The sequence below is a fragment of the Oryx dammah genome, unplaced genomic scaffold, assembly GCF_014754425.2.
Source record: "Oryx dammah isolate SB20612 unplaced genomic scaffold, SCBI_Odam_1.1 HiC_scaffold_27, whole genome shotgun sequence".
Classification (NCBI taxonomy): domain Eukaryota; kingdom Metazoa; phylum Chordata; class Mammalia; order Artiodactyla; family Bovidae; genus Oryx; species Oryx dammah.
The window spans coordinates 129077736-129146114 of NW_024070211.1; the positions used below are offsets into that span (position 1 = coordinate 129077736).

Consider the following 68379-nt stretch of genomic DNA (forward strand, 5'->3'; position numbering starts at 1 on the left):
GTCACACTATGCATTTTAAATGTACCCAATGTTACATGTCAATTACATCTCAAAAAGTAAATAGGAACTTTTATATCAATAGGCATTGGAAAATAAAAATTATTCAGATACACTAATTTATCTTTTTATCACTGGTCTTACTTTGAATCATCTTTCTAAACACTAGATAGAAGCCATACAAGAAACAATCACCTTCGACCTCATGTAGATCTGAACCACAGTGGAATATAGGGATGAAAGGTACTCCATGTAAATCCAGACATAATCATTTAATCATATTATCCTGAGGTATCCAGGAATATTTGTAAATCTTTCAGATGTTTTGATGTAATGAACTGGATCATTTATTCAACTGGTCCTCTTTACTTTTGATTGTAGAAGCCCAGGTTGGAAGTAATCAAAGGAAAATAAAATAACTGAGGGTCTGAGTACTTCAGAAGCTTAATTTTTTATGACTACAGTCTTTCACTTGAAAAACAGCACGAATCCACTCTTATTTGATGCTGTGTTTATAAAATTTTTACTTCATGGCATTTACTCTTGTTTAGTAAAACTTCTTTCTGAAAGTCACCAGTATTTCTTTGTTTCAACAGAAAATTACACTCACAAAATGACACAAGATAGATTCTGCTCACAGAATTATAGAAATACCCTTACATTTTATTGATTTTTTTATACTCCCTCAATGCCAGGACATATGCCCTAGTCAATCAGAAATGCACATTTAATTGCTCAGTTAGCACTGTTCATCTTACAATATTGTGCAAGGGGTTAATGAAACAAGGAAATTACCTTTAGTTTCTCCTTATTACTTTCTCAAGAAGATCTGGAAATGAGATTTACATTCTACTAATTGGGAGGTGAAGTGGGAAACCTTAAGTCACTGGAAAAATTCAGATTAAAACTATAACTTAATTCCTTAAAATCTATTAACTTTACTCTGAAAATAGAATTGTTTTAATATTAAAATAAAAATACCATCTCTGTAACACCCTTTTATAAGACTGAATTTGTGACTAAATTACTAGGCCATTATTTTTTCAGTTGACTTCCATAAATGAAACTACTGAAGTTTTATCATTTATGGTCTCTCAAACAGACTAGAAAACATAAAGAATGTCATAATAGTTTTCTGTTCACTCCCTAACCACAGTTTGAGGGAAACTTTAAAGTGGAAAATAAAGTACTAAGAATCTATTTGTTTTAGAACTATAATTCAGGCTGAAAAAAAGAGTAAGTTCAGTATCAGGCATTAAAAGTAAGAGAGCAATATGAATGATTCCCTCTTAAATTAGAAGTATGTTTTATGCTGTTCCAGTAGAAAAATAATATACATAAAATACTTTTAGGGCAGATTCCAATATCCACATACATCCCAATAAATAGCATCATCTATTTCCATGCAACTATAGACTATAATGGCAAGACCAAAAGATGTATATTTGAGAATAAAACAAATACTAAAACCAAAATTAGGAAAATTTAACTTATTTTTATAGAAATAGTAAAATACCATTATGTATCAAAGAAACACAGAGCTCCTGAAACACGTCTCAATGATTCTAAAAGCTAGCTTGACAAAAATAGCATAGAATTTATTTTTTGATTATAAGTTTCTCCACATTCATTTTGAATTTGTTTTTGTGAGGAAAACACTATCCAGAGAATTGTTATTTCTGTTACATTTAATATACATGAGAGCTATCATTTAGCCATCTAAGTTGGCCATTCAGTTCAGTTCAGTTCAGTTCAGTCGCTCAGTCATGTCCAACTCTTTGTGGCCATTAATAAATGCTAAATTATCAATTACCAACATAAAAATATAATTACACATACATTTCATAAGAATAGATTTCCTGATAGCTCAGATGGTAAAGAATCTGCCTGCAACACAGGATACTGGGGTTTGATCCCCGGGTTGGGAAGATCCTCTGGAGAAGGGTATGGCAACCACCCCAGTTTTCTTGCCTGGAGAATCCCATGGACAGAGGAGCTTGGCGGGCTACAGTCCATGGGTTCACAAAGGGTCAGACACAAGTGAGCGACTAACACTTTTCCACATTATAAGTATACAAATGCATTATACACACTTTTCACTAAAGCTTCATTTTTTAATCTAGAAGCTAAATATGGACTTGATTAAATACAATGACAAATTCAGTGATGCTTTTTTATGTTTACTTTACAAAGGAAAAATATATGAATATACATGGAATTGCATAGATTTTTAGTCAATGATGTATTTTACTGGTTCACATAGAAAGTAACTCACTAACTTTAAGAACATCAGCAGTTATGAAACCTATTAAATATTTACTATGCAAAAAACTTCCCTGGTGGCTCAGATGGTAAAGCGTCTGTCTACAATGTGGGAGACCCGGGTTCGAGCCCAGGGTTGGGAAGATCCCCTGGTGAAGGAAATGGCAATCCACTCCAGTACTATTGCTTGGAAAATCCCATGGACAGAGGAGCCTGGTAGGCTACAGTCTAAGGGATCTCAAAGAGTTGGACACGACTGAGTTATTTAACTTATATGCAGAGTACATCATGAGAAACGCTGGACTGGAAGAAACACAAGCTGGAATCAAGATTTCCGGGAGAAATATCAATAACCTCAGATATGCAGATGACACCACCCTTATGGCAGAAAGTGAAGAGGAACTCAAAAGCCTCTTGATGAAAGTGAAAGTGGAGAGTGAAAAAGTTGGCTTAAAGCTCAACGTTCAGAAAACGAAGATCATGGCATCTGGTCCCATCACTCCATGGGAAATAGATGGGGAAACAGTGGAAACAGTGTCAGACTTTATTTTGGGGGGCTCCCAAATCACTGCAGATGGTGATTGCAGCCATGAAATTCAAAGACACTCCTTGCAAGAAAAGTTATGACCACTAGATAGCATATTCAAAAGCAGAGACATTACTTTGCCAACTAAGGTCCATCTAGTCAAGGCTATGGTTTTTCCTGTGGTCATGTATAGATGTGAGAGTTGGACTGTGAAGAAGGCTGAGCGCCGAAGAATTGATGCTTTTGAACTGTGGTGCTGGAGAAGACTCTTGAGAGTCCCTTGGACTGCAAGGAGATCCAACCAGTCCATTCTGAAGGAGATCAACCCTGGGATTTCTTTGGAAGGAATGATGCTAAAGCTGAAACTCCAGTACTTTGGCCACCTCATGCGAAGAGTTGACTCATTGGAAAAGACTCTGATGCTGGGAGGGATTGGGGGCAGGAGGAGAAGGGGACGACCGAGGATGAGATGGCTGGATGGCATCACTGACTCTATGGACGTGAGTCTGAGTGAACTCCAGGAGTTGGTGATGGGCAGGGAGGCCTGGCGTGCTGTGATTCATGGGGTCGCAAAGAGTCAGACATGACTGAGCGACTGAACTGAACTGAACTGAGTGACTTCACTTCACTTCATGCAAAAAACAGTCATATATTATTATCGCTTTAAAATAACATAAATCAAAACTTTTCATAAGTCAAAACATATATCAAAATTTTATAATTATAATCTCAAAATTTTTATTTAAAAAAATTTTGCATTCATATTTCCAAACATTTAAGTATAGATAAACCTAGTCTCACGTTTCTTTTCAATTCTCTTTTTTTGTGAGGGGAAGGGGTAGTAACAAGTAGTGCAGGCTCTTTGGGGCATTTTCTTTTCGGATATTTGGTTCTGTTTTGTTTGTTTGGCCATACCATGGGGCTTATAGAGTACCCTGACTAGGGATTGAATCCAGGCATCTGACAGCAAGTGGAAGGACAGAGTCCTAACCACTGGACCCCAGGGAATCTTCTTTCCTTTCTGTTCTCTCACCACCTATCCTTCCATGTATCTGAAAGAAAACCAAATGAGTCCTTATGTCCACAAACCCATCACCCTAGTGCTCATTCCATTCTGCTGCCTCAAAAATCTGCTTTACCCTTCACTGCCTAGAGAAATTCCCTTCTATCATTCAACACTTACCTCCAATAACATCTCCTCTAAAAGTCTTCTTTATTTACCCTAGCTTATGTTGTTGGCTCTTCTGTGTGGTCAGAAAAAGTTTTAATTAATTTATTTATTTTAATTGCAGGATAATTACAATATGGTAATGGTTTTTGCCATACATCAACATGAATTGGCCACAGGTATACATGTGTCCCCCGCCCCATCCTGAACCACCCCCATCTCCCTTCAAACCATATCCGTCTGGATTGTCCCAGAGCACTGGCTTTGGATGCCCTGCTTCATGCATCGAACTTGCACTCATCTAGTTTACATATGATAATATACATGTTTCAATGCTATTCTCCAAACCACCCCACCCTCGCCTTCTCCCACAGAGTCCAAAAGTCTGTTCTTTACATCTGTGTCTCCTTTGATGTTCTGCATGTAGAATCGCTGGCACCATTTTTCTAAATGCCATGTATCTGTTAATATACAGTATTTGTCTTTCTCTTTCTGACTTATTTCACTTTGTATAACAGGGTCCAGTTTTATCCACCTCATTAGAACTGACTCAAATGCACTTTTTCATAGCTGAGGAATATTCCATTGTGTATATGTACCACGACTTCCTTACACATTCATCTGCTGATGGACATCTAGGTTGCTTCCATGTCCTAGCTATCATAAATAGTGCTGCAGCGAACACTGGGGTACATGTGTCTCAGTTCTGGTGTCCTTGGGGTGTATGCCCAGCAGTGGGATTGCTGGGTCATAAGGCAGTTCTATTCCCAGTTTTCTAAGGAATCTCCACACTGTTCTCCATAGTGGCTGTACTAGTTTGCATTCCCACCAACAGTGTAAGAGGGTTCCCTTTCCTCCACACCCTCTCCAGCATTTATTGTTTGTAGACTTTTTGATGAATGGCCATTCTGACTGGTGTGAAATGACATCGCGTTGTGGTTTTGATTTGCATTTCTCTAATAATGAGTGACGCTGAGCATCTTTTCATGTGTTTATTAGCCATCTGAATGTCTTCTTTGGAGAAATGTATGTTTAGTTCTTTTGCCCACATTTTGATTGGGGTGTTCATTCTTCTGGTATTGAGCTGCATAAGCTGCTTGTATATTTTGGAGATTAATTGTCAGTTGTTTTGTTGCTATTATTTTCTCCCATTCTGAGAGCTGTTTTCTCACCTTACTTATAGTTTCCTTTGTTGTGCAAAAACTTTTAAGTTTAATTAGGCCCCACTTATTTATTTTTGTCTTTCTTTCCATTATTCTGGGAGGTGGGTCATAGAGGATCTTGCTGTGATTTATGTCAGAGAGTGTTCTGCCTGTGTTTTCCTCTAAGAGTTTTATAGTTTCTGGTCTTATATTTAGGTCTTTAATCCATTTTCCGTTTATTTTGTGTACGGTGTTAGAAAGTATTCTAGTTTCATTGTTTTACATGTAGATGACCACTTTTCCCAGCACCACTAATCTGTGCTTCTTTCCTGTTATGTTGAATGTTCCTTAAGAAAAGGATCTGTCTTAACCCTGTTTAAGCCTCCCATCTTGCTTCCCTGGTACCTCAGTTGGTAAATAATCCACCTGCAATGCAGGAGACCCAGGTTTGATCCCTGGGTTGGAAAGGTTCTGTGGAGAAGGAAATGGCAAACCACTCCAGTATTTTTTTTTTTTTAGTTTAGTTTTTTATTGAAGAATAATTGCTTTACCAAATTTTGCTGTTTTCTGTCAAACGTCAACATGAATCAGCCATAGGTATACATGTATCCCCTCCCTTTTGAATCTCCCTCGCATCTCTCTCCCCATCCACTCCAGTAATCTTGCCTAGAGAATTCCATAGACAGGGGAGCCTGGTGGGTTACAGTCCATGGGGCTGCAAAGAGTCGGACATAACTAAGCAATGAACACACACAAACCTGAGGTAGGCCCTTAACAATTATCTTTGAAAAGAGAAATGGGAGTGGGGGAAGAAGAAATAAATTAAAAACAAACAAAAAAAAGTAGTTAATAACTAATAACTACCTTTTGGGGGAAAACAATTAGAAGCACAAATTCTGTGTGGCTAGAACTCTATCAGCAATCATCAACATAAACCAGATATTAAAATACTTTTAAACACAGTCCTTAAATACCACAGCAATGAAAAGGTACATAGGTGTTATACAAAAATCTGCCTTTAATACTGCCAACCTTTAGGAAAATAAAAGTTCAGAGCTATTACTAAATGATAATACAGTGAGATTTAGTTTGGGTTTAAGAAAACTTGTATTATTAGTGAATATCTTTCTAAGTAAAGAATAAGCAACGCTTACAGAGGAGGGGAAATCGTATGGTTACCAAGGAAGGAGTTTAAAGCAAAATCCAGCATTTGTTTGGTGCAACGGTTTCCCAGGAATAAACTGCTACTCACTAATGGGGTCAAAGACACTGGATGGCTCTCCAAAATGCCCTTTTCTATTCAAAAGGTATTTCAAAATAAAGTGGGGGTGGAATGAGAGGCTAGGGAACTGTTCTGTGCACCAAATGCATCCTTAGAGTACTAACAGCTGTTTCAGTTTACATACTTTAAGTATGACTTTACACATAGAAATTAAACTTAGGCAACATGCCTAAGAAGCCTGTCTGCAAAAGAACTGCATGTACCATCAACAGCTGGAATTTGTATAGGTCCACATTCTACAGAATATAATGTACTGTGAGCCACCAATGACCTCCATCCCCAAACCCAAATGTCAAGAACAGCTTCTAATGCTCATGAAATTTTAGGGTAGAGAGGGATAAGATGGTGAAGGAAGAGGAATCTAATTTCAAAACAGTATAGAAGAATTCTAGAACCTAAAGACATCTTTTGTAAATAAATACAAGTAAAGATTTACAAAGATCTTTTTGAATGTTTCTATACTAAGAAATGCTCATTCCATAACACTCTACTGAGCTTAAATATCAGCTAGATATTAAAAACATTTTTCTGTGTGCTAATACAGTAATTATAATTTCTGGTAGAAGTAAAAATACAAAGTCTGCAAAAATAATGATGTGTCTTTGGTGCCACCACGTGGTGTCTTTTTATTTTTGCAGTCATTTTTAAAAAATCAATATTCATACCTAGTTCTGAAGTCATCATCAGCTCAGATCTCTGGCATGCAAATAATATTAAATACTTCAGGAATATAAGGTTGGTTCCAAGATAATTTACCTACTAATAAATCATCAACCAATAAATGGTAATTAGGAACCCACAATGCAGGAAACACTGCATTATGATATCCAAAAGGACAATATATTGTCTTGACCTCTAAGATCGTACATCTGTTAACACCAAAACACAGACAAATCAAGTATTAACTTGAGACAACTCAAGCTACTATATAATTAAAATGCAATAAGTCATATAGAAAAGTTTACCTGCTCAGATTAGAAAGTAGGAAGATAAATGACAATATTCATGGAAGAGAACTGAGAAGGTTTAAAACTCTTAGAAAGGATTTCAGTTTTTAGAATAAAAATAAGAAGGGATTTCAGGTAGAAGCAACATAAGAAAAGGTACAGATTTAGAATCATCATGAAATGCTAGGAGGACCATACCCACAGTGAGGTTCATAAAAGCAAGAAAAATAAGATAGATTTTAAAAAGTTAGGGCAATCTGTGTCAGTCCTTCATTGCCGGCTGCACAGTACCAGAGTGAGCGGCGGGCTCAAACAAAACTTGTGTGCACCAGGACCCAGGGACCCCACAGAAACTGAACTGAGTGTCTCCTGTGGAGGAAAGGGTCAGCAGTGGACTGCCACAGGAAGAGAACTGAGAACTTGGGTATGGCATAAGCCCTCTTGGAGGAGGTCACCATTAACCCCACCACAGAACTGCCAGAACTTACACAGGACTGGGAAATAGACCCTTGGAGGGCACAAACAGAACCTTGTGTGCACCAGGACCCAGGAGAAAGGAGCAGTGTTCCCACAACAGACTGACCCAGACTTGTCTGTGAGTGTCCAGGAGTCTCCAGTGGAGGCGTGGGTCAGTGGTGGCCTGCTGCAGGGTTGGGGGCACTGAGTCTAGAAGTACATGCATGAGATCTTTTGAAGGAGGTCTCCATTATCTTCACTGAAAGTGAAGTCACTCAGTTGTGTCTGACTCTTTGCAACCCCTTAGACTGCAGCCTACCAGGCTCCTCTGTCCATGGGATTTTCCAAGCAATAGTGCTGGAGTGGATTGCCATTTCCTTCTCCAGGGGATCTTCCCAACCCAGGGCTCGAACCTTGGTCTCCCGCATTGCTTTACTACTGAGCCACCATTATCTTCATTACCTCCACCATAGTTTGCCCCAGGTAAATAGCTGGGAGGGAACAAAGCTCCACCCATCAACAGAAAACTGGATTCAAGATATACTGAGCATAGTGCCTTCGGAGAAGGCAGTGGCACCCCACTCCAGTGCTTTTGCCTGGAAAATCCCGTGGACAGAGGAGCCTGGTAGGTTGCAGTTCATGGGGCCGCTAAGAGTCGGACACAACTGAGCGACTTCACTTTCACTTTTCACTTTCATGCACTGGAAAAGGAAATGGCAACCCACTCCAGTGTTCTTGCCTGGAGAATCCCAGGGACAGGGGAGCCTGGTGGGCTGCCACCTATGGGGTCGCAAAGAGTCAGACACGACTGAAGGGACTTAGCAGCAGCAAGAGCATAGTGAAAGTCAAGTTGCTCAGTCGTGTCCGACTCTTTGCGACCCCATGGACTGTAGCCCACCAGGCTTCTCCATCCATGGGATTCTCCAGGCAAGAGTACTGGAGTAGGTTGCCATTTCCTTCTCCAGGAGATCTTCCCAACCCAGGGATCGAACCTGGGTCTCCCACATTGTAGGCAGACGCTTTACCATCTGAGCCACCAGGGAAATCCAGTCACTGGTACTGAGCATGGCCCTGTATAATTATAAAGGACTTGATTTAGGTCATACCTGAATGGTCTAGTGGCTTTCCCCGCTTTCTTCAACTTAAGTCTGAATTTGGCAACAAGGAGTTCATGATCTGAGCCACAGTTAGCTCCCGGTCCCGTTTTTGCTGACTGTTAACAGTTCTCCATCTTTGGCAGCAAAAAATACAAACAATCTGATTTCGGTGTTGGCCATCTTGTGATGTCCATGTGTAGAGTATTCTCTTGTAGATCTCATCAAGAAAATTAGAGATATCAAGGGAACATTTCATGCAAAGATGGGCTCAGTGAAGGACAGAAATGATATGGACCTAACAGAAGCAGAAGATGTTAAGAAGAGGTGGCAAGAATACACAGAAGAACTGTACAAAAAAGATCTTCATGACCCAGATAATCATGATGGTGTGAAAACTCACCTAGAGCCAGACATCCTGGAATGTGAAGTCAAGTGGGCCTTAGGAAGCATCACTATGAACAAAGCTAGTGGAGGTGATGGAATTCCAGCTGAGTTACTTCAAATCCTAAAAGATGATGCTGTGAAAGTGCTACACTCAATATGCCAGCAAATTTGGAAAACTCAGCATGGCCACAGGCCAATCCCAAAGAAAAGTAATGCCAAAGAATGCTCAAATTACTGTACAATTGCACTCATCTCACACACTAGTAATCCTCAAAATTCTCCAAGCCAGCCTTGAACAACTCGTGAATCGTGAATTTCCAGATGTTCAAGCTGGATTTAGAAAAGGCAGAGGAACCAGAGATCAAATTGCCAATATCCATTGGATCATAGAAAAACCAAGAGAGTTCCAGAAAAACATCTATTTCTGCTTTATTGACTATGCCAAAGCCTTTTGTGGATCAAAACTGTGTGAATCACCACAAAGTGTGGAAAATTCTGAAAGAGATGGGAATACCAGACCACCTAACCTGCCTCTTGAGAAATCTGTATGCAAGTAGGAAGCAACAGTTAGAACTGGACATGGAACAACAGATTGGTTCCAAATAGGGAAAGGAGTACATCAAAGCTATATATTGTCACACTGCTTATTTAACTTATATGTAGAGTACATCATGAGAAATGCTGGGTTGAATGAAACACAGGCTGAAATCAAGATTGCCGGGAGAAATAACAATAACCTCAAATATGCAGATGACACCACCCATATGGCAGAAAGTGAAGAAGAACTAAAGAGCCTCTTGATGAAAGTAAAAGAGGAGAGTGAAAAAGTTGACTTACAGCTCAACATTCAGAAAACTAAGATCATGGCATCCGGTCCCATCACTTCATGGCAAATAGATGGGGAAACAGTGGAAACAGTGCCTTACTTTATTTTGGGGGGCTCCAAAATCACTGCAGACAGTGACTTCAGCCATGAAATTAAAAGACGCTTGCTCCTTGGAAGAAATTTTATGACCAACCTAGACAGCATATTAAAAAGTAGAGACATTACTTTCTCAACAAAGGTCCATCTAGTCAAGGCTATGGTTTTTCCAGTAGTCATGTATGGATGTGAGAGTTGGACTATAAAGAAAGCTGAGCACCGAAGAGTTGATGCTTTTGAACTGTGGTGTTGGAGAAGACTCTTGAGAGTCCCTTGGACTGCAAGGAGATCCAACCAGTCCATTCTAAAGGAAATCAGTCCTGAATATTTATTGGAAGGACTGATGTTGAAGCTGAAAATCCAATACTTTGGCCCCCTATGCAAAGAACTGACTCATTTGAAAAGACTCTGATGCTGGGAAAGATTGAAGGCAGGAGGAGAAGGGGACAACAGAGGATGAGGTGGTTGGATGGCAACACAGACTCAATGTTCATGAGTTTGAGTAAACTCCAAGAGTTGGTCATGGACAGGGAGGCCTGTTGTGTGGCAGTCCATGGGGTCTCAGAGTCGGACACGACTGAGTGACTGAACAGAACTGAACTTCATTGCCAGATCAAGAAGCCTAGATTTTACCTATGGATCATCAGGAATCATTGATTCAAATTATCATGCTTTTATTTACCACTGTAGAAATAATAATTTATTTCCCAAATTGAAAATAATCTAACCTAATAATCAAGGCCCTTTAATATCGTACTCTGAATCAGTAATTTGAGATTACAAAGCCCTGAAATCAAAGTCAACCAATAAATCACTCCAGAAAAAAAAAAATTAATAAGTACTAAAATGGACAGTGACTGAACCCAGTGAGATATGAAACCTTGTTTCTAGTCTTTTACGGAGATCTATTGAGTGGATGGGTGAGCATTGTAGGGAAGGAGAATTTTAGACTCACAGGCGCCTTTGGAAGCAGAGTATAATGTAGTGTGTATTGAGGAAGAGCAGAGTCAGGTAAAGGAATGATGGACTAGGGCAATCGCTAGGTGAGACTTAGACGGCCAGGTAAAACTGAACATTCTAGCACTGGGTCAGTTTTCTTCAAATGGTTGATGTAAAAAATTTTTTAAATAGAAAATTTACTGCGGGTCATGTTATTGGATGCTATAACTGATCTGTTCTTTAAAATGCACTTACAGACCACCATGAAGAATAAAAGATCTCTGGGGGAAGATTCAAATAACAGTTCCTCAATCTTCACATGTGAGAAATCATGGGGGAAACCTGGGGTCTTGTTTATGCTGTTCATTCCGCCTGGAATGTTCTTTACAGAGTCTCTTTACAGGGCTTACTTCTATTCATCCTTTAAGAATTACGTGAATCATCACTTCCCTCAGAAATTCAGATCAGGTCAGGGGGCCTTCTGTAAACTGACATCACCATGTATATACGACATTTGCACTGGACATGGAAAAACAGACTGGTTCCAAATAGGAAAAGGAGTACGTCAAGGCTGTATATTGTCACCCTACCTATTTAACTTATATGCAGAGTACATCATGAGAAACCCTGGGCTGGAAGAAGCACAAGCTGGAATCAAGATTGCGGGGAGAGATATCAATAACCTCAGATATGCAGATGACACCATCCTTATGGCAAAAAGTGAAGAGGAACTAAAAAGCCTCTTGATAAAAGTGAAAGGAGAGAGTGAAAAAGTTGGCTTAAAGCTCAACATTCAGAAAATGAAGATCATGGCATCCGGTCCCATCACTTCATGGGAAATAGATGGGGAAACAGTGGAAACAAGGTCAGACTTTATATTTTTGGGCTTCAAACTCACTGCAGATGGCGATTGCAGCCATGAAATTAAAAGACGCTTGCTCCTTGGAAGGAAAGTTATTGCCAACCTAGATAGCATATTCAAAAGCAAGAGACATTACTTTGCCAACTAAGGTCCATCTAGTCAAGGCTATGGTTTTTCCAGTAGTCATGTATGGATGTGAGAGTTGAACTGTGAAGAAAGCTGAGCGCCGAAGAATTGATGCTTTTGAACTGTGGTGTTGGAGAAGACTCTTGAGAGTCCCTTGGACTGCAAGGAGATCCAACCAATCCATTCTGAAGATCAGTCCTGGGTGTTCTTTGGAAGGAATGATGCTAAAGCTGAAACTCCAGTACTTTGGCCACCTCATGTGAAGAGATGACTCATTGAAAAAGACCCTGATGCTGGGAGGGATTGGAGGCAGGAAGAGAAGGGGACGACAGAGGATGAGATGGCTGGATGGCATCACCGACTCGATGGATGTGAGTTTGAGTGAACTCAGGGAGTTGGTGATGCACAGGGAGGCCTGGCGTGCTGCAATTCATGGGGTCGCAAAGAGTCGGACACAACTGAGTGACTGAACTGAACTGAACACCATAACATAATGATCACTTTTGTGTCCATATTCTGCAATATCATATGAGACCCTTAACATAAGTATCATATCTTCTTAACTCATCTTTGTATTCTGAGGAACTAGGACACTGTCTTATATTAAATATTCAATGTTGGCTGAATTAGGAAGCAAAAGGTGTTATTTAAAAAATAAAATTTTACACCTATCAGAATGGCCAAAATCCCGAACATTGACAACAAAAACTTCTGGCAAGAAGATGGAGCAATAGGAATCCTCATACATTGCTGGTGAGGTTGCCAATTAGTATACCCCTTTGGAAATAATTTGGAGATTTCTTACAAAACTAAATATACTGTTACCAAGCAGTTCAGTAATAGCAATCCTTGGTGTTTACCCAAAGCAGTTGGGTAAAACTTACATCTACACCAAAACCTATACATGGACGTGATAGCAGCTTTATCCATAATTGCTAAAACTTGGATGCAACCAAGATGTCACATCCTCAGCGAGTGAATGAATAAATAAACTATGGTACATTCAGATAATGGAATATTATTATTCAGCACTAAAAAGAAATGTGCTATCATGCTATAAAAAACATGAAGGAAACATATGAATATTACTAAGCAAAAAAAGTCAATCTGAAAATGCTACATATTGAATGACTTCAACTATATGATATTCTAGAAAAGGCTAGGGATGGAAGCAATAAGAAAATCTGATTTCATGTGTGGGAGTGAGAAGGATAGATGAACAAGCAGAGCACAAAGGATCTTTTAGGGCAGTGAAAATATTCTGTATGATAATATAATGCTGGATATGTCATTACAAATTTGTTCAAAACTATAGAACATACAACAGTAAGAGTGAACACTTGGGTAAGCTAGGAACTTGCATGATTATGATGTGGCAATGCAAGTTCATCCATGGTAAAAAATGTACAACTCTGGTGAGTGATGTTGTAAGAGGGGAGGCTATGCCTACAGAAGCCTCCCCTCTTCTATACACAGTATATGGAAAATCTCTATACCTCCCTCTCACTTTTGTTGTAAACCTAAAACTGCTCTAGAAAAATTAATTTTAAAAAATTTAAGTCACTAGGAGAGTATACATTAAAACACAATTATATACCGGGCTGGAGGAAGCACAAGCTGGAATCAAGATTGCCAGGAAAAATATCAATAACCTCAGATATGCAGATGACACCACCCTTATGGCAGAAAGTGAAGAACTAAAGAGCCTCTTGATGAATGAAACAGGAGAGTGAAAAAATTGGCTGAAAGCTCAACATTCAGAAAACTAAGATCATGGCATCTGGTCCCATCACTTCATGGCAAATGGATGGGAAAACTGTGGACACAGTGGCTGACTTTATTCTTCTGGGCTCCAAAATCACTGCAGACGGTGATTGCAGCCATGAAATTAAAAGACACTTACTCCTTGGAAGGAAAGTTATGACCAGCCTAGGCAGCATATTAAAAAGCAGAGACATTACTTTGTCAACAAAGGTCCATCTAGTAGTCAAGGCTATGGTTTTCCAGTGGTCATGTATGGATGTGAGAGTTGGACTATAAAGAAAGCTAAGCACCGAAGAGTTGATGCTTTGGAACTGTGGTGTTGGAGAAGACTCTTGAGAGTCCCTTGGACTGCAAGGAGATCCAACCAGTCCATCCTAAAGGAAATCAGTCCTGAATATTCATTGGAAGGACTGATGTTGAAGCTGAAACTCCAATACTTTGGCCACATGATGCAAAGAGCTGACTCATTTGAGAAGACCCTGATTCTGGGAAAGATTGAGGGCAGGAGGAAAAGGCGACAACAGAGGATGAGATGGTTGGATGGGATCACCGACTCAATGGATATGGGTTCGGGTGGACTCTGGGAGCTGGTGATGGACAGGAAAGCCTGGTGTGCTGCGGTTCATGGGGTCACAAATAGTCGGACACGACTGCGTGATTGAACTGAACTGAACTGAATACACTTATTAAGATGATTTTTAAAAGATTAAATGGATGAACTACTTTATATAATCTCTCTGCTAAGTCACTTCAGTCATGTCCGACTCTGTGCAACCCCATAGACGGTAGCCCACCAGGCTCCCCCGTCCCTGGGATTCTCCAGGCAAGAACACTGGAGTGGGCTGCCATTTCCTTCTCCAATGCATGAAAGTGAAAAGTGCAAGGGAAGTCGCTCAGTCGTGTCCGACTCTTCACGACCCCATGGATCGCAGCCTACCAGGCTTCTCTGTCCGTGGGATTTTCCAGGCAAGAGTACTGGAGTGGGGTGCCATCGCCTTCTCCGTCTTTATATAATAGACCATCACAATTTCATAATTGTTTAATATTTTTATATTTTCACTTGTTTTTCAAAAATTGTCAAATTTCTAAACTAAATTAATTCACAAAGGTTGTATGTCCACTCTAAGGTGTAGAAAAACACTATCTTGGAAAAAAAATAAAAAGGCCTTAGAAATTCATCACTTTGGATAATGCAGAAACACAATTATCAGACACTTCATCTTACATGTTGAATTAAATTTCATGATTTGCATGTATCAGTGGATAATTATTTAATCTGATTTAATTCAGATTTTATGAATTATAAATTAATCAACATAATTTAATTCAAAAATGAGGAAACAAAACAGAATAGACATCAGTTGTATATAAACAAGAAGAACTTTTTAAAGTTTTGCAGTATCTGGGAAACCAATTTAGAATCAGGTTTAAAAATAATAAATACTGTATTAAAGATGTCAAAAGTGCCCTCTATATTCACATTTGTTTCTTAGCAATCAGTTTCTAATCTTGTTAAATTTCGCACCCTAATAGTTGAAGAGACAATTTTAGTATGCATATCCAAATATATGTATACACATAGGCTAGGGATATGTGCCTGTGTGCGTGTATGTGTCCATAGTAGTGTACTAAATTCTTATAAACACAAAACCAAATAAACATAAAAAGGAATAAGATCAGAGAAGCTCCAAAAAAAGAGTAATGAAATCAGGCCCTCAGCAGAGTCAGTGACTGGTCATTCTGTTGCTGTAGTTGCTGTTGCTTAGCAGCAAGGTTATTCTTTTGTGACCCCCACAGACTGTAACCTGCCGGGTTCCTCTGTCCATGGGATTTTCCAGGCAAGAATACTGGAGTAGGTTGCCATTTCCTTCTCCAGGGGATCTTCCCGACCCAGGGATACCTGCACTGGCAAGTGGGTTCTTTACTGCTGAGCCACAATGGAAGCCCATGTGTAGCTAACTACATCTTTATAGATAGTAAGGAAGTTTTAGTAAAAGCTTGTAATGAATAGCTAGAATACCCTTGGGGATATAACTAGCATAAAATATTTATTAAGGCCAAGTACTTAAAAGTATAGTGTTTTGTATAAGTTGATTTTTACGTGGGAAGGACTTGAGACTCTACTTAATGGCTTATTTTGCACTTGTTTAGTCACTAAGTCATGTCTGACTCTTTGTAACCCCGTGGACTGCAGCACCCCAGGCTTCCCTGTCTTTCACTAACTCCTGGATTTTACTCAAACTCATGTCCACTGAGTCGGTGATGGCCATCCAACCATCTCATCCTCTGTCACCTGCTTCTCCTCCTGCTTTCAATCTTTCCCAGCATTAGGGTCTTTTCCAATGAGTGGGCTCTTCACATCAGGTGGACAAAGTATTAGAGCTTCAGCTCCAGCATCAGTCCTTCCAATGAATATTCAAGACTGATTCTCTTTAGGATTTACTAGTTTGATCTCCTTGCAGTCCAAGGGACTCTCAAGAGTCTTTTCCAACACCCCAATTCAAAAGCATCAATTCTTCGGCACACAGCCTTTTTTAAGGTCCAACTCTCACATCCATACATAACTACTGGAAAAGCCTTGCTTTGACTGTATAGACCTTTGTTGGCAAAGTGATGTTTCTGCTTTTTAATATGCTGTCTAGTTTTGCCATAGTTGTTCTTCCAAGGAGCAAGCATCTTTGTATCTCATGGCTGCAGTCACAATCCACAGTGATTTTGGAGCCCAAGAAAATAAAATCTGCCTCTGTTTCCCCATCTATTTGCCATAAAGTGATGGGACCAGGTGGGATGATACTCATTTTTGTGAAGATTTAAACCAGGTTTTCCACTCTCCTTTCACCCTCATCAGGAGTCTCCTTAGTTCCTCTTCGCTTTCTGCCATTTGAGTGGTATCATCTGCAAATCTGTGCACAGTCATTAAATTGTGGAACTTTTTAAGCTTTGTTGACTGAAAAAACATACACACAACCTAAAAGTTGAGAGCTGTATGTCTATTTGGTGGAAATTGTTAGGACTTCAAGCCTGAGAGACAGCATCTCAAGTAGCCTAAGAAACTGCTCTGAGGAGGCAGAGGAAGGAGTCAGCTTATACAGAAGTTTGCAACAAAGGGAGCAGATAGTCAGTACATCAGATTATTGTTAATTAAGGAAACTCAAGTTAAGGAATTTAGTGCTCTTCTATGTATGGGAAGATGCAAGCTCTGGGCTTGCATCCTTTTCATATGCATCTCAGCTCTCTGAGGCCAGCATCCTGCCTCTCGATTATTCACATCCTTTATTCTTCATTTGTTCACCATAGAGAGTGGTGGGTGTGGTGGATGGCTGGCACTTGCACTTTCTCCCACCCCCTTGAGCTCCTCAGGGCTAACCATGAGGAGTGGCTGATGGCTGCTGGATAGGTGGCATTGTTCTTCCCGGCTGGGAAATTTACATTTGGAAGGTTGGAATCCCCAATGGCTGTGCCATCCTTGTATACTGCTAAGGCAGGAAATATTCCATTTCACAGCTTTATGAAGCTATTCCCTATCGCCTAGACTCAAATTGAAATCTGAGAGTTCAATAAGAATTTTTAATTTTTGAGATATCATTTTAATAATCTGAGAAAAATTACCACAGAAAATAACAGCAAAAGTTCTCTTTTGAATTATATCCTCAGTCAGTACAAAATAAAATAATACTCTCCATGTTTCCAGTCTTCACGGAAACCCTCCATTTTCCCTTCCTAACTTACTGTTGAGTAGAAACCTTGGTGGTGGTGGCCTAGTCACTAAGTTGGGTCCAACTCTTGTGACCCCATGGACTCCACACAAGATGGATTCTCCACCCAAGAATACCAGAGTGAGTTGCCATTCCCTTCTCCAGGGGATCTTCCCAACCCAGGAATGAAACCCAGGTCTGCTGCATTGCAGGCAGATTCTTTACCGACTAAGCTACAAGGGACGTCCCTGACTAAAACCTTACCAATGACACAGTCAGTGAATATATATTTTTATGTTAAGTGTATTATCTGTATATATTTTCTACATTCCTGACACACCTAACTTTTTCTTAATTTTTTTGATAGTTCTAGACAATACAGAGAATCTGTGAGTCTTTTCAAATTGTCCCAAACCTCAAAAAAAAAATCCAACATATTGAAAAACACCTGCATATAAGTGGACCTGTTGCAGGAAGGTGGACCCCTTCCAGGGCCCGAAACTGGGCTCTTGTCTAACACTCGGAAATGAATTGTCCGAAGAGACCCATCTGCTGACAAAGCAAGAGATTTTATTGGGAAAGGGCACCCGGGTGGAGAGCAGTAGGGTAAGGGAACCCAGGAGAACTCTGCCGCGTGGCTCACAATGTCGGGTTTTATGGTGATGGGATTAGTTTCCGAGTGGTCTTTGGCCAATCATTCTAATTCAGAGTCTTTCCTGGTGGCGCAGGCATTGCTCAGCCAAGACGGATGCTAGCGAGAGGGATTCTGGGAAGTGGATGGACACGCAGTGTCTCCTTTAGACCTTTCCCGAACTCTTCCGGTTGGTGGTGGCTTATTAGTTCCATATTCCTTATCAGGATCTCCTGTCATAAAACAACTCATGCAAATGGTTACTATGGTACCTGGCCAGGGTGGGCGGTTTCAATCAGTGTGCTTTCCCTAACAGACCCATAGTTCAAGACTGGTCCACGGCATATAAGCAGACCCATAGTTCAACAACAAATCCATGTTGTTCAAGTGTCAAGTGTATAAAACTCTTCACGTTAAACATAGGAGAATATGTTCATAAACGTGGAATAGATAAAAAGAGTTTTAACAACAAAACATTATCCATGAAAGAAGAGAACTGATAACTGTACTTCATCAAAAACTTCAGTTCTATGAAAGATACTATTAACAGAATGAAAAGGCAAGCCACAATCTGGGAGGAAGTATTTACAATTCACATATCTGAGAAAAGAATTGTGTCTAAAATACATTTAAAAAAATTTTAAAACTCCAAAATAAGAAAATAACCAATAAAACAATGGATAAAATATTTGAAGACACTGCACCAAAGAAGATATTAATATATAGATAGGACATGAACACATGAAAAGATGCCCAACAGAACTAGTCATTAATGCAATGAAAATAATAACAATGAAATCCCACTATAAAATTACAGTGGCTTAAATTAAAAATACTGACAACACAACGCTGACAAGGATGTAAAGCAACTAAAACTTCCATAACTAACTGATTAGCATGCAAAATGGTATTGAAACTGGAAAAACAGTCTGGCAATTTCTTAAAAACTTAAACATTATTTGACTAAGCAGTCCCACTTATTGGCATTTATTCTAGAGAAATAAGACTTCCCTGGTGGCTCAGATGGTAAGGAGCCTGCCTGCAGTGCAGGGGACCTGGGTTCGATCCCTGGGTTGGGAAGATTCCCTGGAGAAGGAAATGGCAACCCATCCAGTATTCTTGCCTGAACAATTCCCATGGACAGAGGCACTGGGGCTTCCCTGGTGGCTCAGACAGTAAAGAATCTGCCTGCAATTCAGGAGACCCAGATTCAATTCTGGGCTGGGAAGATATCCTAGTAAAAGGAATTGTAACCCACTCCAGTATGCTTGAGTTTTAAATAAGATTCTGGAGAGGACTAGAAAGAAAAGAGGAGCACGAAAGAGAACCAAGGACTTGTCAAAGACACTCAGTTCTCAACAAAATGAGCCAAACGTCCCTTGTCCTTTTCTATGAAATGGCGAGGGAAGTATCTGATACTGTGTTCAGACTGTACACACCCACCTTCTATCACCCTTAATATTCTAATAGTTCTTTCAAGTCCTCCAAACACTTAAGAAAATTTTGCTTTTATTTTAGTGTTTGTAAACCAATCAACAAAGATTGTGGTGTGATATATGAATGTCAGTATACTAAACGAAATATTAAGGAGCAGAATTCATTATACTTCAGTTCAGTTAGGTCACTCAGTCATGTCCGACTCTGTGACCCCAAGACTATGTAGCATGCCAGGCTTCCCTGTCCATCACCAACTCCCAGAGTTTCCTCAAAATCATGTCCATTGAGTGAGTGATGCCATCCAACCATCTCACCCTTTGTCATCCCCTTCTCCTCCTGCCTTTAGTCTTTCCCAGCATCAGGGTCTTTTCCAATGAGTCAGTTCTTCGCATCAGGTGGCCAAAGTGTTGGAGTTTCAGCTTCAGCATCAGTCCTTCCAATGAATATTCAAGACTGATTTCCTTTAGGATGGACTGGTTTGATCTCCTTGCAGTCCAAGGGACTCACAACAGTCTTCTCCACCACCACAATTCAAAAGCATCCATTCTTTGGCACTCAGCTTTCTTTATAGTCCAAACTCTCACATCCATATGTAACTACTGGAAAAAATATAGCTTTGACCAAATGGACCTTTGTTGGCAAAGTAATGTCTCTGCTTTTTAATATGCTTTCTAGGTTGGTCACAGCTTTTCTTCCAAGGAGCAAGGATCTTTCAATTTCATGGCTGAAGTCACCATCTGCAGTACTTTTAGAGCCCCCCCAAAATAAAGTCTCTGTTTCCATTGCTTTTCCATCTATTTGCCATGAAGTGATGGGACTGGATGCCATGATCTTAATTTTCTGAATGTTTTAAGCCAGCTTTTTCACTCTCCTCTTTCACTTTCATCAAGAGGCTCCTTAATTCCTCTTCATTCTCTGCCATAAGGGTGGTGTCATCTGCATACCTGAGGTTATTGATATTTCTCCCAGCAATCTTCTTCTGCTTCATCCAACCTGGCATTTCGCATGATGTACTCTACATATAAGTTAAATAAGCAGTATGACAATATACAATCTTGACATACTCCTTTTCCAATTTGGAATCAGTCTGTTGTTTCATGTCCGGTTCTAACTGTTGCTTCTTGACCTGCATACAGATTTCTCAGGAGGCAGGTAAGGTATTGGTATTCCCATCTTTTTATGAATTTTCCAGTTTGTTGTGATTCACACAGTCAAAAGGTTTTGGAGTAGTCAATAAACCAGAAGTAGATATTTTTCTGGAACTCTGTAGCTTTTTATGACCCCATGGATGTTGGCAATTTCATTTCTGGTTCCTCTGCCTTTTCTAAACCCAGCTTGAACATCTGGAAGCTCTCCATTCACGTACTGTTGAAGCCTGGCTTGGAGAATTTTGAGCATTATTTTGATAGCATGTGAGATGAGTGCAATTGTGTAGTAGTTTGCCTTTCTTTGGAATTGGAATGAAAATTGACCTTTCCCAGTCCTGTGACCACTGACGAGTTTTCCAAATTTGAGTTTTTATTATACCTGGAAATTCCTTTTTTTTTCTTTTCCTTTTTTAAAAATACTTATTTGGTTGCACCAGGTCTTAGTTGTGGCATGTGGGATCTAGTTCCTTGACTGAGGGTCAAGCCTGGGCCCCCTGAATTGGGAGCAAAGAGTCCTAGCCACTGGACCACCAGGGAAGTTCCTACACTTAGCAATTCTTGAAAAAGTGACTCAACAATACACTCAGTTTTAAATAATGAACTGCCCACACTTGCTACCTTTCAACTGGTGCTCATTGATGCAGTATTTATAAGCAACTTTGTTTGCCTTGCACTATTTCATCAGCCCTCTTCCTTCCTGATTTCTTTTTAAGAAATCATACTCTCTTATGGACTTTCCCAAAACTTCAGACTAAATAGTTCCCTTTTTTGGCTGTTATTAGTTATTTCTCTTGGTTTTCCCAGTAACACGCATCTCTATTCCACAAAATACTCCTTCAAAATTAAAAAAAAACTAAATATCCTTCAACCTCATAATACTTATCCTATGAATATCTCCTACAGCAATACTGTCACAAATTTAGGTCAAATTTATGTGTTCTATAGCACTATGTGCCCTTTTTTAAAAAAAAATGGAAATGACTAAATGTCCACTTTTGAGGGATTGATTTAATCAAGTATGCTACATTTACTCTGTGAAATACTATGCAGTTATTAAAAAGGAGATAAAATTTTAATACACTGCAATGAAAGCATATAGATGGGGGGAAAAAAAACTTGGTGCATTGCAAAGCATTGAAGAATAACATAAGGTATATATGAATATGTATATATGTATGCTTATAAAAATATCAAAAAGCATATACATCAAACTTTTCATGGTGGAGATATTAGGGGAAACACACGGACTGAAACCACCCACTCCAGCCAGGCACCATAGTAACTACTTCCGTGCCTTATTTTATGACAGAAGGTCCTGTTGAGGAACATAGAACTGATAAGCCAACAACTGAAAGCGTTAAGGAAAGGGCAAAAGGAGATGCCACGTGTCCTCTGACCACCCAGAATCCTTCTCACTGGCATCCATCTTGGCTGAGCAATACATGCTCCAACAGGAAGGACCCTAAGTCAGAATGATTTGACAGAGAAAACCATCAGCCATGTGACTGAACAGTCTTCCCAGTTTCCCTTACCTACTGCTCTCCACTGGGGTGCCTCCTCCCAATAAAGCCTCTGCTTTATCAGCATGTGTGTCTCCTCAGACAATTCATTTCTGAGTGTTAGACAAGAGCCCCCATTTGAACCCTGGAAGGAGTCTCCCTTTCTGCAACAGAGAATAGGATCAACAGGGACCATTCTATTTCTGCACTGATTTTATACTAAATTTGTATTACCATTGAATTGTTAAAATATTACCTTTTAAACTACACAACCTTAACACACATTCATCAGGTCAAGCCTAAACCTCCTCAGAGAAAACTATTCTCTCTCTTATATTCCTATTTTATTTTCTTCAGTATACAATCTGTGCTCATTTTGTTTGTTAAAGAGTTTTGCCTTTCTCCCATTGAAGGTAACAAGGCAGGGATCACATCTGTCTTGAATTGTGTCTCACATATTGAAGGCTCTCAATAATTATTTGCCTCCAGAAAGACGAGGGATGTGGTAATTTTCTACAGAATCAAGGCGGTTCCTGTTCCTGTTATAGTTAAGCTGTCTGTGGCTCTTTACACTTAAGAGGGTTACAGAGGAGACTGGTAAATGTTTATTGAATGAATGAAAAAATGAATGAAGAGAAGCACCCCCTAATATATAGGGACCACGAGTATGTAACATCTAAGCTTACAAAAGGGGATGGAGATGGGGGCATAAACATTCTCAGAGTTCAGGGATTCGGTTGACTAATTGGAGAAGCTAAAACCACAGAAACACGCGCGAAACAGCAACCAGGGGGGCAGGCTAAAGCCCTTAGCCAGGGTAAAGCCCAGAAGATCTAATGAACGTAGGAGAGATGGCGTAGGAGCCAGGTGTCCAAAGGAAAAAGCCAGGCTCATGGAGCTCTAAGGGTTCTGTAGGAAAGTATGCTCAAAGGAACACGACTACGGGACGACTAACGAGAGGTCCTAACAGCTGTGCAAAATATAGAACGCTACCTTTCCACCCAAAAACTCAATTTGCGCGACAAAGCAAGCCGTTGGCTCGAAACGCCGGCGTCATCTTGCAGCGCCCAAATGAGAGGTAAGAGAAAGGCAAAGACTGGAAGGGTTTGGGGAAAGACTGGAAGTCACTTGATACTTTGGGCCTCCCTTCTCTTCCAGCAGAAGAAACTATAGAGTTGGGTTAACAAGGCAGGAGAGAAATGTATCTATAATAAGAGTTTAGAGGAATCTGATATAAATACATTGTGTCTATGTCTCTGTTTCGCTTTTACCTTTTCAGTTCAGTTGCTCAGTCGTGTCCGACTCTTTGCGACCCCATGAATCGCAGCACACCAGGCCTCCCTGTCCATCACCAACTCCCGGAGTTTACTCCAACTCATTTACCTTTTACACGTGTCCTAATGTGGGTCGGGAAGATCCCCTGGAGAAGGAAATGGCAACCCACTCCAGTATTCTTGCCTGGAAAATCCCATGGACTGAGGAGCCTGGTAGGCTACAGTCCATCGGGTCGCAAAGAGTCGGACACAACTGAGCGACTTTACTTTCACTTTTCACTTTTCAAAGTGACGTTGCCCAAGTCAAAGATGGCCGCGCAGGCGCTGGGTCTTACCATAGAAACCTACCATAGAGACTGAGTCCTAGAATGCCCCCGCGTGGCGGCCTGTGGGCCGGGACAGACTTCCTACCCACCGGCTTCCGTTGAGGAAGCTCGTGGCGGGGCCGGCGGTAGAGAGTCCTTGCGCGTGCGCGAAGATGGTGGCGGAAGAGGGCATCCGCGTGGTTCGTTGTGGCGGCAGCGAGTTGAACTACAGGAGAGCGGTGTTCTCTGCGGATTCTAAGTATGAGGCCATGGGTAATTGCCGGCCCGGCTAGGGGGTGTGAGTCCACGGGTGGCGAGAACTGCCGGGCGCGTCTGGACGGGCCAGCCGGCGCTTCTGGCTCGGGGAAGCGGCGCGCGCGGGAGGGAACCGGGGTCCCGGTGCTGCGAGAGGAGTCGGGAACCCCTTAATCCAGAGGCACCGCAGGCTGGGGCGCGCTCGCTTCCCGGCTCCCCGGACCTGCCGATAGGTTGAGGGGCCCCCCTGGGCTGATCCTTGTGTCTAGAATCGGCTCAGCATTGGAGAGGCTGGAAAATGGTTCAGGCACAGATGTGTACGCCGCTACTCTTGGAAAACCAGGAGTAAACAGCCTTCTTTCGGACCGAATCCTGACTTGGGTTACTGAACGATTGCAGGTTCCGATTTCTTTGCACTTCCCTAACACCTAAAAGATGCGTTTTGATAGCCTTTTTGGAGCCCTCCGTAAAAACTGATATTAGATTCTGTGTGAGGTAAATACATGCGTAAGCCCTGATGCCCTTGCTCAGGAGTTCAGTGTAGCTGGAAGCGTAACTAAGCCCGGTTCATCTATTGTGTGCTTTTCGCGAGGTTCTTAATCTTTGCTTCAGTTGCCTCATCTATAAACGGGAATAATATTTAGTAGCTCATTTCACAGGGTTGTTACAAGAGGATTAAATGCCTTAATACATATTGTTCAGTCCTTCGGTCGTGTCCGACTCTTTGCAGCCCCATGGATGGCAGCACACCAAGGCTTCCCTGTCTTTCACTGTCTCCCGGAATTTGCTCAAACTCTTGTCGTTTGAGTCAATGATACATACCATCCAGCCATCTCATTCACTGTCACCCCGCCTCCTCCTGCCCTCAATCTTGCCCAGCATTAGGGTCTTTTCCAATGGCTCTTCACAGTTCAGTCGCTCAGTCGTGTCCGACTCTTTGCGACCCCATGAATTGCACGCCAGGCCTCCCTGTCCATCACCAACTTCCAGAGTTCACTCAGACTGACGTCCATCGAGTCGGTGATGCCATCCAGCCATCTCATCCTCTGTCATCCCCTTCTCCTCCTGCCCCCAATCCCTCCCAGCATCAGAGTCTTTTCCAATAAGTCAACTCTTCGCATGAGGTGGCCAAAGTACTGGAGTTTCAGCTTTAGCATCATTCCTTCCAAAGAACACCCAGGACTGATCTCCTTTAGAACGGGCTGGTTGGATCTCCTTGCAGTCCAAGGGACTCTCAAGAGTCTTCTCCAACACCACAGTTCAAAAGCATCAATTCTTCAGCGCTCAGCTTTCTTCACAGTCCAACTCTCACATCCATACATGACTACTGGAAAAACCATGAGGTGGCCAAAGTATATAGAGAGCATGTCAAACAATGCTTGTCGTTGAATGGCTCAATATATGTCAGCTCTTACATCGTTGCTATATTGTGAACATCATCTAGAAATGATACAATATAAAAAGAAGGATTCCAAGTATTCCAAGTCACTCAGGGATAGACACTTACCAAACATCCTTTCTGTCTTGGAAAAGCAGAGGTAGTATCTTATGAAAGTTTGTATTGCCACAATATCTTATGGGTGTATGGCAATAGTTATTGAATGCATGCATGACTTAAAGAAACTTGTATAAATTGCCTTAGAGGCAAAAAAAAAAAAAAAAAAGATCTTTTGGTTTTTACAATACAAAGGGCTTTGTTGATACTCAACTTGTGAGTCAGGAGGAAACTGAGGCTTCAAGAGATTGCCAAAGTTCTGCCACTTTGAACTTATATCCAGTTTCTTCTTCCAGTGTACTATTTCTACAAGTTATTCATTATATTGGGATCTAATGTTTTTCACTTAGTCGTGCAGTTAATTTTTAAATGTTTACCAGCTATGTGTTTGTAACAAACTGAGATTTTGAAAACTAAGATAATTCCAGGATTGATCCTACCTTCAAAAATTTCAAACCTAATGAGGAAAAGAAGATAACCAGTAACAGATGGTTCATACAGTGGCACTTTGGAAGCCCATAAGAAACAGTGTTTCAGACTGAAAGGGTGGAGAAGGTTGATGAGGAAGTGATGTTTAGGCTAGACAGGGATGGAACAAACTCTGGGAGATGGTGAACCACGGGGAAGCCTGGCTTGCTGCAGGCAAAGGGGTCGCAAAGAGTTGGACACGACTTGAGCAACTGAACTACGGTAAATGGATGCTATTTTGACTAGAGGATATAGATGGAAGGCATTCGGGAAAGGGGGCACAGTATAAGCGTGAGAACTGTGGTACAGTTAGCTAGTAGGAATGGTGTATGGAGAGAGCTGGGGATATGAGTTTCGAAAGGAAACCTAGAATCATTCTTGGTTGTTGTTTCATAGAATCATCTCTTGGTCCAAAGAGAGTGTATTTTTTTAGTTCTCTAGATAAGGTATACTCAGGCAGGGAGTGGTAACATAAGATTGTGTTTCAGAATATGAATGTGAAAACTGTATCAGTTCAGTCGCTCAGTTGTGTCCAACTCTTTGCGACCCCATGAACCGCAGCACGCCAGGCCTCCCTGTCCATCATCAACTCCCGGAGTCCACCCAGACCCATGTCCATTGAGTCGGTGATGCCATCCAACCATCTCATCCTCTGTCACCCCCTTCTCCTCCTGCCCTCAATCTTTCCCAGCATCAGGGTCTTTTCAAGAGTCAGCTCTTCACATCAGGTGGCCAAAATATTGGAGTTTCAGCTTCAGCATCAGTCCTTCCAATGAACACCCAGGACTGATCTCCTTCAGGATGGACTGGTTGGATCTCCTTGCAGTCCAAGGGACTCTCAAGAGTCTTCTCCAACACCACATTCAAAAGCATAAGGCTGTATAATACATGCTGGAGAGATGAGAGTGGGTAGGAAAGCATACTCAAGGTACAATGCTGGCATAGAAGAGGGAGTTACACAGTGAGAAAGTTTCCCTTCAGCAGTAGGATCTTGCAAAACCAGTAGGGTTTGCTCCTTCTGTGATATATTGGGAGGCGGGGAGATCAAGCAAAGAAGACAACTTAAATTGGAATAGGCAGAGGGTTATCATGGCTCTGGGGTCAGTATATCTGCAGCATAGGGTGAAGGGAAGTGGTGGGAGAAGAGTCTAAAAGGTTATAGACCAGGGCTCTGAAGGCTAATGCAGGCATCCAAGCAAGAGATGACTTTGGCCAAAATTAAGTTACTATTGAAGGTGAAGAGAAAAGACAGAGCTTTGGAGTGCTTTAGCAAATAGGATTAACAAAGAAAAGATGTTGAGTTCATACTGGGCCTCTTGAGTTTAAAGTACCTTGAAAATAAATGTGAATGTAGCAGGTGTTTAGGTAGAAATTCAAAATAGGAATGTGGTCAAGATTTAGAGATACTTTTTTTCATATATATATATATAAGCTAATAAAGCCAGTTTTCTAGCAAATTAACAGGGTTATAATCACTGAAGACTTGAATATTATCTAAAAGCTACTACAAGGAGTTGGCTAACTTATACAAAGAGGAATAAGGAAATGTTGTATTTTACTTCAAAGAGTTTATCAAAAAAGCTGAATTAGTAAGTGAAATGACAGAATCGTGGAATTTTAGCAGCATCTTTTTTTTTTTCCCAGCCCTTAAATCGTACATTCTTCAGAACCTCATATAAGTCCTGTTTCCTGCTTGAAAACATCATTAATTTCATCAGCACTTTATCAACAAAGATGACTTGAGTCCTCTGTGACAGGCACTGTGGCCGTGCTTTATGTGCAATCCTGTCTGCATGGTTTAGGTATTGTTATCCTCATTTTACAGAAGTATTTGTTGAGTGTTAGCTGTGCAAAGCTTGCACTTGCACACATTGTCTCAATGTACCTTTATAATAATCTTTATAATAACCATGTGGGTAGAGATCAGTGAGGTTTAGAGAGATTAGGTAAGTTCTCCAACATCATTCAGCCCATACATGGATAAAAGCTGACATTCGACCCCATCTGGGTTTGACTTCTTTAAAATGCATTCTTTTCTACCACACTGTATTTCCATTATTATTTGTAATAAGTAAACACAATTGCTCCCCTCAAGGAACTCATAGTCTGGTCAGGAAGGTCTCTCATACCACTGTGTGGAAAATGCTGGAGTAGAGCTGAGTCCTGCACCCTGTGGAAGCAGGTTAAGACAGGCACTGATTTGGAACAAAATGAGGGAAGGTTTCTGGTAGAAAGATACCCGAGCTGAATGTCAAAGACATAGAAAATGTTCTCATTCTCCATGGATAGCAGAATGTGCAAAAGCATGGAGTGTTTCCTCTAGAGGTGTGTATTCAAATATTGGTGGTTAAACCCATTATTCTCTGCTGAGGAGGAAGGAGAGAGGAAATCACTTTCCTCTAGAGAAGAGTATCAAAAGCAGCTAGGGTGAGTTTTCAGTACCCCCTCACCCACCACCATCTCAAGGAAATACTGCCTAAAGGAGCTGCTGATGCAGGGGGGGCGGGGGGGTGGGTAGGTTGTTGGAAATTTGAACCACTTGGCCTACTGTTCAAGTGAAAAGATTCTAGACAGATTGGAGTCAAACTTAGGAATTTGGATCATATCCTGAAAGCAGTGAAAAAACCTTGAAGGATTTTAGTTTAGTCTTTATTTAAGGAAGTAATCTGGTCAAGTTTGTAGAAATTAGTTTGGTAAGAATAAGAAAAGTGAATTGAAGGGCCACACCTGGAGATGAAGGGAACCCTTAAAAGAGTGGTCTGGGCTGAAGACAGTGAGAACCTGGGTACTCCTGGGCATGGAGAGGAGGGCCAGCCAGCAGGGGCGTCCATGGGCCTCGGTTGCTTCATTGCTTGTTCTTTGTTGATCTTATCAAACAGTTGAACACAACTGTGTCCTCTGGTCACAGCACTTGGAGGAGGCATCTTGATTTTAGAGATGTATGTGTGAAAACTCAAGTGTCTTAGAAATGATAAAATAGGGTAGTAGCAGCCCTAGTCAGCGTAGATTTACCCTTTGATTATTTGGTAGTAATTCTTTCACTGGTTCATTTTATCTAAATAGTTTATAAAACCTTTGAAGATTGGGCGAGTTCTGTTTGACAAATGTGTGCATATATTGCAATCAAATATAAGTAAGGCCTCTGCCCTACAGGAGCTTATGGCTACATAAGGGAGATGGATATTTAGATAAATGAGGAATTTCAGCACAGTTCAAAAATAGATCAAATGACTTGGGATCACACAGTAGAGAGAGGTCCAGTCTGTGGTTTTTACCTTCTTTGGTATATGAGGAAGCACCATGTTAGACATGTACAGTGTCAGATCTAATAGGCACAGAACAAGCATCTTTTATTTGATAGATCCTAGAATATTTGCAGTTCTGAGCTTTGTCTTATGGTTATGCCTACTATGAAAAAAGTCAAATATTATCCCAGATTAACCACAATTAATTTAGTAGCCTCTGCTATATGGAAGAAAGCCACAAATCTAGAAAAACAAAGGCAAAATCAGCATTTTGGCAGTAAGAAAAAGAACTGCCATAAAGTCTTTACACTTTGCTGTATGAGAGACCTCACTGAGTGGAGAATCTTTGACTTTGTACTTGTAAACTGGTGTCTGCAATGAATGATGGAGTATTGGAGGACAAGGAAAGACTGCTGTTAGCCACACCACTGCGGAATAGTAACTGATAGTGCATAACACAGTCTCTGCATCCATTCATGAGCAGGCAACTTGGTTAGGTCAGCAGTTTTTGCAGATGACTCCACATAGCCTCTGCCCCTGGCACAGGTCAGAGATGTGATTTTGGCATCATTCATCTACTTTTGAGAGTTAATGAACTAAATAGCCTTAGATGTCCCCATAGGTGTGAGCAGCACAATTTAAGTGTACAGTTCTTGAATTTTTTTTTTGAATGAAATCTCCATTGCATGTTTTAATTTTTCATGGCAAATAGATTATACTGTATGGAGAAGTGAATCTTGTTTTTCTCTATTTCCAGGTATATCTTCTGTGTCTCTGGAGACTTTATTAAAGTTTATAGCACAGCTACGGAAGAATGTATGCATATATTGCAAGGGCACAGAAATCTGGTGACCGGAATCCAGCTCAATCCCAACAACCATCTACAGGTGTTAAACAATTCACAATTGAATATTTTAATATTGGTGTTACTGTTGCCAGAATAATTTAAATAGAATTTGGCTGAGAAGCTTTCTAGGTGACAATCAAGGAAATATCTATTTTGATTTTCTGACTCAGGATATTTTTCACTTGTTTTTAATTATTAAAATAGGGTCACAGCCTAGAACTACATGTGAGATGAGTTCCATGTCCTACTCCACCATCTTTCTTGTAAATTGTTTTCATAATAATAGCCCTCACGGTTCAGTATAACCTTAGTAAAACTCAGTCCACTGAAACAGAAATAAAAACATGTTATTAAGGCATTCTGGTATTACCAAAGTTTGGCCCACAGACTTGGTTACAATGAGAGAAGTGTAGAAATTGACTGTTACACCCTACATTCCTTTGATACCCATGCAAGATAAAAGTAGTTCTGCTGGTAAAGAACTGGGCTCTGGGATAATAGTCACAAGCTCTCAAGAGTTTTTTATTACTCAGTACCTTATCATCTCCCTCTTGAAAGGAGAAGGTTGACTTTTTTCCTTCTTTTAATTAAAATTTGATAGGTCTCATTTCCGCAAAGAGCTGTGATAAGATTTTTTTATTTTGCAAAAAGAGTATAAATGACTTCACGTCTTTAAAGCTAATAGATTAATGAATAGGAATGCCTTCTGTATCAGCATTTAAGTTACTTGATAATCTTATTGTAGTTCTTTTTCTTAATCAGTTTTGTACTGTTTTTACCCTTTTAGTTGTATTCTTGTTCCGTTGATGGCACAATTAAACTGTGGGACTATATAGATGGCATTTTGATAAAGGTACGTGGATTGAGTTTCCATTTTCATTATGGGAAGAAGAATGGCAACATAAGACATGTATTTTGTTACTTCTCTAAGGTCTCATCTTTTAGATAGCTTTCCTAAAATGTCATGAAATTCACTCATCCTAAAAGATAAATTTGACTATATAAAATTTTAAACTTTTTTAACCAAAAAATGAGCAGTGAAAGAACATATTTACAAGAGATATTATCGGTAAGACACAAAATTACCAAAACCAATAAGGAAAAACTAGTGACCCCACAGGAAAAAAAAGTTGGTATAGAGTAGGAATATGTAAGACACTAAAAAGAAATAGCCAATAAACATGAAAAGGTTCTTAACCTTGTTAATAGTTAAGTGTAAATTAAGAGATAACGCAGCATTTTTCCCTGTCACTTTAGACAAATTACAAATTGAAAATACATGGTGATAAAATATAGAGAAATAGACATTTTTGTATATAGTCAGTATATGAAACTGAAAACGAATACGTTTGCTCCAGCAATCTCACCTTTAGGAATCTCTTGTTGAAATAATGGCAGGTACATATGGTTCTTAAAACATTAAACATTTTTGTGGTAGAAAAAAGTTGGATTTAATCTTGAGTTAAAATTGGATATTCATTCAATAGAATACTGTGCACCCATTGAAAAGAACCAGGTAGATCTAGAGATATTCACTTAAAAGGTTATTCAGTAAATACATACTGAATATCTACCTAGGTCAAGTTTTCTTCTGATGTTGGCAATATAGCAATAAGCAAAATGGATTAAAAAGTCCCTCCTGTTATGAAACTTTTGCAGGGGGTGGACAGAATAAATAATATGCTGCTCTTTATCTTTCAGACCTTCAGAGTTGGATGTGCACTTCATGCCCTCTTTACTCTTTCCTGCGCTGAGGATTCTGTCTTTGTTACGATAAATAAAGAAAAACCAGGTATAGTAAATTAATTTATTTTGATTTATATATTTTTGGCTTTTTTTTTTTTTAACAGTGTCTCAAATTTAACATTTTCGTTTTAAACTGAAGTCAACAGTTTTGGAGCTGGTGATTAAACTGGTTCATCATTATTGCAGTCATTTGGGGGAGGGTTTGTATTACTTTCTGAAGTATTGATGATGGAATGGTTATTTAAAATATGGTTGTGTTAATGGACAACCTTACTCTAATTTTAAAGCTGTTTTGAGCTACAGTGTGTCTTGCTACTGAACAAATGTCAGTTTTAAGCATCACTCTCATTTTACCCATCCTCGAATACAACCCATTTGTTGACCTTGAATCTGGAAGAAATGGTATAAAAAACAAATCATTAGCAGCTGAGAGAGTGGCTAAATTGTTTTTATATTTTTGTTATCATTGGAACATAATTCACTGAAATTGCCATGTTTCAGAGCATTCTAGGAAATCTAGAATATCTTCAGTGGTTACAAGTAATTATCCTTTAGCAGTAAGTTTAATACCCCAGCATTGATATGAAGAATATATCCAAAGCATTTTTCTAATCTCAGACTTTAAGAATCCCAGTGCAACCTGTGTTTGTCCTCCTTAAAATAGAGTTGTATTCAGAATACAAAGTACAGAGCAGCTTTAAATTTGTAACTGGGTGGTCAGCTAGATTGGCTCACAACTCGTTAACTAAGTAATCCTTTCCATGGTGGGGGTGGTTTGGAAATTTTGGGGAGATTTTTGGTTTGTTTTTTGGGGGGTTTGGTAGTTAGATTTGGGGGATTTTGGGAGGGGGGTCGTTGTTTCTTTTGTTGAAACAGTTTGCAGATTGCTAATGTCATGAACTTTTAAATAACTTGAGAATAGTCACAACTGTGAAAGCGAAATCATTTTTAACTAGAAGTCATTTGGTACCAACCGGGTTAAGGAGTAATGTTTTTATCTATCAAAAATGTGACATGAAAGAATAAAAAGCTGTGAGTTTTCTTATGTGACCCATCAGTTCAGTTCAGTTCAGTTGCTCAGTCATGTCCAGCTGTTTGTGACTCCATGAATCGCAGCATGCCAGGCCTCCCTGTCCGTCACCCAACTCCTGGAGTTCACTCAAACTCACGTCCATCGAGTCGGTGATGCCATCCAGCCATCTCATCCTTGGTCGTCCCCTTCTCCTCCTGCCCCCAATCCCTCCCAGCCTCAGAGTCTTTTCCAATGAGTCAACTCTTCCAATGAGGTGGCCAAAGTACTGGAGTTTCAGCTTTAGCATCATTCCTTCCAAAGAAATCCTAGGACTGATTTCCTTTAGGATAGACTGGTTGGATCTCCTTGCAGTCCAAGGGACTCTCAAGAGTCTTCTCCAACACCATAGTTCAAAAGCATCAATTCTTCAGTGCTCAGCTTTCTTTATAGTCCAACTCTCACATCCATACATGACTACTGGAAAAACCATAGCCTTGACTAGATGGACCTTTGTTGGCAAAGTAATGTCTCTGCTTTTGAATATGCTATCTAGGTTGGTCATAACTTTCCTTCCAAGGAGTAACAGTCTTTTAATATCATGGCTGCAGTCCCCATCTGCAGTGATTTTGGAGCCCCCCAAAATAAAGTCTGACACTGTTTCCACTGTTTCCCCATCTATTTCCCATGAAGTGATGGGACCAGATGCCATGATCTTCATTTTCTGAATGTTGAGCTTTAAGCCAACATTTTCACTCTCCTCTTTTACTTTCATCAAGAGGCTCTTTAGTTCTTCTTCACTTTCTGCCATAAGGGTGGTGTCATCTGCATATCTGAGGTTATTGATATTTCTCCCGGCAATCTTGATTCCAGCTTGTGTTTCTTCCACCCCAGCGTTTCTCATGATGTCCTCTGCATATAAGTTAAATAAGCAGGGTGACAATATACAGCCTTGACGTACTCCTTTTCCTATTTGGAACCGGTCTGTTGTTCCATGTCCAGTTCTAACTATTGCTTCCTGACCTGCATATAGGGTTCTCAAGAGCATAAACCGTCTTTAAGGGACATTTCAAAAAATGTTCTGGAAATGGCAGTATATTTCTTAAAATGATTGTTGCCTTATATGGTGACTGTTTAAAATAGCACTTTTCAGTATTTAGGTTCTGCCTGTACATAAATATGTGGATTCTTAATGTCTGTTGTTGTTTAGTCACTCAGTCGTGTCCCACTCTTGTGACCCCATGGACTGTAGCCCGCCAGGTTCCTCTGTCCATGGGATTTTCCAGGCAAGAATACTGGAGTGGGGTGCCATTTCCTTCTGTATCTTAATGTCTATCTTAATTCTTAATCTGTTTGCTTATTAAAAAATTAATGTTTCTGAACTCCAATTCACTAGGTCTGAGATTTGGTCTAGGAATGAGCATTTTTTGTATCTTCCTAGGTGGCTTTGCTCATCACTTTAGTTTGGTAGCCACTCCCCATACTCACCGCATGATTCCTCAGTTGAAGTGGGCAGTGTTGGGGAAGACTTAACATTAGAAAAGAAAATACATTTTTAGGATTTAGGCATATACAGTTTGAGATGACTGAAAAGGCTGTAAGAAAGACTGGAAAACAGAAAAAAATAGTAGATCAATGCATTACAGAATTCTGTATTCATTGTAAAGTCTAGGGGGCTTCCCTGGTAGAGGATAAGGAAGAAATAGTACAGGGAAATATAACTGTTTCCTGTTTAAGGAGAAGCTATTTTAACAGCGTGCAAAGAGAAGAGCGTGCCAGTTTACAGAAAAGGTTTATCCTATGTATGTGTGGCAAGTCCATAGCATTTCTGAAAGCTTTCAGATGATTTGTTGCTTGTGGCTGCTCATTTCACCAGTATGTCATATTCTGTCTCCATTTTTAAGCTCATCTCAGCACTTTGAAAAGCAAAATGCACCAGTAAAAGAAACTGTTTCCTATTTATATATGATGTTTGTGTGTATACATAAATGAGTTGTGAGATTAGACTTCTGTTAAAACTTGTATATTCAAATGAGTTTTCTTATGTGACCCATCAGTTCAGTTCAGTACAGCTTGTTCAGATAGCCTAGAATTATGATCTTGGCATCAGGTGAACTCTGGAGTTCTGATAAACGGTTTTATATGAACAAACACACATGTTTTTCTCTGGAGAAGCTTTCTATTAATATAGCTGCCTTTGGCTAGATGTCTTTCAGCTGGCTTCAGTGAAACTACCAAAATCATCAAGTCAGGAAATAGAAGCTAAGGAGCTCTCCTTTGTTTTGGATTACGTAAACCAGTCACCCAAGTGCATTGCCTTTGGAAATGAGGTAAAATTTGCTTTGTTGGTTTCTTTTTGTGTACATAAAATCTCTTTCCTGCAATCTTTCCTCTGAGTATTTTGTGTTACAGTCATTTAATATTGCCTTGAGTTAAGTGCCTTTGTTAGTAGCTAAAAAAACTGTCTTGCAGCTTTAGCATACGTTTGCAGTATAGTTTTTTTAGGGCCATTCTTATTTTGTATATTGTCTTACTGCTCTTATAAACGCTGTAATTGTTCAGAAAAATAAATTGTTTGACATGTTTTCTGTACTTCTTAGCCTATACCACGTAAAAGCCACTTAAATCCTTTGATTATAGATATATGTCTAATATGACCTCCATGTCTATAAATAATATGCCTTTATAGAAAAGTAAAGAAATGAAATTTTACAAACGATAATATTTGAGGAATCTTTTTCTAGACTTTTTCTTAAACATGTATAAAATAACTTCCCAAACTGAATAATTATCTGAGGGCTTTTATCTTTTTTTTTTCCTTCACTTAGCAATGCAGCATGTGTATACTTAAATTTTTATCTGAAACAGTAACTGTATGATGTTCATACAATAATTTATTCAGCTATCAAATCAAGTACCATAGAAAGCCCCTAGATATCATTGTGATGGCATGTTTCTTTAGTCTTAAGTTTTGTAACATTTTGGCTTTGTTCTAAAAAGGGTTAATTTCTTAGTGAAAACACTTTTAACATTATAAACGTCATTAGTCTTCAGCATCATAGTCATCAGTTAAATACAAATTAAAAGCACAATGAGATACTACTTCACGTCCACTAGAACAGATAGTGACGGTACTGAAAGTGAAAGTGAAGTCGCTCAGTCATGTCTGACTCTTTGCGACCCCGTGGACGGTAACCTACCAGGCTCCGAGGTCCATGGGATTTTCCAGGCAAGAATACTGGAGTGGGCTGCCATTTCTCCAGGGATTCTTCCCAACCCAGGGATTGAACCCGGGTCTCCTGCATTGCAGACAGACGCTTTACCATCTGAGCCACTGCTGCTGCTTTGTGGTACTGAGTGGTGGCTAAATATGGGGTAAAATTAAACATGTGCCTTTACTGTGACCCAGCAGTTCTGCTTATAGGTAGCAACATGAAAGCATGGCCACAAAATGACATGTAGGAGAAAGTGTGCATCAATAAGAGAATAAATGATTTGTAATACATATGCAGTCACTGGGTGCTGCTTCACAATAAAAAGGAACTAATGACACATATAAGAGCATGGGTGAATCTCAGAAAGGTGATATTGAGCTACCATTGTAATGTATTAGATTGGTGCAAAAGTAATTGTGGTTTCAGACCATGAATTTTAAATCATTATAATTAGGCTGAAACACATCTTTTGGTTTTTTCCCCTTTTTTTATTTTTTAATATAAATTTATTTATTTTAATTGGGGGTTAATTTCTTTACAATATTGTATTGGTTTTGCCATACATCAACATGAATCCGCCACAGCTATACATGTGAAACACACCTTTATTAAACCAGGGACCATTGCAATCAAGACATTTTTGCCAACGAGAAATAAGTTTTCTTATTTCTGTATCATCAAAATCCATGCTTCGGGATTTGTCAGGCTCTTGGAAAGCATTTTCTGCCTCCTGGTTGTGGAGCATTTTCCCTGCAAAAAGTTGTTGAGATGCCAGAAGAAGTGGTAGTTAGTTGGCAAGAGGTCAGGTGAATATAATGGATGAGGCAAAACTTGCTAGCCTAAATCATTCAGTTTTTGAAGTGGTGTTTGTGTGACGGGCAGTCAGGCATTGTCTTGGGGAAGAATTGTGCCCTTTCTGTTGACCAGTGCCGACTGCAGTCATTGCAGCTTTCACTGTGTCTCGTCAACTTGCTGAGCATACTCCTCAGATGTAATGGTTTCACTGGGATTCAGAAAGCTGTAGTCAATCAGACAGGCAGGAGACCATCAAACAGTGGTCACGATCTTTTTTTGATGCAAGTTTGGCTTTGGGAAGTGCTTTGGATCTTCTTCTCAGTCCACCCGTAGAGCTGGTCATTGCTGGTTGTCGTATACAATCCACTTTTCCTCATATGTCACAGATCGAGAAATGGTTCATTGTTGTTGCATAGAATAAAAAGTATATGTATATATATATATATTTTTTTTTTTTTCCTTTTTGGTCAGTTCTTGAGACATCTACTCATTGACCTTTTTCACCTTTCCAATTTGCTTCAAATGCCGAACGACCACAGAATGGTTGACATTGATTGAGTTCTTTGGCAACGTCTCATGTAGTTATAAGAGGATCAGCTTTGATGATGGCTGCCAGTTGGTCATTGTCAACTTCCAGTGGCCAGCTACTACCCTCTTCATCTTCCAGGCTCTCGTCTTCTTTGCAAAACTTCTTTAACAACCACTGCACTGTACATTCAGTAGTTGTTCCTGGGCCAGATGTGTTGTTGATGTCAGTTGTCTCTGCTGCTTTATGATCCATTTTGAACTCAAATAAGAGAATCACATAAATTTGCTTTTCGTCTAATACCATTTCTATAGTCTAAAAATAAGTATAAACAGCAAGTAATAAGTCATTAGCAAAAAACATAAAGTGAGAAATATGCATTAAAATGATTTATAACATAACCACATTTATTTAAGAATGTATTCCAATATCAAATGGCAAAGTTCAGCAATACAAAACCACAGTTACTTTTGCACCAACCTAATATTTACCATTCTGTTAAAGAACAGGCCGAGAGGTAAGCTATGGTGATAGCTGGCAGGGCTAGGGGCATTGGGGATTGACTGGAATAAAGAACAAATGAGCACTCCTGAGGCAAAGAAAATGTCCTAAATCTTGATTGTGGTGATGGTTACGTGGTTATATGCATGTTAGACATTGTACTTTACTGTTTATAAATTATGCCATAATAGAAAAGTTTTAATCATTATACTTGAAGTTTGAGAGTCTAGTTTTAGGATATAGGATCTACATTCCTCTTTAATTTTCTGATTATTATAAAAATAGGAGTATCCTTTTCATACAGTAATCATGCTGGTAAAGAATCCACCTGCAACGCAGGAGACCCCAGTTTACTTCCTGGGTCGGGAAGTTCCCCTGGAGAAGGGATAGGCTACCCACTCCAATATTCTTGGGCTTCCCTGGTGGCTTAGATGTTAAAGAATCTGCCTGCAGTGTGGGAGACCTGGGTTGGAAAGATCCCCTGGAGGAGAGCATGGCAACCCACTCCAGTATTCTTGCCTGGAGAATCCCCATGGACAGAGGAGCCTGGTGGGCTACGGTCCATGGGGGTCACAAAGAGTCAACTAAGCAACTGCACATCCTTTCCATTGTTAAACTGTAATATATCGTTTCATATTAATATACTCAATCAGCAAAACAATTTTGTTGCTTTGTTAACTACTGTGATGAGAATGTTTCTTTTGAAAGGGTGTTAACTGTTTTTATGAATTTATCTTCTCTTTGCACTACCAGGGGGAGTATGTGGCTGCAGTACGGGACTTCTACTTGTCTGTTTATTTTTTCAAAAAGAAAACAACAACAAGGTAAGAATTCTGTTCTGATAGCTTTATTTTATTTACTCAAGAGTTCATTGTACTTGTATTTATCTTAATTTTATTCATCCTGTGACCCAATGCTATTTCTATACCATATTAAAATTATGAAACCACAAGATATAAAGGTAGAATTTTTAATCCACAGTGAGTTAAAATTATTACCCACAAAATCCTAGGGAGTTTGTCTCCCTAAAACCCCATCCACGCATAGATTTCTGCTGTCAGAATTGAGATGTGGTTTCCAAAGTCTTTTCTAGATGATCCTCATTGATTTTATGGCAATAGGAATGAATATAGGCTTTCGGATATCTGGGCTTAACATGATTCAAATTAGTTCGTTGAACCTCCTTGCACTTCAGATTAACATACATTTTAAAGGGGAATGATACCATTAAATGCAGATCATGAACTCCTTATTGCAAAATTCAGACTTACGTTGAAGGAAGTAGGCAAAACCACTAGACTCTTCAGATATGACCTAAATCAAATACCTTACGATTATACAGTGGAAGTGACAAACAGATTCAAGGATTTAGATCTGATAGAGTGCCTGAAGAACTATGGAGGTTCGTGACATTGTACAGGAGTCAGTGATCAAGACCATCCCCAAGAAAAAGAAATGCAAAACGGCAAAATGGTTGTCTGAGGAGGACTTACAAATAGCTGAGAAAAGAGAAACTAGAGGCAAAGGAGAAAAGGAAAGATACACCCATTTGAGTGCAGAGTTCCAAGGAATAGCAAGGAGAGATAAGAAAGCCTTCCTCAGTGATCAGTGCAAAGAAATAGAGGAAAACAAGAGAATGCGAAAGACTAGACATCTCTTCAAGAAAATTAGAGATATCAAGGGAACATTTCATGCAAAGATGGACACAATAAAGGACAGAAAGTGTATGGACCTAACAGAAACAGAAGATATTAAGAAAAGGTGGCAAGAATACACAGAAGAACTACACAAAAAAGATCTTCATGACCCAGATAACCATGATGGTGTGATCACTCACCTAGAGCCAGACATCCTGGAATGCAAAGTCAAGTGGGCATCACTATGAACAAAGCTAGTGGAGGTGATGGAATTCCAGTTGAGCTATTTCAAATCCTAAAAGATTTGAAAGTGCTACACTCAATATGTCAGCAAATTTGGAAAACTCAGCAGTGGCCCCAGGACTGGGAAAGGTCAGTTTTCATTCCAATCCCAAAGAAAGGCAATGCCAAAGAATGTTCAAACTACTGCACAGTTGCACTCATCTCACACGCTAGCAAAGTGATGCTCAAAATTCCCCAGGCCAGGCTTCAATAGAACGTGAATCATGAACATCCAGATTTTCAACTGGATTTAGAGGAACCAGAGATCAAATTGCCAACATCCAATGGATCATCAGAAAAGCACAAGAGTTCTAGAAAAACATTTGCTTCTGCTTTATCGACTATGCCAAAGCTGTTGACTGTGGATAACAACAAACTGTGGGAAATTCTTCAAAAGATAGGAATACCAGACCACCTTACCTGCCTCCTGAGACATCTGTATGCAGGTCAAGAAGCAACAGTTAGAACTGGACATGGAACAACAGACTGGTTCCGAATAGGGAAAGGAGTACTTTAAGGCTGTATATTGTCACCCCACTTATTTAACTTCTATGCAGAGTACATCATGTGAAATGCCGGGCTGGAGGAAGCACAAACTGGAATCAAGATTGCTGGGAGAAATATCAATAACTTAAGATATGCAGATGACACCACCCTTATGGCAGAAAGTGAAGAGGAACTAAAAAGCCTCTTGATGAAAGTGAAAGAGGAGAGTCACAAAATTGGATTAAAGCTCAACATTCAGGAAACAAAGATCATGGCATCCGCTCCCATCACTTCATGGCAAATAGATGGGGAAACAGTGACAGGCTTAATTTTGGGGGGCTCCAAAATCACTGCAGATGTTGGCTGCAGCCATGAAATTCAAAGACACTTGCTTCTTGGATGAAAAGCTGTGACCAATCTAGATGGCATATTAAAAAGCAGAGACATACTTTGCTGACAAAGGTCCGTCTAGTCAAAGCTATGGTTTTTCTAGTAGTCATGTATGGATGTGAGAGTTGCACTATAAAGAAAGCTGAGCATGGAAGAATTGATGCTTTTGAACTGTGTGTTGGAGAAGACTCTCGAGAGACCCTTGGACTGCAAGGAGATCCAACCAGTCAATCCTGAAGTAAGTCAGTCCTGAATATTCATTGGAAGGACTGATGCTAAAGCTGAAACTCCAATACTTTGGCTACCTGATACAAAGAACTGACACTGGAAAAGACTGATGGTGGGATAGATAGAATGCGGGAGAAGAGGATGACAAAGGATGAGCTGGTTGGATGTCATCACCAACTCGATGGACATGAGTTGAGTAAGCTCCAGGAGTTGGTGATGGACAGAGAATCCTGGCGTGCTGCAGTCCATGGGGTCACAGAGTCGGACACAACTGAGCAACTGAACTGAACTGAATAGAGTTGTAAGGATGAATGAGATAATGTATTTAAAGAGGCTAGTGCTAAGCATGGGACTTCCCAGGTGACAAATTGGTAAGGAATCTGTCTGCCAGTGCAAGAGATACTAGAGACATGGGTTTGATCTTTGGATTGGGAAGTTTCCCTGGAGAAGGAAGTGGCAGCCCACTCCAGTATTCTTGTCTGGAAAGTCCCATGGACAGAGGAGCCTGGTGGGCTACAGTCTGTGGGATTGCGCAGAGTCAGATAGGATTGGGCACAGCACACAGCAACACAGTGCTAAGCATGAGAAGTCACTGTCCTCTTTAACTCTGCCTTAAGATTAACATTTGTTTTCCTTTGCAGTATAATAAGCATCCTGACATCTTTGAACAGATTATCCAGTTGTCTCAGATATAATTTCTTAGGCTTATCCATACTTAATACTAAAAACTTAGCTTAAACAAGAAATTTTAACAAACTTTGGCCAGGTAGAAAACCACGAAAAGAACTGTCTATTCTTTACTTCACTCTCAGCGTCCATGGATAAGTTATTATGGTAGAATGTTATTCACATAAAGTTTATATTGTTTAATAATAAATGTTTATAAAACACAATTCATGATTCCTGGTCACAGTTTTTCTTAAAAATCGTACATTTATATTCAATACATCTGAGAGCTCATCAGTTTGGCTTGATAAGGATGGACCTCCCTTTTACCTAACTATATCACACCCACCAAATCTTTAATAATCAAGGTAAAATTTTTTTCTTCTAGGTTTACCTTATCATCATCAAGAAATAAGAAACACGCTAGGAACAACTTTACATGTGTAGCATGTCACCCAAAGGAAGATTGCATAGCAACTGGTCACAAGGATGGCAAAATTCGTCTTTGGTCAGTCTACTCTTGAAAAGCTTGATGATCATTTAGTTCTTCTGGATTAGTCCTACAGAACAGGGATATACCTGGGTACAGGGAGAAGGATAGAACCGAAAAGCAGCTGCTAATAGTAGAGATGAGGCTTTGCTGGCGTCCTCCCTTTCCTATATTACTATACTCTTCGCTGCACAGACTTACTATTTTAAGATTTCCACCCTGGCCCTAGGAGTTAAAAAGGTCCCTTTTATCCATAAGAGAGCTTTTTGTCAGCCTTTAAGTACAATGGGAAGAGTAACAACAGTGAATATTGAACTAGTAGGACACTATGATGGCTTGTTGTTTGCAGAAGTGACTGGTTTAAAAATAGAAAGTGTTCTTTTTGCACATTAAAACCAGTGAGCTTGATAAACATACCCCTTTGACCATATTAAGAATTTTGGTTTTCTCCAACAGGAGGAATTTTGATGATGAAAAGAAATACACATACACATGTTTACATTGGCATCATGATTTGGTTATGGATTTGGCTTTTTCAGTGACAGGTAAGTGCAGATTTAATCATTAAAATGAACTTTTGAAATGTGTGAACCAAGTATTTTAATTCACTGTATTTATAGTCTGAAAGACTTAGAATTGCCTGGGCCAAATGAATTTTAAGTGTTTATATATTACCCGTGTTTTAGGCACAGTTAGCACAACGCTTATTGCACAATACCATTTGCTTAAGGTTTCAGAGCCCTTCAGAGTATCAAAGTGCACACCTGTCATAAAGCCTCTTGTTAATACACACCTATTTAAGTCATATTACTTTTTTGCTTTAATGTATGTGCACATTGTCAAGCCCTTGTTGTCCATGAGTCTAACTCAGTTTATCAAGAGCAAGTGACTGCTAATGCTTCACATTCATTATCTCAATTAATCGTTGACTCCAAAAAGAATAGGCACCTTTATTCTCATTGTACAGATGCTATAAATGAGCTTTATAGTTGAGAACTAACTTGCTTAAAGGGTTACATGGCTAGTAAGCTCGATTTGGACCTAGATCGAGTTCAAAACTTTCTTTTTTTACCTATAAGATCGCCACATTCACTGTTTGAGGTTAATTCAGTCCTTCGTTCCATTTAAGCTGCATGAGAGTGGCTGTAATGAGTAAAAATACCCCCTTGGAAATAGGATGACCTGCAACAGAAATATGGGGTACATTTTGTCTTTGGTTACTTCAGCATCCCTACACCTGTGTGCCGAAAATCATGTCATATTTTGACTGGTTCCGAACAATGCAGGGGAGGGGGTGCTAGATGCTCCAGGGGTTGATGTCCCTGGAGAAAGTGGATTTTCTTCCTGCAAGTCTTCCTAGAGATGGCCAGGACAAGTCTTAGTGCTGTGTGCTCTGGATTCCTGCAGGGTTTCTTGGGTTTAACTCACTGGAGCCTTGGCAAGGAGAAGGTATCCTCAGCCCACTTGTGCTTTTGATTTTGGGGGTTGGGGAGTGGTGTGTGGAAGGGTGGGACCCAGCCTGATACACTTAGAGTAGTACAGCCAGAGTCCAGCCTTGACATATGGGAACTGAGAACAAAAGGAGAATGAAGAGGGTGTTGACCCTGTGGGTGGAAGACTTAGGCCGTCTTATCTTTAACCCCACCCCCACCCCAGCCCCCAGAGTACAAATGAGGGTGTTTGTGGCGTTTTGTATATATGCGTCTGTAATGTTCAGGCAAGTGTCTTTATTCTTTCCTGACCCAAGGCGGGTTCTTTTGCCCTTCCTACTCAGTTTGTTTCTGCTGTGGCTCTTCTCAAATCAGGACCAAGATCAGCTGATAAATATTGTCATTGTGACTTTTCTCTTTTGTTGTCCTTACCCATCTTGCCCACCGCCTGTCAAGCTAGTTACTAGTCATAGCTTTTCTTGATGGCCTTACTTATCCTTAAGCCCTGGAACATTCAGGATCGGCCTTTTCAGGTGGGGTTAGGGAAGAAGGCATAGTTAGATTAGTTGGCACTCAAAGAAGGAGAAAACGAATACCAAGTGCCCTACTGTGAACCAGGGCTTTCGTACAGGAGGTACTGCAGGTCATCTTGGCTAACAGCTGAATTCTTGATGTCATTTTTTTAATCACATGAATGTTTGTGAACAAGAAGTAATATAGTACATGGTTGTCAGTGAAATGTTAGAATTGACCCTGAATATTTATAAGAGTTAATTGAAGAAAGAAATTAGTTGTCTGTGCAAACAGTTTTTAGAACTATTTTAAGTTAGGCTAAATATTAACTGTATAAACTGTTTTGGCTCTACTTTGAACCCAGTCATGCTGTCTGTGAAAGCATCTAATTTTTGTTGTTTTTTAAATTACAAAAAAAACACATTTACAGGAGACCTGGAAAATACAAAACAAAGTTACATGTAGTTTAACCATATATATTACAATTGTCTGTTTTAAGTCGATAAATTAAGATTTCTAGTTAGAGTTTCAATATCAAACTCTCAGAAATTATTAGAATGAATGTACAGATGAGTACAAGAATATAGTAGACCTGAAAAGCACTATGAACCAGTTTGATGTAATTAAGATTAATACAATTTTCACACAACAGTAGGATACAAATTTTATTCAAGTTCCCATAGACTATAAACTAGGAGATATCCAGACATAAGACCAGGTGCAGAAATTTTGTAGTCATAAAGTATTGATATTATACAGTCTGTTCTCTTTTTACTGTGGAATTATGTTAGAGATCAATATCAAAAGATATTTGAAAAAACCCACATGTTTTCTTCAAGTGCAGTGTGACCTTTACCAAGAGAGATCTTTGACTTAGCCATTGAAAGATTCATTAAAGTTAGAGAACTGAAAAACAGGGTGGTTGCAGAGAATCTTTTAAATGAGAAATGAATAGCAAAGCTACTTTAAAAAATCCCATATATTTGGAAATTAAATGTCCACTTTTGAATGAGGGGTATATCTAAGATGCCATAACAAGGAAAATATACAAAATATTTGTAATAGCATAAAAGTGAAAAGAGAATTCACCAGAATTTTTTGCATGCAGCTGATACTGCTCAGTGCAATTAAATACAATGTAGAGTCTTGAATAAAGTATGAAAACAAATAATGGACACTAACATAAAATTCTGAGATGTGAACAAAATCTGTACTTCAGTTAATAATACTGTATCACATGTTAATTTCTTTTTTTTTTTTTTTAAATTTTTACAATGTTGTGTTGGTTTCTGCCATGCAGCAATGCAAGTCAGGTGTAATTACACGTACATCCCTGCCGTCCCTAGCCCCTCCCCTGCCCCCATCGACCCCTCCAGGCCCTCACAGAGCACCACACCGGGCTCCCCGTGCTGCACAGCAGCTTCTCACCAGCTATCCGTCTCACACCCGAGAGTGCACACATGCTGATGCTGCTTTCTCCGTTCTCCCTCTCTCCCTCCCCCACTGTGTCCACAAGTCCATTCTGTGTCTCCATCTGCATCTCCTTTCCTTCCCTGCAAGTAAGTTCATCCATATCACTTACTTTTTCTAGACTCCATATTTATGTGTTAATATACTATATTTGTTTTTCTCTTTCTGGCTTACTTAACTATAACAGATTCTAGGTTCATCCACCGTGCTAGTATCTAATTTGTTACTTCATTCTGATCTTTAAGCCTTTCTTATTTCAGTGCTCTAGGACCTCAGGTTAATGTTGAATAAAAGTGGTATGATGTTCCCAACACAGGGAGAAGGTTTTCAGTGTTTCACCACTAAATTACTTGCAGATTTTCTATAGGTGTTTTGGTGAAATTTTAAAGGTCTCACTACTTGTTTACTGAGTTTTTATTATGGGTCTAGAATAATATCATTTATGTTCTCTGCATCTATAATAAAATACTGATGATTTATTTTTCCTTTATTCTCTAAGTAGAGTTCATTACACTGGTTTATTTTTCAAATGTTAAAATAACCTCACATTGCTGCAATAAACTTTACCCTGCGGTGATGTCCTGTCTTTTTAGTGTATCATTGGATTCAGCTTGCTGTTTTCATGTGGTGGTTTTTGCCTGTTAAGAAATTGGCTTGCACTTTTCATATAGTGTACTAGTTTTGGTGCTGAAGTATGCTGGTCTTCAAAACAAATTGGGAAGTGTTCTTTCTTTTTTGTTACCTGGAAGAGAGTAAAACTGGTTTATTTCTTCCTTAAATGTTTGGAAAAGTTCACTGGTGAAGTCATTTGGGCCTGGAGGATGTTTGTGTTACCCAGATTTTCTAGTTATTGGCAGAATTGGTCAGCAACAAAGTAGTCACATTACTGGAAAGAAAAAAAATCCATGAATCAGTGATCTTTAAATCTTTTGTCTTGCAAGTTTATTAAAAGATATAAAGACACTTGTTTGCACGTTTTTTAAAATAGTTTTTCTCTAACATTAGGAAAACTCACAACTTTGATTATATCCTTGTTTTTTCTCTGTCTTTTTCATTTCTTTGGGTGGATGAGAAGGCAGCAGTCTGCTGAGTGGTGGCCGTGAGTCTGTCCTCGTAGAGTGGCGTGAGGCAGCAGAGAAGAATAAGGAGTTCCTCCCCCGCTTAGGAGCTACCATTGAACATATCTCAGTGTCACCAGCCGGGGATTTGTTCTGTACTTCACATTCCGATAACAGTAAGTCTGAATTTTGTTGTCGTGGGGAAATATGAGTTTGTGTCATGTCATAAATTAGCGTCTGTAGGGAATGAGAGTATAAGGCTGAGTACATTCAGTTATTGTTGTACCACTTACATTTAAAGATCTTTTTCATGTGGAATGATTGGGGGAATAAAAGAAGGATTTAGAAATGGGCGTTGGTGTTTTTACAGTATAATGGCATTTTTATAAGAATGCTACGAGATTTTCCTTTGGTATAACCATTATCTCAGTGTGAGAGCTATTATCTCAGTGTGGGATTTTGACAGAAATGGAGGCCGTCTTGTGATTCCTCCAGTGCATTTAGTCACCTGTTATAACTCAGCTGAGATGTGGATCTCATAGCCCACTGCCTTGTTTCACCTCAACAGAGAGCATGGCCGACCAACCAATTAGTGCAGTGGTTCATTTCAAGGTAAACTGTAACCATCTCTTTTGGGGCAAGGAAGTTTCTGAATTAACATTTTCAGTGTAGTCGTAGTCACAGCAGAAAACTTAGAGGTTCCAGCAGGCACTGAAAGGTGGGGTGGAAAGCCCTCATCCCACCCCTAGTTTTTCTGTTGAATAATGAACTGTAGTCCTAACTCTCCAATCATACCCCAAGAACATAACGCAGTTGTCTTCTGTATTCTGGTATATATCAGAAGAATATAAATTCACCTTTTTTTTTTTTTCGCCTTGAAATCTGACCCATTTATGTTTAACTGTTTGTTTTTACGCACAGAGATAACAGTCATTCATCGAAACCTTGAGGCGTCTGCAGTAATTCAAGGCCTAGTGAAAGGTACTGCAGACCTTTGGCTGTGGAATGGTGTACATTTTTTAAAGTGAATATTTTTCTGATTTCAGCTACTATTCATCACTTGTTTTGCAGACAGAAGAATCTTTACCGGTTTGATGATTGACCCAAGAACTAAAGCTTTGGTTTTGAATGGGAAACCTGGCCACCTGCAGTTTTATTCTCTCCAAAGTGATAAACAGTTATACAATGTAAGATTTTGATGCATTAACTAATCTTAAAACTAGTGAAAGTTTTTATAGCACCCACTGGGGTTGGGTATCTTTTGTGACTTCTTAAGATGCTGTGCCTGTGTTATTTAAACATTGTATTATCAGTTGTTTACAGCATGATCCTAATGAGGCCACGGTTGCAGATGAAGTCTGCCTGTAAAAGCCAGTCAGGGCTGTTGTGTAGGCTCTTATTTTATTGTTTCAGACAACACTAATTAACTGTTAGACACATCTCTACCTTTGAGTAGATACCTCTATCTATCACAAGGATGGGTTATGAGAATATGTGGATTGACAACACAGACATGTCTGTGTTTTGTGGCAAAACAGTATCATATGTGCACACTGAAGATAAAATTTTCAGTGTAGATTAAAGAGGAACACTTGCTGTAATTCTAATAAATGCAGTTTAGACTTTCCACTTTTTCTGTTGTGCCCCACAGTACCCTTTATTGGAGAAGGAAATGGCAACCCACTCCAGTGTTCTTGCCTGGAGAATCCCAGAGATGGTGGAGCCTGGTGGGCTGCCGTCTATGGGGTCGCACAGAGTCGGACTGAAGTGACTTAGCAGTACCCTTTATAGATTTCTATTACAGCCTCTCTAACACTTTGTCTCTTTCCCTCCAACACCTTTTAACCTCTCAAAGAAAGAAAGCTTACTGATCTTTGTACATTTCTAGTACAAAGCCTGGAAATAGTAGACACTGAATACATTTTTAGATGTAGATAAGGAAATAGAATAAAGGAAAAAATTATAAACGCTCGTCTGTTTATAGTATTGTTCTTTTTTCACTCCTTAAAAATTGTAGGTTTTATTTTTGCTCTCTTTGTTTCTAGTGATGTGAAATCTAGTCTTGAGATTTTATATAAAACTATTTGAAACAAAAACATTACTGTAATCTAAGATTCTGTTCTAAGTTCTATAAATGGAGCATAATCATTACTAAAATTCAAGATCATTGAAAAATTATCACCACTGAATTTACGTTATATAATATGCTTCATTTTTTAATGGCAGTTTTGATCACCATAAGTAATTGCTAGTTCATTTTTGTCTAAAAGCCTGTTACTCTAGATTCCAGAAGGTATCTATGATGTGGTTAATTAATATTCCTTGAATGCTTTAACATTTACGTATTTACATTAATAAAAATTTTGGATTTTTTTTTAACCCATCAGTTAGATATTATACAGCAAGAATATATCAATGATTCTGGTCTGATCCAAATTGAGCTAACAAAGGCTGCATTTGGCCGCTATGGTAATTGGCTTGCAACGGTGGAGCAACGTCAAGAAAAGGAAACTGAGCTTGAGTTGCAAATGAAACTATGGATGTATAATAAGAAAACACAAGGGTAAGAAAGTCCTTGCTTGTCAAGACCTAGGCTTAGTGCTCTGTGCCAGTTATCTTGTGAATCTTCATAAGATAAGCCTGTTGTTGCATTTTACAGGTAAGGAAACAGTCCCTCCATACCACTCTCATAACCTGGACTTTTAAAAAATCTGTCAGCCAGACAGGACCACTGCGCTGATATTCTAGAAAACAGTGCTAGCATGAGTTCCTCTCATTCACACCAGTGTTCTGCCGAGGCAGAAACAAACTTTGGGAGGTAGTTTGGGTGACTTATTAAATACTGACTAGGGCAGTTCGAAATAGGTAGTGTTTCTGTACCTTCTTGCCACAAGGAGGGGCTTTATAGCTGTTTCCTTTTTTGCTTTTTTTTTTCAAAATAGGTATATGTGTTCTGCAGTTTTCCTGTGTTTTAGTGTAGTAACCTTCAAGTGTCATGTTTTGACAGACCCCTATTTTATATTCATTCTGTACCAGTAAGTTGACACTACGTAATCATCTGTGTTAATGTAAGTTACCTGAGGCCAGAGGTAATGTGCTGGAACTCTCTGCGTCTTTTGTCTATTAGTGACAGAGCACTCAATTGTTGGTCCTTCTGGTGGTAATATATAAGTTGCCTAATCTTAAAGATTCTATTGGAAAATGTACAACTTGTAAGGAATTCTTAATACTCAATGATAGTATATCATATTGTCCTGGTATAAAAATAAATTGGTTTCCTTCCTACTAGGTTTGTTCTTAATACAAAGGTTAACATGCCACATGAGGACCACATCACAGCTCTCTGTTTCTGTAATGCAGAAAAATCTGAAAGCTCCACATTGGTTACAGCAAGTAAAGATGGCCACTTCAAAGTGTGGATATTAACAGATGATTCTGATATATACAGTAAGTTGCTTAAATATAGTATATGCATATGTCGTGTACAAGTTTAAGAATTGGTATGTTTAACTCATGAAAACTATATCCATTCTGGGGGGATTTTTTCAACTATAATTCTGTAGACCATTGCCTAATTTCAAATGATTTGGGAATAACATTTTTACATTCTTTCTTTCCCAAATCTTTACTTTTTTTATGACATTCTTAATTAATTGTGTGCTAATTACTCCATTCTATGAGGAAAGAGTTTTAAAAAAAAGTTACTCCCTTTCGCAGTTACTCCCTTTACTGTTCCACTAGAAGAAGGCTAAGGTCTCCTGGAAGGGATACAAATTTCATATCAGTCAATGATTTGTAACTAAATTTAGGGGAGGAAAGTTTTTTGTTGCTTCCTTGTTTTTTAGTCTGTGTGTCTAATAAATTCCCTAAAATATTATCTAACATTATACTATTTTTATGCTCTATATTTCCACAGAAAAGGCTGTTGGCTGGACCTGTGACTTTGTGGGTAGTTATCATAAATACCAAGCAACTAACTGTTGTTTCTCTGAAGATGGCTCATTACTAGCAGTTAGTTTTGAAGAAATAGTTACAATATGGGATTCAGAGACTTGGGAACTTAAATGTACATTTTGTCAACGAGCTGGGAAAATAAGGTAGGTAAATAATTGGGAGAGTATAAACTACTGGATTTTTTAAAAAATTCAAACAGGTCTTTCTACATAAACTTTAATAATAATATATGCTTTCTCCAAAGGTATCCTGTGTGTCAGTGGTGCCAGCAGCTCACCAGAATACTGGAAAGCTAAGAAATGCTGTGTTTGTAAACTGTGTGCATTAGTTTTCTTGGTTGTACTACACAACCGTAGATGCCATGCATAAGCCTCAGTAGATCCAGAGAGTGTTTACTTTCTCTGCATCTTCATAAAAGCAATGTTACGCTCAAACTTCATTATTTTTAATAATGGCAAGGGAATTAACAATAATATCTTCCATTTTATTTCAGGTCACTTGAGCATTTGAGGACAGAATGGCTAATTTTTATAATTTCTAACATATCTAATTCTGAATTTACTTTATAAAACTTCACAATTCATATTGCAAATCTGCCTCTTGAGGCAAAAAAAAAGCATAAACGGTTTTAAGTAACTTGGTATGTTTCACATACATTTCTCTATATGTGCCAATTACTGTACAGCATATTAGAAAAGAATTGGTCATCAAATCTGTTTTCCTAAAGAAACAAAATAGCTCAATAAACCTTCCCTTTTGTGCTCCTTACCCCTTTTTTCTGCAGGATAATTACAAACAAAAACGTGTGTATCTAAAAGTCTGCATTGCACAAAACTAGTACTGTGTGGGAAGTCTGCAGTCCTTTGTAACTGAGTATGGTAGAACTAACTGTTGTTGACTTCCCTGTTTTAATCTAGGGTGAGAAGTCTGCAGTCCTCTGCAACTGAGTGTGGTAGAACTAACTTGTTACCTTCCTTGTTTTAATCTAGGGTGAGAAGTCTGCAGTCCTCTGCAACTGAGTGTGGTAGAACTAACTTGTTGACTTCCCTTTTTTAATCTAGGGTGGGAAGTCTGCAATCCTCTGGAACTGAGTATGGTAGAACTAACTTGTTACCTTCCTTGTTTTAATATAAAGCAAGAAGTCAGCAGTCCTTTGTAACTGAGTATGGCAGAACTAACTTGTTACTTTCCTTTTTTTAATTTAGGGTGAGAAGTCTACAGTCCTCTGTAACCAAGTGTGGTAGAACTAAATTGTTAACCTCCTTGTTTTAATCTAGGCACCTTTGCTTTGGGAGATTGACTTGTTCCAAGTATCTTCTTGGTGTCACTGAAAATAGCATTCTGTGCTGTTGGAATCTGCTCAGTTGTGCATGTAAGATATTTTTTGCTATAAAGTGCTATCAGAGCACATAGGAAAATTAGGAGTGCTATGCCTGTAATAATAGACTTTGATTACAGTTGGCTCTTGAGTGATGCAGGAGTTAGGGTGATTGACCCTCTACACAATCAAAAATTCACACATAACTTAGAGACAACCCTCTGTGGATTCAGCCAGCCTTGGATTGAACAGTGCTGTAGCATTCGCTGTTTTAAAAGTCTGTATATATGTGTACCCGCTCATTTCAAATTTGTGTCATTCAAGGGTCAGCTGTATTTATAAAGGGCTTCCCGAGTGGCACTAGTGGTAAAGAATCCACCTGCCACCGCAGGAGATGCAAGAGACTCAGCCTTGTTCCCTGGAAGAAGGCTTATTCCCTGAAGTAGGAAATGGTACCCTACTCTGGTATTCCTGCCTGGAAAAGTCCATGGACAGAGGAACCTGCCAGGTTCACAGTCCATGGGGCCACAGAGTGGACGCAACTGAGCGCACACATGTGTAGACCTGCTCAGTTCAAATCCGCGTTATTCAAGGTCGGCAGTGTTTATAAATTATTACCTAATTTTCAACAAATCAGCGTCCATCGTCCTTGCTTTTTTCCCCACTGTCTTCACTGTGTATGACTCTGCCGCCCTCCATATTCTCCATCCTCCTAACAATCTGTGGAAAGTTTCTCTAATGCATAATGCATATTAACCTGCAGTGCCCCTGTCATCATTAAATTTGAATGGAGCCTATTAACAGTCCTCATAACAAACATGGACTCTGTGGCATTTTACTTATTCAAGTATGTTTGGAAGGCATGGTGGTTGCTTAGTAATGAATGTTTATAACTTATTTTATATTCTCTACAATGATTCTGGTTAACATTTTGCCCACATTTAGCAGTAGTGGAAGAACATCAGACCATAGTTGCACTAAAATAATAACCATTTCATTGCATGTGGAAGAAATACTGTTTTTTTGCTTCCTGCCCCTCATCTTAGTGTGGATTTCCACAGATAATTTCAGTATGTTGACTGTGTATTATCTGGAAGCATAAAATCCCTCTTCCTAAGAATAATAAAATTGATTGTCCCAATAAATATTGAGTACCTACTTTAAGAAAGCTTTTGGTAAATCTCTTCTTAGAAGTGAATCCCTTTTTCCCCCAGTGGAATGGAGTACGAAATTAAATGTGAGAGTTATGGAACCTGATCCCAATTCAGAGAATATTGCTGCAGTCACTCAGTCTTCTGTTGGTTCAGACTGTAAGTACACACATTTCTTTGACAGAAGAAATCTGTTAACCTAAATTTTCTTTTTAGCATCTTTAATGTAATTTGAATTAAACTTTACTTTGGATCAAAAGCTACTTGCCTGACCACTGCTCTTCCTTGAGTTCCAGCTCGAGGACGTCCTCATTTTTCAGCATGTCATCTCCTACTCAGCCTTCAAAATCCAAGAGAGATTTCACCTCTTTGAAGGATTTTGAAAGCACCCCCCAACCCCCAAGGAGCTTTAATCATGCCTTCTTGGTGATCTTAAGGCTCCACAGATGTCTGTTCTAGAGCTTAAGACAAAAAGTAATTCTGCAATGTTTTGGTATCTATTTTCTGCAGTTGGCCCTGCTCTCAGAAATAGGAATTTTTCTTTCTCTTTGTCATCTTCAAAGCCCTTGTTCCTAACCTGCTTGACACATAGTAGGCATCACGTAGATACTTGTTGAATCAAAGCCTAAAATAATCATGACCTGGGCCATTTACTCAATGGGGTAAGTCCCAGGGTGAGTATGGTCCTCCAATCTGAGGCTAGAACTAGCCTTTGCCAGCAAAATGTTATTGTCTGTTTTTTTTTCCTCTAGTGTTTGTATTTAAACCTAGCGAGCCAAGGCCATTATATATTCAAAAGAATATCTGCAGAGAGGAAGTCTTGTGGGGAGTGTTTGTTCCCCGAGATGTCCCTGAATCATTCACCTCAGAAGCTCACCAGTGGCTGAACAGATCCCAGTTTTACTTCCTAACAAAGTCACAGGTAACCATCCACCTCAGAAAAGGCAGTCATTAGTATGTGTGAAATAGTTTTATTAAGGATTACCCCTTCTCTCCCTACCCACCTCAACCCACTGCCAAATCATCTAATATGCTCAGTAGAGTCATATTATTGGTGGGAGTATATTAGCCCCCACCTTTAAGGCTATTTCTTGTATTCATTCATTCCATGACAGTAAAAAAGATATGATCTAAAAGATAATTAGAGTATTGGGAATGGTATTTGTTAAAATGGCCTTTTTTTAACTTTTTTATTTGATTTACCATAAAGAAATCAGTGGCTTAAATTAGATCTATCAGTTGATTTTATATATATATATCTTTCAGAACAATCTTAGAACTGTCACAGCAGTTACTAAATACATTTTCTGTGAGCATATATATATATAAGCATGAAAAGTTGACATTATTTTCTAACTTTAATATCTACAGTTTATATTTTGCATCATTAATTGACCTCTCTTTTCAGAGTTTATTGACATTCAGTACACAGTCTCCAGAAGAGAAACTCACACCCACAAGCAAACAGGTACGTTCTGGTCACTTATAGCTCAGATCATGCACATTGCCTCCCTGCAAAGATAAGTTTATCTTTCAAAACTCAGCTATGACAAAAATGTTTTACCTGCCCTGAAGTGGAGTTTTAAATTATATACTTAGAAACTACTTGCTTCATTTGATGTCATAGTGGTCTTTGAAAATGTAGTTTTACTTTGTAACGCTAGTGATATGCTGGTGATCCAAAGAATCAAATAGTTTTATGAGACCTTTGTGAGAAAACTTGAACTTCACCACCAAGTGCGATTACCCACAAAGATCCTCACTCTCAGCTGTTTAGTTGAAGTTTTTATTTACCTCTCTGTCTCTAAGAAACATGTTTATATTGCTAATTCTGGATTTTTCAGATCTAGGCATTAGATTTGGTATTTTCTAATTGTGATCTATTGACGTTGAAATTTCTTCCACACCTCTCCCCCCAAATACACAACATACACCCACATACATTCTGTCCCTAATCTTTCCAGTGTAGATAAATCTTAAATTTATCTTAGATTGCTGTTCATCCTTAAAAATGTTAACACAATTCATGACTGAGCCATGCAGTAACAAACAGGTTGTTTTCCCTTTTATGACCAGCTTCTTTTATCTGGAGTTAATGATTGCTTATCTTTTCATTTGCTCAGTTTCCTATTCTCATCTAGTGAAAGTGAGAGTGTTAGTCGCTCAGTCATGTCCAATTCTTTGAAACCCCATGGACCGTAGCCCGCCAGGCTCCTCCGTCCATGGAATTTTCCAGGCAAGAAGCCTGGAGTGGGCAGCCATTCCCTTCTCCAGGGGTCTTCCTGACACGGGGATTGAACCTGGGTCTCCTGCACTGCGGGCACCTAGTTCACCACCAAGTCTATCCTAGTGTGTGAGTCCTCTCTCATGGTTTTCATATTAGGTATTCTGAGAAGTGTTTTCAAGAGCCTGTGACCTGCTTTATTCTGAACTGATTGCCCTATTATAAACCTGAAACCTGCTGCACAGTAGTCAGTCATCTTAGGATCTGCATTTGCTGCCATTCTGGGGATTCAGTCACCTCTGCTGTAATAGATCCTGTGGTTTATCCCTTACTTTGGTTACTTGTTTGCTTTGGTAAATATCTCCCTGTTGGTGTATGCAATAAATTAAGACATTGCAGGTTTGGACTCGTTTTTATTCTCTCCCATTTGATTGGTTGGTTACTTAGAAATCTAGGTTGAAAATCATTTTGTCTTAGAACTTTGAAGATACTGTTATACTTTATCTGTAACCTGACTTAGTTTTCTCTGAAAATTCATTGAATTCATTCAGCATTTTTTTGTTGATCATTACTGTATGCTCTAGACATTTAGGGTATCAGTGAATGGAAGGGTCAAGTCTCTAAATTTGTAGTGTTACAGTCTAATAGGAAGCTACAGATAATAAACATTAGGTAAAATATATAGTATTTTAGAAAGTAATTATTTTTTCCCCATTTTTTATAGTATGAGAGATTTCTTGTTTTTCATCTGATCTTATTTTCATATATATATATGTTTGGGTTGGGTTTTTTTGTTTTTTTTTTTGTATCTCTCAAATGGTTTATTTCCATTAGGTTTTTTCTTTTCAATCTGTTTTGGAGATTTTCATCAGAGTCTGATGATTCTTGGCTGTCTGCTTTTAATTAAAAGTGAGCAAGATCACCGTTTGAAAGTTCGCCTGGATGGAACTTGACCCTTGGTCTCCACTAGCTGACTGAGCTGAAGTCATTACTTTTAGAACTTTCTCTCTTAGACTGGTCGTTATCACCCAGGTAGACTTCTTCCAGGTTCCTGCCTGAGAGGTGTCACCTGACCTCCAGCACTATGGGAAGCGCCCTCTATGGGCCGCTCCAGCTGCGCAGCCACCGTTGCCCTCTACAGCGCGCTGTGCAGTCGAAAGAGGCACTTGGTTCTGCTCTTCAAGGAGCGTACTGCCAGCCTTCTGCTGAGGCTGAGGAGGAGATATGGAAACCTGAGAGCTCCTGAGATAGGCTTTAACCAGGCTAACTGGGTTTCTTTCTTTTTTTTTTTTTTAGCCTTTTTCAGAGGTACTGTTAGTACCAATTCTTGAGCATTGTGAGATTCTACAGAATAAATTTGGAGAAGGAAATGGCAGCCCACTCCAGTATTCTTGCCTGGAGAATCCCATGGACAGAGGAGCCTGGCAGGCTATAGTCCATGGGGTCACAAGAGTAGACACAACTTAGTGACTAAACCACACCACCACAGCATAAATTGGGATGCTCCTTAGTGTTCGCCACCACCAGCTTAGAATCCTGTTCTCTTGGGTCTACTAGGTTAGTTACCACCCTTCCGCCTGCTTTCCACTTTCCACATCACCCAGTGTCTTTATTACTGCAGATTTATGCCCTCCCCTTTGCTGCTGTTTTTGTAGGACTGGGGGAAGAAGTAGTGGTAGTTGTGCATTTTGTTCTGTCATCTAAGTGTCCACGTTGGCTTTTCTCAGAGTAAATGGACTAGTCACAGTTGCTTTCCTTGTGAAGTGAAAGAATCATACAAGATAACCTACAATTCCTTTCATCCCTGTTATTTTATTACTGTAGTACTTGGATCGGAAGGCAGTTCCTCCTTTTTTATTGAAACTATTTCCCTGTTCTTTAACCCTTACAGCTATTAGCAGAAGAAAGTCTTCCAACAACCCCATTTTATTTCTTATTGGGAAAGCACAGGCAGCAACAACAGAATGACAAGTTAAATGAAGCTTTGGAAAATGAGCTGGTACAGCTGCCCTTAACAGAAAACATCCCTGCAATTAGTGAGGTAAGTAATTAACTAATTACACAAGTTTATCATAATACTGAAACTAATAGTATAAATTAGTTGCTTATACCTATGTGACATGGATTAAATGCAGTAAAGCACTTTAACTAAAGTTGGAGTTTTTGTATAATCAATCTGTAACAAATAATTTTTGGATAATCATTTGTGTATTGTGCAACTTTAATTCTCAAACTAAATGGCATAAAATTTAGGATTTCTGATGGGGTCGGAGGACGGGTTGTTTGCATAAAAGTAGGAGTTATTTGGTTTTTCATCAACAGAACCTGGTGTTGATAAAAGCCTTGGCATTTGCTCTTTTTAAATGAAACCCTGTTTTTCTCTTTTACTCTAGCTTCTTCGCACTCCAGCCCATGTCCTGCCATCTGCTTCTTTCCTCTGCTCCATGTTTGTAAACTCACTGCTGCTGTCTAAGGAGACTAAGAGGTAAGGCAGTTCATTAGATATGTTCAGATACTTGTTTTCAGAAACAGGCTGATCTGTGATATCATTGATCACAATATTCTTTACCTGTGTTTCTCCTTCAGCTTTAATCTGTATTTACAGGGTATAGAATTACTAAGTCAAATAAATAAAAGTGTATTCAGTAACAAGAATTTTAATTAATTTTGTTCATATGATTTTTTTCATAAGTATCTTAAATTAGAAAGTCATTGTTTAGAAATATTTTTCAATAGTAATTGCATTTTATTCTGTTATTGTTAAAGTGCTGAAGAAAATCCTGATGATGTCGATATGGAAGAAGAAAAAGAAAGTGATGATTCAGATGAAGAAAATAATTTCACTGAAAAGATCCAGGATATAAATAACACAGATTTGGAAGAAGACATTATACATCAGTTGTCAAAATCAGAAGAAAAGGAACTGAAAAAATTTAGGAAAGTAGACTACAGCTGGATAGCTGCTCTTTGAGCCTTGGAGGATGGGGGAGAGATCTGCACTTTGTTTTTGTGTTTTGATTTGTTTTCATTGTATGCTGATACTCTACAAATCTATTTAAATGTTATTTCTGTTCTTGAAATGTGAAATATTAACAGGCTTTACTTTTAAATAACTGGTAATATGAAGTTGGGTTTACATCACGTTTTACAGTTGCCATATACATCATCTCATTTCACGTATCAACCTTAAAGGAGAGCTGGAAGTTGAACTTATACAGCATAAGTCCCCTTATCTGCAATTTGGAGATATAAAAAGTTTTTTAAGGTTTTGTAAATAGTGTTTTAATTTCAGAATTCATTTGGTGGCCAAATACTACTTGAACTGATGTGAGGTTCTCTACAGTCTTGATTTCAGCCCTCTTGTATATTTCTCATAGAGAAATTTAGGGAAATGATTTGATTATGGTGGTATTTCACAGACTTCGCTGAGAATGTTATATAATACAAGCTGCCTAAAATCTGGAAAATGGTAAATTCACATCATCTGACCCCATCCCTTTCTGAGAAGGTGTCTACTATACTTGTAAATATGGTTTTCATGACAGCCTTAGTGCTAGTAAGAAGAGCTAATGTTACTCTGTCCATGTTACTGTGTCTACTGAGTCATGTAATGCTCTATTTTCTCTTCTGATCTCTCTTCCAACTGAATGTGGCTTTCAAGATTCAGGCAAATGTTTATTTTATTAAAAAAAAAAAATAGCATTGTAAGTGTTTTTTTATTACTGTGCTTTAACTTATTACATTCTTTTTTTCTTTTTAATTTTTTTTTATTGAAGGATAATTGTTTTATAGAATTTTGTTGTTTTCTGTCAAACCTCAACATGAATCAGCCATAAGTATACATATATCCCCTCCCTTTGGAACCTCCCTCCCATCTCCCTCCCATGACACCCATCTAGGTTGATACAGCGCCCCTGTTTAAGTTCCCTGAGCCATACAGCAAATTCCTGTTGGCTATCTATTTTACATATGGTAATTTAAGTTTCCATGTTACTCTTTCCATACATCTCACCCTCTCCTCCTCTCTCCCCATGTCTGTAAGTCTGTTCTCTATGTCTGTTTCTCCATTGCTGACCTGTAAATAAATTCTTTAGTACCATTTTTCTAGTAGATTCTGTATATATGCATTACAGTACTATATCTTTCTCTTTCTGACTCACTTCACTCTGTATAATAGGTTCTAGGTTCATCCACCACATCGGAATTGACTCAAATGTGTTCCTTTTTATGGCTGAGTAATATTCCATTGCGTATATGTACCACAACTTCTTTATCCATTCATCTGTCGGTGGACATCTAGGTTGCTTCCATGTTCCAGCTATTGTAAATAGTGCTGCAGTGAACAATGTGATACATGTGTCTTTTTCAATTTCGGTTTTCTCAGGGTATATGCCTAGGAGTGGGATTGCTGGGTCATTTGGTGCTTTTATTCCTGGTTTTTTAGGGAATTTCCATACCGTCTTCCATAGTAGCTGTATCAATTTACATTCCCACCAACAGTGCAAGGGCATTCCCTTTTCTCCACACCCTCTCCAGCATTTATTGTTTGTAGACTTTTTGATGATGGCCATTCTGACCAGTGTGAGATGATATCTCACTGTAGTTTTGACTTGCATTTCTCTTAATAATGAGTGGTGGTGAGCATCTTTCATGTGTTTGTTAGCCATTTGTATATCTTCTTTGGAGAAATGTCTGTTTAGATCTTCTTCCCACTTTTTGATTGGGTTGTTTGTTTTTCTGGCATTGAATTGTATGAGCTGCTTGTATATTTTTAAAATTTGTCAGTTGTTTCATTTGCTGCTATTTTCTCCCATTCTGAGGGTTGTCTTTTCACCTTGCTTATGGTTTTCTTTGCTGTGCAAAAGCTTTTAAGTTTAATCAAGTCCCACTTGTTTACTTTTGTTTTTATTTCTGTTACTCTAGGAGGTGGGCCAAAAAGGATCTTGCTTTGATTTATGTCGAGTGTTCTGCCTGTGTTTTCCTCTGAGAGTTTTATAGTTTCTGGTCTCACATTTGGGTCTTTAATTTTGAGTTTATCTTTGTGTGTGGTGTTAGGAAGTGTTCTAATTCCATTCTTTTACAAGTGCACATGTGTGTGCTAAGTCGCTTCAGTTGTATCTGACTCTGCAACGCACCAGGCTCCTCTGTTCCTGGGATTCTCCAGGCAAAAATACTGGAGTGGGTTGCCATGCCCTTCTCCAGTCTTCTACATGTAGCTGTCCAGTTTTCCCAGCACCATTTATTGAAGAGGCTGTCTTTGCCGCATTGTATATTCTTGCCTCCTTTGTCAAAAATAAAGTACCCATAGGTGCATGGGTTTATTTCTGGGATTTCTATCTTGTTCCATTGGTCTGTGTTTCGTGCCAGTACCATAGTGTCTTGATGACTGTACCTTTGTAGTATAATGTGAAGTCAGGAAGGTTGATTCCTCCAGCACCATTGTTCTTTCTCAAGGCTGCTTTGGCTTGGGCTTTTGTGTTTCCATATGAATTGTGAAATTTTTTGTTCTAGTTCTGTGAAAAATGCCATTAGTAATTTGATAGGGGTCTCATTGAATCTGTAAATTGCATTTATGATAGTATAGTCATTTTCACAATATTGATTCTTCCTACCCAGGAATATGGAATATCTCTCCATCTGTTTTTGTCATCTTTGATTTCTTTCATTAGTATTTCATACTTTTCTGTGTACAGTTCTATTGTCTCCTTAAGTTTATTCCTAGATATTTAATTCTTTTTGTTGCCATGGTGAATGGGATTGATTCCTTAATTTCTCTTTCTGATTTTTCATAGTTGGTATATAGAAATGCAAGTGATTTCTGTGTATTGATTTTGTATCCTGCAATTTTGCTAAATTCACTGATTAGCTCTAGTAATTTTCTGATACTATCTGTAGGGGTTTTTTTTTTTTATGTTTTTTCATGTCATCTGCAAACAGTGAGAGCTTTACTTCTTTTCTGATCTGGATTCCTTTTATTTCTTTTTCTTCTCTGATTGATGTAGCTAGGACTTCCAGAACTATGTTGAATAATAGTGGTGAAAGTGGACACCCTTGTCTTGTTCCTGATCTTAGGGGAAATGCTTTCAGTTTTCTGCCATTGAGAATGTTTACTGTAGGCTTATCATATATGGCCTTTACTGTGTTGAGGTAAGTTCCTTCTATGCCCGTTTTTTGAAGAGTTTTAATCATAAATGGGTGCTGAAGATTGTCAAAAGGCTTTCTGCATCTATAGAGATGATCATACAGTTTTTACCTCTCAATTTGTTAATATGGTGTATCACTGACTGATTTCTGTATATTGAAGAATCTTTGCATTCCTGGAGTAAACCCACCTTGATCATGGGATATGAGCTTTTTGATGTGTTGCTGAATTCTGTTTGCTAAAATTTTGTTGAGGATTTTTGCATCTATGTTCATCAGTGATATTGGCCTGTAATTTTCTTTTCTCGTGCTATCTTTGTCTGGTTTAGGTATCAGGGTGATAGTGGCCTCGTAGAATGAATTTGAAAGTGTTCCTTCCTCTGAAATTTTTTGAAAGAGTTTTAGAAGGTTAGTTATTAGCTCTTCTCTAAATGTTTGATAGAATTCTCCTGTGAAGCCATCTGGTCCTGAGCTTTTGTTTTGGGGGAGATTTCTGATCATAGCTTCAGTTTCAGTGCTTGTAATTGGGTTATTCATAATTTCTATTTCTTCTTGGTTCAGTCTTGGAAGATTGAACTTTTCTACGAATCTGTCCATTTTTTCTAGGTTATCCATTTTATTGCCATATAGTTGTTCATAATAGTCTCTCATAATCCTTTGTATTTCTGCATTGTCTGTTGTAACCTCTTTTTCATTTCTGATTTTGTTGATTTGATTCTTCGCTCTTTTTTTCTCCATGAGTCTGTTTGTCAGTTCTGTTTATCTTCTCAAAGAACCAGCTTTTAATTTTATTTATCTTTACTATTGTTTCTTTTATTTCTTTTTCAGATACTTCTGCTCGGATCTTTATGATTTCTTTCCTTATACTAATTTTGGGATTTTTTTGGTTCTTCTTTTTCCAGTTGTTTTAGGTATGAAGTTAGTTTGTCTATTTAATGTTTTGCCTTGTTTCTTAGACCTGCTTTTGCTGCATCCCATAGGTTTTGAGTTGTCACGTTTTCATTGTCATTTTTTCTAGATTTTTTAAAATTTCCCTTTTGATTTCTTCAGTAACCTGTTGGTTACTTAGAAATGTATTGATTAATCTCCATGTGTTTGTGTTTCTTACAGTTTTTTTCTTGTAATTGATATCTAGTCTCATAGCATTATGGTCAGAGAAGATGCTTGACACAATTTCTGTTTTCTTAAATTTACTGAGGTTTGATTTGTGACCTAAGATGTAGTCTATCATGGAGAATGTTCCATTTGCACTTAAGAAGAAGGTATATTCTGGATTTGGATGGAATGTGCTGAAGATATCAATGAGATCCATCTCATCTAATGTATCATTTAAGACTTGTGGTTTTTAATTAATTTTCTGTTTTGATGATCTGTCCATTGGTGTGAATGGGGTGTTAAAGTCTCCTACTGTTGTGTTACTGTCAGTTTCTCCTTTTATGTCTGTTAGTGTTTGTCTTATGTATTGAGGTGCTGGTATGTTGGGTCCATAGATATTTACGGTTGTTATGTCTTCCCCTTGGAATGATCCTTTGACCATTATGTAGTCTCCTTCATTACCTCTTATAATCTTTTTTAAGGTCTAGTTTGTGTCTGATATAAGGATTGCTGAATTTGGCAATAAGAAGTTCATGATATGAGCCACAGTCAGCTCCTGGTCTTGTTTTTGCTGACTGTATAGAGCTTCTCCATCTTTGGCTGCAAACAATATAATCAATCTGATTTTGGTATTGACCATCTGATGATGTCTATGTGTAGAGTCTTCTCTTGCGTTGTTGGAAGAGAGTGTTTGCTATGACCAGTGCATTCTCTTGGCAAAACTCTTATTAGCCTTTGCCCTGCTACATTCTGTACTCCAAGGCCAAATTTGCCTGTTACCCCAGGTATTTCTTGACTGTCTACTTTTGCATTCCAGTCCCCTATAATGAAAAGGACATCATTTTGGGGTGTTAATTCTAGAAGCACTTGTAGGTCTTCATAGAACTGTTCAACTTCTTCAGCATTACTGGTCGGGCAGTAGACTTGGATTACTATGATATTGAATGGTTTGCCTTGGAAGCGAACAGAGATCATTCTGTTACTGCCACATTCAGACTTATATTAAAGAAAGTAGGGAAAACCACTAGACCATTCAGGTATGACCTAAATCAAATCCCTTACGATTATACAGTGGAAGTGACAAATAGATTCAAGGGGTTAGATCTGATAGACAGAGTGCCTGAGGAACTATGGGCAGAGGTTCATGACATTGTACAGGAGGCAGAGATCAAGACCATCCCCAAGAAAAAGAAATGCTAAAAGGCAAAATGGTTGTCTGAGGCCTTAAACCTAGCTGTGAATAGAAGAGAAGCAAAAGCCAAAGAGAAAAGAAAAGATATACCGTTTGAATGCAGACTTCCAAAGAATAGCAAGGAGAGATAAGAAAGGCTTCCTCAGTGATCAGTGCAAAGAAATAGAGGAAAACAATAGAATGGGAAAGACTAGAGCTCTCTTCAAGAAAATTAGAGATACCAAAGGAACATTTCATGCAAAGATGGGCACAATGATGGACAGAAATGGTACAGACCTAAAAGAAGCAGAAGATATAAGAAGAGGTGGCAAAAATACACAGAAGAAGTATACAAAAAAGATCATGACCCAGATAATCATGATGGTGTGATCATCAACCTAGAGCCAGACATTCTGGACTATGAAGTCAAGTGGGCCTTAGAAAGCATCACTATGAACAAAGCTAATAGAGGTGATGGAATTCAGCAGAGCTATTTGAAGTCCTAAAAGATGATGCTGTGAAAGTGCTGCACTCCATATGCCAGCAAATTTGGAAAACTCAACAGTGGCTACAGGACTGGGAAGGGTCAGTTTTCATTCCAATCCGAAAGAGGGCAATGCCAAACAATGCTTAAACTACCACACAACTGCACTCACATGCTAGTAAAGTAATGCTCAAAATTCTCCAAGCCAGGCTTAAACAGTATGTGAACCGTGAACTTCCAGATGTTCAAGCTGGATTTAGAAAAGGCAGAGGAACCAGAGATCAAATTGCCAGCATCTGCTGGATATTGAAAAAGCAAGAGAATACCAGAAAAATATCTAATTCTGCTTTATTGACTATGCCAAAGCCTTTGATTATGTGGACCACAACAAACTGGAAAATTCTGAAAGAGATGGGAATACCACACCACCTTACCTGCCTCTTGAAAAATCTGTATGCAGGTCCAGAAGCGACAGTTAGAACTGGACATGGAACAGACTGGTTCCAAATAGGAAAAGCAGTATGTCAAAACTGTATATTGTTACCCTGCTTATTTAATTTATATGCAAAGTACATCATGAGAAACGCTGGGCTGGATGAAGCACAAGCTGGAATCAAGATTGCCAGGAGAAATATCAATAACCTCAGATATACAGATGACACCACCCTTATGCAGAAAGCGAAGAACTAAAGAGCCTCTTGATGAAAGACGAGAGTGAAAAAGTTGACTTAAAGCTCAACGTTCAGAAAACTAAGATCATGGCATCTGGTCCCATCACTTCATGGCAAATAGATGGGGAAATAGTGACAGACTTTGTTTCCTTGGGCTCCAAAATCACTGCAGATGGTGATTGCAGCCATGAAATAAAAAGACGTTCACTCTGTGGAAGAAAAGTTTTCACCAACCTAGACACCATTCTAGAAAGCAGAGACATTACTTTGCCAACAAAAGTCCATCTAGTCAAAGCTATGGTTTTTCCAGTAGTCATGTATGGATGTGAGTTGGACTATAAAGAAAGCTGAACACCAAAGAATTGATGCTTTTGAACTGTGGTGTTGCAGAAGACTCTTGAGAGTCCCTTAGACTGCAAGGAGATCCAACCAGTCCATCCTAAAGGAAATCAGTCCTGGGTGTTCGTTGGAAGGACTGATGCTGAAGCTGAAACTCCAGTACTTTGTCCACCTGATGCAAAGAACTGCCTCATTTGAAAAGACCCTGATGCTGGGAAAGATTGAAGGCAGGAGGAGAAGGGGTGATAGAGGATGAGATGATTGGATGGTGTCACCAACTTGTTGGACATAAGTTTGAGTAAACTCCAGGAGTTGGTGTTGGACAGGGAGGCCTGGCATTCTGTAGTCCATGGGGTTGCAAAGATCAGACACGACTGAGCAACTGAACTGAACTGAGGATGCTACTGCAGCTTAGTTTTGCTTTCCATTTGCATGGAATACATTTTTCCATCCTCTCACTTTCAGTCTATATGTGTCTTTAGGTCTGAAGTGGGTTTCTTGTAGACAGTGTTTATATGGGTCTTGTTTTTGTATCCATTCAGCCAGTCTGTGTCTTTTGGTTGCACCATTTAATCCATTTACATTTAAAGTAATTATTATATATGTTACTATTGCAATTTTCTTAATTGTTTGGCATTCATCTTGTCGATCTTTTTCCTTCCCTTGTATTTCTTGACTGTATCAGTCCCTTTAACATTTGTTGTAAAGCTTGTTTGGCAGTACTGAATTCCCTTTACTTTTGCTTGTCTGAAAGCTTTTTATTTCTCCATCAATTTTCAATGAGATCCTTGCCAGGTACAGTAATCTTGGTTGTAGATTTTTCCCCTTCAGTACTTTAAATATATCCTGCCATTCCCTTCTGGTCTACAGTTTCTGCTGAAAGAACAGCTGTTAAGCATATGGGGTTTCCCTTGTATGTTACTTGTTGCTTCTCCCTTGCTGCTTTTCATATTCTTTCTTCGTTTTTAGTCTTTGTTAGTTTGATTAGTATGTGTCTTGGCATGTTTCTCCTTGGGTTTATCCTGTATGGGATTCTCTGTGCCTCTTGGACTTGATTGGCTATTTCCTTTTCTATGCTGGGGAAATTTTCAACTATAATCTCTTCAAAATTTTTCTCATACTCTTTCTCTTTTTCTTCTGGGACCCCTGTAATTCAAATGTTGGTGCGTTTGATCTTGTCCCAGAGGTCTCTGAGGCTATCCTCAGTTCTTTTCATCCTTTTCACTTTATTCTGCTCTTCAGAAGTTACTTCCACCATTCTTATCTTCCAGCTCACTGATGTGTTCTTCTGCTTCAGATATTCTGCTGTTGATTCTTTCTAGAGTATTTTTAATTTCAGTAATGTGTTTGTCTCTGTATGTTTATTCTTTAATTCTCCTAGATCTTTGTTAATTGATTCTTGCATTTTCTCCATTCTGTTTTCAAGGTTTTTATCATCTTTACTATCATTATTCTGAATTCTTTTTCAGGTAGTTTGCCAATTTCCTCTTCATTTATTTGGACTTCTGTGTTTCTACTTTGTTCTTTCACTTGTGTTTTATTTCTCTGCCTTTTCATTATTATTTTTTTTAATTTACTATTTTTGAGGTCTTTTCCCAGGCTTCAAGGTTGACTTCTTTCTTCCTTTTGGTTTCTGCCCTCTTAAGGTTGGTGCAGGGGTTTGTGTAAGCTTTGTATAGGGTGAGATCTGTGCTGAGTTTGTTAGTTTTTCCTCTGATGGGCAAGGCTGAGTGAGGTGCTAATCCTGTCTGCTGATGATTGGGTTTGTATTTTGGTTTTGTTTGTTTAGATGAGGCGTCCTGCACAGGGTGCTAACAGTGGTTGGATGATGCCAGGTCTTGTATTCAAGTGGTTTCCTTTGTGAGTTCTCACTATGTGATACTCCCTAGGATTAGTTCTCTGGAGTCAGTGCTCCCACTCCAAAGGCTCAGAGCTTGATCTCTGGTCAGGAATGAAGATTCCACAAGTGGTTTGTTATGGCATTAAGTGAGAGTAAAACAAATATCCAAAAGCGAGAAACTAAAGATGAACCCCAGACAAATGGCAATTACAAAATCAGGCAGGCAAACAATAATTAAAATAATGGCATATTCATATACACCCATGAGCAAAGTCAAAATAGTCCAACAGAAAGTACAGTAGATTGACCCAACGAACAAAGGAAATCAAAAATTATATTTACCAGTTAAGACCAGAACTAACTAAAGCACAAACTGGAAAACAAAACTAAAGCAATGTGCCAAGTGGGGAATAAAGCAATGAAAACAAAACTAACAAATAATGTTGAGAGGAAAGGAAAGAAAGAATAGATATGCAAAGTTAAATAGATATAGATGAAGATTTATATACAGTAAAGTTTAACTGCAAGGGGGAAAGAACAGTAAGAAAAGCAAACAAAGGAATAATTGTAGAAAAACTATAATAGGTTTTTTAAAATTAAAAGTTAAAAAGAAAAAAGGAAAACTCCACAGAACTGCAAAAGTCCAGTGTAGAGGCAGAAGTTTATAACAACAATAAAAAGAGACTGAATATACATCTATACATAAACACCCATAAACAAAATCAAAACAGTGTAACAAAAAGTGCAATAGATTAACCCAGTGAACAAATGAAACCAAAAACTATATCTACCAGAACAAAACTAACCAAACCACAAACTGGAAAACAGAACTAAAGCAAGGTGCCAATTGGGGAATAAAGCAATGAAAATAAAACTCATTTTATTCCCCTCAAGTATGTTGAGAGGAAAGAAAAGAATAGATATGCAAAGTTAAAGATGTACATAAAGATTTATATACATTAAAGATTAACTGCAAGGGGAAAAGTTAAAAAAGCTAGCAAAGGAATAAATGTAGAAAAATTAAGAATAGGCTTAAAAGAATTGAAAGAAAGTAAAACAAGGAAAACTCCACAGAACTGCAAAAGCTCAGCATAGAGGCAGAGGTTTATAACAATAAAAAATGTGACTGAGCAAAAAAAAAAAAAAAAAACAACTCAAAAGCTTAATTAGATTTCATAGTGCCAATAAAATCAACAACTACAACAGATGGAGGGAAAGGATAAAAAAGAGAAAAAATCCAAAAGAATCTACAGAACAAGTCAAAACATAAGAAAAATAAGTGTTTTTCTTGAGTTACTGTTGTCAGAGTCTTTTCCCTCGCTGGGAGTTACAGTCCACCTCACCTCCCTAGGATGTCCTCCAACACTGTGCTGATC

The 68379-nt window shown here is 38.9% G+C and overlaps 1 protein-coding gene across 1 annotated transcript; it reads left to right on the top strand.

Moving 5' to 3' along the window:
- Window positions 1-23970: 23970 nt before the first annotated feature.
- Window positions 23971-58537, top strand: WDR75 (WD repeat domain 75). The gene is made up of 21 exons (XM_040227785.1): window positions 23971-24122; window positions 30084-30213; window positions 30961-31026; window positions 31875-31965; window positions 35134-35258; window positions 38719-38789; window positions 42043-42162; window positions 42601-42689; window positions 46633-46791; window positions 47537-47596; window positions 47687-47802; window positions 49003-49178; window positions 49905-50062; window positions 50532-50712; window positions 51847-51941; window positions 53102-53197; window positions 53791-53960; window positions 54447-54506; window positions 57154-57303; window positions 57656-57747; window positions 58029-58537. The coding sequence occupies exons 1-21, from the start codon at window positions 24037-24039 to the stop codon at window positions 58231-58233; spliced, it is 2496 nt and encodes an 831-aa protein (XP_040083719.1). The 5' UTR covers window positions 23971-24036; the 3' UTR covers window positions 58234-58537.
- Window positions 58538-68379: the final 9842 nt, after the last annotated feature.

Bases quoted from the DNA above. Each gene is read 5' to 3' on its own strand.
- WDR75 (XM_040227785.1), top strand. From the start codon at position 24,037: ATGGTGGCGGAAGAGGGCATCCGCGTGGTTCGTTGTGGCGGCAGCGAG. The intron at 42,690-46,632 runs GTAAGTGCAGAT...GTGGATGAGAAG, and splicing joins TTTGGCTTTTTCAGTGACAG to GCAGCAGTCTGCTGAGTGGT. The intron at 50,713-51,846 runs GTAGGTAAATAA...GTTTTAATCTAG, and splicing joins CAACGAGCTGGGAAAATAAG to GCACCTTTGCTTTGGGAGAT.